The sequence below is a fragment of the Myotis myotis genome, unplaced genomic scaffold, assembly GCF_014108235.1.
Source record: "Myotis myotis isolate mMyoMyo1 unplaced genomic scaffold, mMyoMyo1.p scaffold_m19_p_9, whole genome shotgun sequence".
NCBI classification, from domain to species: Eukaryota; Metazoa; Chordata; class Mammalia; order Chiroptera; family Vespertilionidae; genus Myotis; species Myotis myotis.
Window position 1 is genome coordinate 45,414,467 of NW_023416401.1, and position 72,089 is coordinate 45,486,555.

Genomic DNA, 72,089 nt, shown 5'->3' on the forward strand with positions numbered 1-72,089 from the left:
GAAGCTAAAATAAAATGTATCTTATCCTGTCATTCCACATGACAGCAATGTTTCAAGGTTATTATTTGAAATTGGGTTTGCTGTTGACCTTTTTTGTCCAATAACCCTAGGCTGTTCTTTATTTGAAAATCTGCATCCTAAGATAAAAGCCGGTATCCATTAGGAACTGCTGTAATACACCAGTATCAATCACACAATTAAATGACTGGGACAAACAACAAGGATAAAATGCCGACCCTGTCAACTCAGATTTTAAGAGTTTCCCGACAACAGACGGCAGTGAAGGTCACGCATCCCTGCACCTAAAAAATGAACCTGCATAAATCCAAGGGATGAAAATGCAGGATGTGCAAAAGAAATGTATACACATTTTAATAGCTAATAGCTCAATTTTGAAAAGAAATGTATTTTAAAAAGCACTGCCTTTACAATTATTCAAAGTGTGTGTATACATTTGGGGGAGGGGGGCATCCTATATATTAAAACAAACCAAATAATTCTCTCAGAAGGGTTCCAGTCAGTAAGCTGCATGGTGCAGGACACCGTGAGCTACTTCTTCTCGAGATTTCCATGAATATGTAATTAGGTTTGTTCCAAAAATTGGCTGAGGTTTTTCTCTTGTGTGTGGTTCCTCTTTTTAAAAACTATTCCTTTATTAATATGGCTCATATCAAATTGCAAACATAAATTCAACAAACAGCCACAGTGGTTTTAAAAAGGAGTGGGAGGTATGGCATCCTTGCTTGCTTCACTAAATAAACTTAAAATGTTATTATTTTATTTATTTTTGGATCCTTGCCTCTGACCCTGGAGGATTCCATTGTAAATTGTTACCTTCACAACAAACATTAACCTCCTTTTACTTTATCTGTCTCCAGCAGAAAAGGAGAAAAAAAAAAAAAAAGTAAAAACCAACTTCTTCTCTCAGTCTGCAGGCCGACGCTCTATCCACTGAGCCAAACCGGCTTCGGCGAAAAACCAACTTCTTATGTTTGTTGGTTTGGTATAAGAATACTGAATAAGCAAAATTATAGAATTTTTATAAATGTTTAAGAAAAATTATCCTCATAGCTGAGCAATTAACAATTGTTTTTATTTTGTATATCTTTCCATCTTCTTGTCTACAGATAGACATATGGCGCTGATTAGCCAATGGAAAGCGTAGCGAAGGTACAGTCAATTAACCTTTTTGTCTGTTATTAGATAGGACTAAGAGAAATTCCAGCTGTAAGTGCTGATTGTGGGGGTGGGGGGCTGAAAATTGCTCCTTTTGGTGGATCATGTTTTAAATTTCTGTGCTAGAGTGCAGGTAAGGTTTTCTATGAGATCTCAGGGAAGATACGCAAGGTTAGGACTCTGCAATTATGAATATTTTTGGAAACAACAGTAAGCACTTACTGTTTGAAACCAATCGGGATCCAACCTTGGATGTTGGGTGAGGTCAATCCCAACAACGTGGCTTTTCTATGGGAAAGGAGAATGAATGAAGAGTTGGTGGTTGAGTAGGTAACTGATCTCTCTGAATTCATTCACTGAATGACTGAGAAAGACAATAAAAACAGCCTCTGACAGTAGCTGGAGGAAGACAAATAGGCAAAGATTGCGTGGGAAGCCCTACAACTCTTGGAAAAGGTCTTCTAGGCAAGAAACAACTAAGAAACATGCCCATTTTACCTTAATAATTTACCCATTAATATTCCCACCCTCCTTTTTCATGTAAAGATCTGCAACTTAAAAAAAAAAAAACAATGATTGAAATGCTGTCAAGCAGTGAGATAATTCTTTATTTGCTCCCCAGGACAAGGAGAAGTTCATTTTCACAGGAAGGAGTCTTTGCATTGCCAACAGCATAGAAAACCCAAAAGCCAAGACTTTCTCAAGGAAAACCTTCCAGAGAAAATCCAAACCACTGAAGTTTCATCATCAAAAGGGACACAGAATACCAGCATTTTCTGTTTCCTCATTCTACAAGAGCCATCTTACTTCCTGTTTCCAAAAGTTAAAACTGATTGCTTAATTATTGATTTTTTTTAAAGCATGTGGACAAACACACTAAGAGTTAAGAAGAGTGTTCTTGTACTGTAAGAGGTCATTCAACAAACTTCAGAATACACATTTCAAAGTCAAAAAGAACAAATCCTGTCTCTGCAGCTCATTGGCTGTGTGACCCAGAGCAAACTGCCTGACCTCTCTGTCCTGTTCCCTTAAAAAGATGGTGAGAATATCCTCCCAATAGGATTCCATTGAAGACCAATTGAAATAATAATTATAAACCACATAGAATCACTCAATACTTTGGCTATACTGTAATTATGACAACACCTTGACCACCTGCCTCTCAGTGCGGATGCTGAAAAAGCAAAGTGCACCCTTGTCCTGTCACCTTGCAGCTCAAAGAAGCCATGACACCCCCTCCTACCCCAACAGATGACAGGTGTGGGGGGGGGGGGCTTCTGAGAAAGATTTTTGTTCCTAGGTGAAAGTGAAAGGCATGTTCTTTTCTCTTGCCATCTTGGCAGACCTTTACCTCTACACTCATACGAGGCCAAGTAAGACTTGCTATCTGAAGATGTGGCCATCATTTGGTGACCACAAAGCAGTAAAACTAAAGACAAGACCTAAACATGCTACTGATGTTGGAGAGGAAGGAAAGGAAGAGCAAGGGACCCCCACAACATTGTCACCAACCAATCTGGAAACACCTACCTCTAAACATCTTACCAAGTTCACACTCTGTGTCCTTTCTGAGCAGGTAGATTGTTTCTCCCGGTTTAGTATTCTGCATATGACTAACGGACATGTTCTGACTCAGATTAAGCATTGGGACCTACAATATTACAGGGGTTCCAAAGATATAAGATAAAGGTAACTCAAGAACAATGCAGCATAACTGCCAAATCTGTGAATAACCAGCCTAAAACAACTTGTTAATTCATAGAAATATTTACCTGCAGAGCAAGAACCAGCTGGGATAATTCCAGGCTTCCTCAGCCTCCAAATGAATTTAAAATAAATGCCAGACTTCTCTGGAAGGAATTTCAAAACACCTCATTCATTGAGAAATTACTTACTTACCTACCCTCCAGGCACAGCTATGAAGACCACAGAGTTCATGAGAGTCAGGGTTGTGTTGTTTTGTTTTGGTTTTGTATTTACAGAGCAAACATCTCTGGAGAGACTGATAATTTCATTTTGTTTTCATAATAATTCATCTTCGTAATATCCTAGTGGGGAGGAGAGATGAAAGATCATTGCTACCATTTTAGAGAGGAAAAGATACAAAGAACATGAAATTAAGAGATTACCTTTAAACCATAGTCAAAATGTAGCCCCACAATAAAGACAGCCAGCGGAGGTTAGATTCCAGATATCTTAAATCCCTGTCAGGCGCTCTCCTGATGACGCAACAATAATCCAACTGAATGACTCAGGTCCTTGCACCTCCCAGAAACTATGCTCAGATGAAGAGAGAACACAGTTCAAAAAGGTGAATCAAGACAGCTTGTTCAAACCATTGTCGTGAAGGCATCCTGGCCATATTTTGACTTCTAAAATTTGGAATAATAAGCATAAAATAAAATAAACAGAAAAGGGGAAAAATATAAGGCAATCAGCAACACAAAAGAATATAAAAGCTTAGTTAAAAGTCAGAGGGATTTTCAAAGAATGGCTACAAAGAAAACAAAAATGGAGTAACCAGGAGTAGCAGAGAAGGAAAAAGTATTTTAGGAATATAAATATTATTTGAGTTAACTAAGGTTAAGCCAGCCTTTTATTTTCATTTGTTAAGGCACACTACAACACTTTCAAAATAATGTGAGGTTTCTTGAGATAAAGTCTACATAAACCATAGAGCCTTTAAAACAGAAATAAAATTGCTTGAGTGCAAACCTTGCTCTGCCACATACTGGCCACGTGACTCACCCTCTCACTGCCTCAAGCTCACCAATCAAGCTTACGTGGGAGCGAGCAATAATAGCACCAGCCTCAAAGGGCTTTTACCTCATTTAACATTAATTTTTCTGAGGAATCTTACAGAGCATCAAGCAGGATAAATGCAAAAAATAAAATTAAAAGTCTACACCACGGCATGTCATTTTCAAAGTACAGAAAATCATTGCAGATACACTCCTGCAAGCAGCCAAGGGGGTAAAAAAACACCTTACTTATAGAGGAACAAAGATAATAATTACATCTGACTTCTCAGAAACCATGAAGTAAGAAGAGAGTGAAAAGGCAATTTCTAAACTGTTGAGAGCAAAAGAAAACCACCAAACTAGAATTCTCTACCCTGCGAAATTATCCTTCAAAAGTGAAAGGGAAATAAAGAGGTTCTCAGACAAACAAATACTGAAGAAATGTGTTGTTGACAAACCAGCTTTGCAAGGAATATGAAAAGAAGTTCTACAGACAGAAGGAAAATAATCTAAGTCAGAAACTCAGACCTACGTAAAGAAAGAGCATCAAAGAAAGAATAAGTGTAGATAAAATAAAAAAGTTTTTTTCCCTTTTTCTTAATTGAGTTAACATATAACAGTTTGTTCAAAACAGTAATAGCAACAATGTATTTACATATGCTTATGTATATTCCTATGCCTATGTATGTTTACATATAAATGAAATAAATAACAAATGATATAAGGAACTAGAGTGGGGAATTAGGATTATTTTGTTATTACAAGGTACTCACACAACCGGTGAAATGTATTGGTATTAAAAAGTGAACTTGCCGAAACCGGTTTGGCTCAGTGGATAGAGCGTCGGCCTGCAGACTGAAGGGTCCCAGGTTCGATTCCGGTCAAGGGCATGTACCTGGGTTGCGGGCACATCCCCAATAGGAGATGTGCAGGAGGCAGCTGATCGATGTTTCTCTCTCATCAATGTTTCTAACTCTCTCTATCTCTCTCCCTTCCTCTCTGTAAAAAATCAATAAAATATTTAAAAAAAAAAAAAAGTGAACTTGGGCCTGGCCGATGTAGCTCAGTGGTTGATGTTGACCTATGAGCCAGGAGGTCACGGTTCAATTCCTGTTTGGGGCACATGCTCAGTTTACGGGCTCAGTCCTCAGTGTGGGGTGTGCAGGAGGCAGCCAATCAATGATTCTCTCTCATCATTGATGTTTCTCTCTCTCTCTCTCCTCCCTTCTTCTCTGAAGTCAATAAAAATATATTTTTTAAAAAGTGAACTTGGGGTTAATGGTAAGTATATATTGCAAACCTAAGGCAATCATTTTTAGAGAAAAGTATTTGATAGGCTAAGGAGAGAAAATGGAATCATATAAAATGTTCAATTAAAACTGCAAAGAGCAGATAAGGTGTGGAAAACAAAAATAGGAACAAAAACAAGGAAACAAATGGAAAACAGTAACAAATATGTTAGATACTAATTCAAGTACATCAATAATCACTTTGAGCATCAGTGGTCTAAATGGGCCAATTAAGATAGATCATTGGAGTGGATCAAAAAACAAGACCCAACTATATATTGTCTATAAGAAACTCACTTTAAATATAAAGGTACATATAGATTAAAAGTAAACGGGGGTGGGGGGTTGATTGGTTATTGATGGTTGTTTCTCCTGCCATGGGCATGTGAGAAATGTCCTCTTTTCTTTTTAAGCAAGATAGTCTTAAGGTCCTTGAGTTCTGAATTTCCTTGCCTAGAGAAGAGCTAACTCATTTTGTGAGACACATTGGGGAAGTGAGTTTTGTTTTAAGAGTAAGAGAAGAATGTGGCCCTTCCTGGGGAGCTCGTAGCAGTCTTCTGTAGGCGGAGGACCTTGGATGCAGGCTGGCACCATGGCCCCAGTAAAGCCCTGAGCACCCTGGGTTTTGGAGTTTGAGCCAAGATCCACAAGGCCAAATTTGATGTTGAGGGTGTGGGAGCCACCCTTGGAAGCTGCCTTCTAATAAAATATTGTTATAGTCATGTCTTGTTACATAAAAAATATACCAAACTTCAAGTTGTTGTTAACTTAAGACAAAAAACATTTTGTTGGTGATTTGGAGGGTCTGGAATTTGGGTGGGGATTAGCCGGTGATTCTTCTATTCCATGAAGGGCTGACAAAGATGACGCTAGTCTTCAGCTGGCAGATCGGCTGCCCTGCAGAATCCCAGGCTAGCTTCATGCACAAGAAGCCTTCGTGCACATGTGCCTGGGCAAGGACGACTGAAGAACTGGTGTAGCAGGTCTGTGATCTCCCTGTATGGCGATGGCAGAGTAGCCAGACACTGTAGCCTGTGGCTCAGGACTCCAGGAGCGAATGAGGCAGAAGCAACTTGATCTTTTATAATCCAGCCCCAGATGTTACCTTGTGTCATTTCTACTATGCACTGGTAGAAGCAGTCACAAGCCAGCCCAAATAAAAGGGACGGGCACATGATCCCTACCTTTGGGTGGTGGGCGTGCCAAAAACTTCGCAGCCATGACTTTAAGCAGCCACAACTGGATAGACTGGATGTAGACCTCTGGGAATGTCCTCAAAGGACTGGAACTTGGGGGCCCTTCCCAGATTTCATGGCCTGCCTGAGCCATCAGAATTCATACCATGCCTAAGGGAAAGGCAGCCAGAAAGAGGCTGACCTAAAGAGGGTTAGATGTTTTTAATCATATAATCAAGTCCTACACACTGGATATTATAGCAATGTCATAATTTTCTTTCCAGTTTTCAACATCTCTTTGTGGAGACCACACAGCTCTAGAGTGAACAATTAAGCAGTCTATGATTAACTGCTAAAATGAGAGCTGTAAACAGACAATAATTCATCCAGTATCCTGAAAGACCTAGACAATTACAGAGTTTCCTCCAGAACTTTATCCTATAGTCTATTTAGATGCAAATAAAATTTACTAAGCTGTAAGTTTTTAAGATATACAATTGAAATATTCATGCTAAAATGCAAACAGATTACCTTAATATATATTCACCCCTGGGCCCAAGCATATTCATTTCTACCACAAGTTCTGAAAACCAACTTTATGATATTAAAAGTGAATTTTTATCTTAAGCCTAACATGGAAATAGAATCTGGAAAAAAATAAGTACCTGTATTTCTTTTACTCTGAGCTTTACTTAAGAGTTTTTAGTGATTTGAACACTTAAACTTGTATTTTAACTTCCTCTGAAAACAATATAAATATATTCCCATTCTGTTAAGCCTTATCACTCAGCTCCTATAGAGAAATCATTTCAACTGAAACAGTTTAGCAGCAAGGTTAAAATCCAATATTCTATCACTCGATGAAGTTTAGCATTTAGTAGTTGATAGATGTTACCTAGTCAGTGTACTTAAACTCTTTCATGCCCTTGAGCTAATGAATAACTCAAACTAAATAAATTATTAATTTTGTTAAATGAGAAATTTATATTTAATCTTCTTTTCACATGGCAAACATAGATGGCTTAAAAAGTTACAAATGAGTAGAAACAATATAAATGTGTAGTTACCTATATAACAAAAGCCTAATATGCGAAGTGCCTGACTGTTTGTTTGACCAGTCGCTATGATGAGCACTGACCACCAGGGGGCAGACACTTCAACTGGTGGGTTCGCTTGCTGCTGGGGTCCAGCCTATGGGGACTGGGCAAGATGGGCTGGACACGGCCTGGAGCTCTCTTGCAGTCCCTATCCCTCTCCATCCCCAATCGTGCACCCATGAGGTCCCTCGGCCTGGCCTGAGGGGATCAGGCCAAACCAGCTCTCTGACATCCCCTGAGAGGTCCCAGATTATGAGAGGACACAGGCCAGGCCGAGAGACCCCACTGGTGCACCAATCTGTGCACTGGGCCTCTAGTTTTATATAAAGCAGAACCGGGGCGGGGGAGGGGGGAGGGGAGGGGAGGGGAATCAGTGTCTTGTACAAATTGCTCTAAAAACTCAAGTTCAGATTTCCCTTTCTAGTTGGCATTGGCTGAATTTCTGGATTCCACCAATTGTCTTCAAATTCTAAACAGTGAAAAACCACTTCCTTAGAAATAGAGAGAAAAAAACACCTAAGTCACTTTTTAAAGCAATCAAAGCCAAACATCAGCCATCACTGCTGGGGAAATAAGGAGTCAAGATTTGAGTGAAGCCTCAAAGACAAAAATATAAACTTCTACACATCACACCTTAGCTGTACTTTCCAACTAAAGGCTCCCAAGATGATGTGGTTTCTAAGTGAATTACATTCATATTTTTCCCGTAATCAAAGGATATAGATTAAAGTTTGATTTCCTAATGTTGCGCCTGCAAGAGGCATTCTCACATAAAAATGAGGCTATTGCCTGGGTAAATGGAGACAGCAGCTCAGAAAGTGATCAAAATCATGAAAAAGTCATTTTGCAAATTATTTGGGGACATGCGAGCACATTTCATTGAGAGCCCCAAGGTCACTGTGGGAGAAAAAGTTTTGATTTATGTGTTTGCCTTGTGCTTTGCCATATTATTTTTCATTAAAATGGCTTCACATGGAGATCCATAAAGAAAAGCAAGGCTGTACCAAAGAAGGGAAAATAAGTTGTCAATTTTAACCTTCAATGGAATAGTTTCAGCCACTTAAAATTCCTTTTACCTTTAATTTATTCATATGTGAAGACCAAATGAAATATCTTGGAACTGAATCTCTACCCAAAAAAAATCAATTCGTGTTTTTGAGAAGGGAGTTTTGTTAGACACTGTGTAACACCATGCACATGTGCCATACAGAATTACAAAAATGCTGTTTCTGGAAAGATAAAGAGGCTGGGTTAGCGTTATGTTAAAAGACTCCTGGGATGGGGTGGCAAAGAGCAGAATAAAAGCAAATTAATTACAGGATGTTTTCCATCCAGAATAGATTCATCTGACAATAAAAGGGGGAAAAGTTCTCTTGATTATGGATTATCTAGAATTTTTAAACAACCAAAACATCATTATGTACTATGAGAATTATCCTTACAACTAAACATTTAACTCAATGGGGGAAAATGTAAATTTTGCACATTAGGCATACATACTAAGTTCTTAACTTATAATAAAAGTTGTCTCTTTAAATAATTCAGTAAGACAAAGTCTTTTATTTCCATACATTCAGTATCTGATCCTGTTCAATAAAATACATGTTCTGGGCACAGCGCAATCTTTACACCACTACAATTTTTTTCAGGGTAAAAAACAAAAATGGGAAATGGAGATGATAGAGGAAATTTTATGCCAAGGGAATGTTGTATCTATTCTGCAATTCATATATCTGAAAATTATTAGCTATTGAAATATTATTATAAATCAGAGTGATTCTTAATTGATACTTTTGAATTTTAAAAAATATTTTAGTTCAAGCAATATTTATTAAAATTAAAATAGTCAAACCAGTAGTCAAATTCAGATAAACCTCCTCTCTCTCTGCTCTTCACCCCAATGTTGCTTAAAAATCTTCTAAAATTAAGAATTCCAAATATTGTGTTCCTTGTTCTTCTCACTTTATATAATCCCTTGTCCCAAAAAATTGGGAGAGGCTTTATTCTGACGTGATTTTTACATTTCCTTTTATCTCTATCAAAACTCGATGTGCATCGATCAACATAATCAACAGATTTACAAGGTTAATAAATGGTAGTTGGAGAAAACTACAACATAACAATTCTGACTAGAGGTGGGTTCTCGCAGTGAGCAAACAGAGGAAACCTTTCAATCAATGATTTTATCAGCCATTAATGGATCAATAAGCTGAGGGTCTTTAAAAAATCACATGGCACTTAAAAGATTTCAAATGTTTTCACATGATTTTCCAAGAAATGGTCAATATTGGTTTACTGTCCCACATCTGCACACCAGATACTCTATTACCTGCTAGGGATGAGTTGGCCAGATAATTGCACTATTCTATGAAAAAAATCCAAATATACACACAACTACTTTTGCCCCACCCTGTATTTAGGCATAACCTAAATATAAGTCACCTTAGTCAATTACCTCAGAAGAATGTGAAAGGTCTACCACAATATTTACATATGCTTCATATAAATGGATCATATTTAATACAAAATTCTCCGTGGGAAAGCGCCCACATTTTCATACATATTTCAAATCTTTTCTTTCATTAGCACATTTCCTTTATGTATGAACACTTCCCCCTTGAATGGAGCATTCAGATACCACCTTCCCCACTGGGAGTAAGGAGGGAGAAAGTCTTGTTGGAACCGGCTCCTGTTTCTTGACCACAGGAGCCCTAAGGCTCAGCTCCACCCATCTGACAAGTCCATGATTCTGGCCACCACAGTGATTGGGGTAGAAAATGAACATGTGATGCAGTTGAAGCAATTTGGAGTCTTAGCTAGAACCTTAGAGAAAAGAAACTCCCTTTCCTTGCTGATTACAAAACTCTAACAATGTGACCACAGGGCTGCCAGTCGCTAGATCCCTCACCTACGCATGTAGAGACCACCACATGGGAAAGCTAGAGAATAAAGGTGACGTCCAGAGACTTTAGGTGAAAAGAGAGGGTGGGAACAGCAAGGAAATCCTGGCTGGAGTCCCTGAGTCCCACCCACCAAGCCATCATATTTTAATGGTTTGGGGAACCAAAAGCATTCCCCCTTTGAAGATGGAATGAACTACATTCTATTCCCTACTCACCACCCCTCCCCTCAAGATCAGGTCTTGCTGAACCCTGTCCTTCCTTGCTACTCATGTCACTGAAATTACTTTCACAGTCCTGGGCATCCTAGGAGCTCAATACTTCCTTTCTGAGTGAATGAAATGATGAACGAATTCATTAACACTGGACCATACCATACAGTTAATGGTGAATTTGTAATAGGAACACAGTCATTCAGATTTGACATTGAGAGATATCTTCTAAGGGTTCTGTGAGCATATCTTCTTTACTGGGCACTATATGAACTTAAGTATACAACATCTAAAGAAAGTGTGGCAAAATAAAAGGGGGGGGAGAAGGAAAGAAAGTGTGGGTCCCAGGGAGAGAGGAGTCTAAGGCTATACAAACAGGCAAGAGACTTTGGGTATAAAATCCAGCTGTCTAGTTTGAGCTGTTGATTCCAATAACTAGATCCCAGGAGAGCCTATTTGTTGTGGAGCAATGGATTCTCCTGTGTGTACAGATACATAATCTACTGGTTTTCTAGGCAACTGTCACATCCCATGGCCACTATCAGGCTGATAAATCTCTGGGCCAAATGCTGCTCACCACCTGCCAGCCACAAGAAAGCCAGGTTGCCAAGGACTGCAGTGAGGAGAGAAGGGCTGTGGCAAAGGCGTCAGGTGAGCAGGAGCCTCAGCACGCCAGTTCGCCATGGAGAGGGCTGGAGATACTGTTGCAGGGGAGGGGCTAGAGAACACATTATTTACACGAGGAACACAGGGGCTGTTCTTACTGGGATTCCAGGATGAAATGCCATACATTTAAAGAACGCTGTATAAATTCACATGTGACCTAGGCTAGTGTAACCAAATCCTCATGTCTATTAGGTTCACAAAGCCAAGTTAGAGGTCAGAAACAGCCTTGTATAGAGACCTGTGCTTCCTAGAACTCTCCTGGTGTGGAGAAATCCAGGTCACACCATCAAAGAGTTTCCTTTTCAATTTAAGATTTACCCTAATTTGCAAGCCAGTTACCAAGGACAGGATTTGCTGGTCCCAAATGACCTCTAGGCAAGGCAACTTGTGCTGTTCACGACCCCTATCAAATAACCCACAGGCTGGCAAGCCTCGCCTCCGCTTTTACCATCTGAGGGAGCCTGTTCTGGGGGGGACCCCATTCTTCCAGAAGAGCTGGTGAGGTGGCCTGGTATTAAGTAGGGAAAACGCAGCTTAAGCAACAATAACTTCAGGAGTCTGCCTAACCAACCCTACTACTCCACAGGGCCGGGACGCCTTCGAGGAGGTGTTGGGGGAGAATAGAGGGAACAAAGCTGCTGGCCAGAAACACCCATTCATTAGCAAGACAAGTCATGTACAAAGTAGGAACACAAGAGTCAAATTTTTGAAAAAGTTTCAGGTCAGGAAACCCTTACAACTGGAAATTGGGATATGAAAAAATTGAAAGAATCAAATAATTTTTAATAATAAAATTTAAATAAAGCTAAATATTTAAAAAACATATTTATAAAAACCTAGACTGGAGGTTAAAATAGCAGACAGTAAGGACTAAATTCAAGTGAAATAAAAGTTAAAATATTTTGGTTCAGAAAGTTAAAAGCCTAGTGAAAGGGTAAGTAAAACCTGTGAGGTAAGTTAAAGGTGGGGTGGCAGGGAATAAAAGAAATTGGCTATGGTCAGCATGATGAAAAAGTATGAAGTCCAGAGGTTGACTCCAGATTCTCAACAAGTCATTTACTGTGGCAAAGGGTCTTTTATCTTTGTGGAGAGCATGAACACATGTGTGTGTGTGTGTGCGCGCACTTGCGCTTCTCCGGGCTGAGCTTTTTGAAAGCACAAGCACCCAGTCACTCCCAATTGCTCTATCTGTTGAAGGACTTCAAGAAGGGGCAGATGAGAATAAAACTGTTTTCCTGGCATGGTGTAAGTTTGTAAAGTCTAGCCTCTTACACTTGAGGCCAGCCCATTCTCTTCCCATCATTTTGTATTTCAGCACCACCACCAGCAGATTAATACGACCTTAAAATTAAAGTCAGTGCTGTTGCCCGAGACCAGCTCTGAGCATCAGAATGCCATGTTATTTGGATTCTAAGGAAGTCAAAATCTGTGATATTTCCAAACAAGGTTATTTTACAATTTATCTTTGAATTAACTAGGATTTTAAAAGTACTTATTAAAAATAGAAGAAATTTTAAAGTGAACCTTTAATCCAATATGGAGTTTAAGAACTTTAAAAGCATGTCATTAAATTAAGTGATATGAGAAATCATTCTTGTCTGTGAATATCTAACTTCTATACAATGTACTTGGATAACCTGGTTCTAGTTCCATGAAATACTATTAAGTAATAAGAGACATACTTTTTTAAATGTCACAATCCAATTTTCTTGTTAATTTTAATGATTCTTTGTTTAAATGTTCTGCCTATTCTCTCCAGCCTTTGTCGAAGGCTTAAAGACATTAGCAACATTGGCTGACTCCTAATTTGATGTTCCCTTGAATGACACTATTTCACTTTCCCCTTTTTACTAAAATTTGCTGGTCCCTACCCTCCAGTCTCAGCCCCATTTATGGGACATCTAAAAATTATCTACTTAACCCTCCATGAATTAAAATCTGCACCTGGTTATTAAATACACTACAAGGCAGATCTTGGGAACGAAATTTTTATTTACATACTGTATCTAGAAGCAGATACATAAATTCTTATACAATTAATTTCCAAAAATGTGCAAGAAATTACTATAATTCGTGTACAAACCAAAACACGTATTAAAATCAATGGACTTTGGATAATTCATTGTGTGGTGTTCTCGTACAAATGATACACACCTGATTGGAAACATACAGAAAAGTGTAAACTACAGCAATCTGGATTGCAAGGATTAATTCCATGGCACTCCAACGACTACAAAATTCCTTTAACCCAACGTGTATACCTATTACAAAATTCTGTAAGAATTTCTCATCACCTCTGGATGGACTGTTTGGATCACTTTTCAGAAACAGCAGCTATGCATCTGCCATGTTGTGACTAATTAATACAAAGGATGTTTATAAAAAACCATCTTTGCAGGATTAAAAAAGTATTTGAAGAAACCAAATTTGTGATTACTAGCATACTCATACTTTAGAATTTTTAAGTTATTTACGGAACTGGCAATTGTTCCTTATTAGTTTTCAACAAAACTGTCTAATGCTGGTAGAGATTTCAATTTCAAAATCAGACTGCATATTTGATGAAAACCCACTAAGATTTGAAAATATGTTATCGGAATCACTCATAAAGCAAATCTCTCGTATACAATGTGAAATGTACAATGATTAAGACTGGCGTTTCTGAAAGCACTGTTAAGAAAGATACTTAGACTTCAGCACAAGCAGAGACATGGCATATAATCTCTATTTAAGATGTTAGTAACTTTTGTCCTGTTTCAATAATACTGGCTCAGAAATGAAAATGTATACTTGATTGTATTTCCTGTGTGCCAATGAGTTAGCCTTTGGCACACGATTTTCTTCATAGCAAGAAGTTTGCCCTGTGCAGCTGACTTCCTTAAAAACTATTTTTAGTTCTGTGATCATTTCCTGTGATATGATACTTTTGACTTTGAAATCTTCAGGTTATTGCACCAAGTAGAAAGATAATGGTTTTCTTTAGAAGAGAAAGAGTGAGATATTTTTCAAGTACTCTCTATGCTTTCTTTTTATAAAAATGCGTAATAGTGTCCTAGTAAGCCTGGAAATAGCTCTGGCCTCCATCATGGTTTTTGATGAAATATTTGATAAAAACAGCGGATTCATTTTATCATGGCAAAAGGATACAGCTTTGTTTTCTTTCATGCCTTGAGTTCAGACTTTTAGAATCACATTTAAAAATCACTCCTGCTTGTGTCCATGTCATCTAAGCCATCATTCAATATAATCCAGAAATTTATCCAAATTGTAGCTAGACCAAACTACAGGATGAACATTTATCTCTTTTCCCCTTCCCATTTTTAACCAGACTGTTTTAGGATCCTATAAAGCCAATCTTTCCTATTATATTGCATTGCCTACTCCAAATGGTTCTCTCTAGGCAAAAGCAGAAAATACTGCAATACTTCTCTCTTTGTGTGTAAATAATTTCTTGGCAAATACTTTTATTTTTATCAACACAGTACCAGACCCTAGGAATTTCAAATTCAATTAGAATAGGGCATTTTAAAGAATTTGATATACGAATATACAAAAGCACGTAAGAACTGACTTTCTAAATTAGAAGAGTATCAACACTTGCCCTCCATAAAAACACAAAATACAATTTTAAAAACATTCAGATGAAAATCAGAGTAATCTTAACTTGAAACTAAATGGCTAGATCTTAAACACATTCCCATGAGGAAAATGTAAGGAACAGGCTACGCCCGCATGCTGAGATGGGGTTCTGGGCAGTCCAAAGACCTCTGTGCACCGTGATCTCACAAAGGGTACATACATGTAAAAGCTTCTAGAAACATGGAGAAGCCATCTCAACATCTATTATTAATACACAGTGACTCTGTGACAATACCTGCCATCTAATATAGATGCACAGGGACTTTTAACTCACCCTAGATAGACTTTAGATTGTTTAAAAATAAATAGTTTTGCAAAAAAATAGTTTAAATGTCTTGCATTAATTTGATAAGTTTACAACTCTGTAATAGTTCTTAATCCAAATAGCTTATAGCGAACACTTAAATTATATTATTACAGTATACTCAACACTCCCATCTTCTTAGGTGAAAACATCAGAAAATGAGGCTTTGTAACAAGGTACGATCAACATTCCACCAAAATTAAGTACCTTTCCCCCTTTAAGTTAAAATACCATAACACACGATGTTATGGCATTGTGCCTTTTCTTCTTAATTCTCAGTTGTGACCCTAAAAAACAAATAGAGAAAAAAAGGGATACTACTATGTCTGAATGACAAAGCCATTAAGCTTGACCTAAGACCTTTACGCTTGTTCTTAAACCGGGGGGGTGGGGGGGGCGAGCTAGGAAAACTGAGTGACAAAGGTAGAACAGTCTTAAATTACATGTTGCATCTGAAATGAAAACATTTTCTGGATGAGGCAATCCCAAAATACTACACTAAAGAATCATGAAGTGAGTAAACCCTACATTTCAAAATAACTATAAAGTACTGGGGATATCACCCCCCTCCAAAAAAACAAAACAAAAAAACAAACAAAAAAAACCTGAATCTAAAAGTTAAAATAACTAACAATGCCAATTTACCTAAGACTTAAAAAAAAACACCAAAAAACAATAAAAACCTGTTTTTAAGTGGCAGTATATATGGAAGGCAACAAGACTACCATATATCTGATACAGTTTTTCTTACATGGTGTTCGCAATTTCTACAACTTCTCAACTAAAGTCACTGGGTTTGTTGTTTGTTTTCTTGGTGGGATGAATGAAGGGTCAAATCTAGCACATCGTAATAGTGACTACACATAAGAAAACATAAATCCAACTTTAAAAGAATGTTTTCTTTCTATTCAAATCAGTTTAAATTTTATAGAAACTTGAATGTTCCAACAGAATCTAGTCCATTTATAAAAATCAATTCTATATATCAAGTTCACCCAAGAAAATGTTGACTAAGCAAAAGAAATCACAAAAAACATTTTAGCAAAGGAAAATAAAGATAACACAAAAAACTGCTATCACAGAAAACTATGACCATCTAGTACTTCTTTAATATCTCTAGTTCCATAGAGCTTTGTTATGCCAATTTGTACCAGAGCTTAAGGACAGAAAAGGCAACAATTTCTAAACTGGTGATATGCATTTCTTTATGATTTTTTAATGTAAGGCCATTTATTAAAATAGACAAATCACAAGATGAAAATGAAGGCAACAGAAAAATTCAAACTTTCACAATACAAAACAAAAAAACAGCACAGCCTTTAAAATAATTTAGAAATGAGTGTTATAAAAGATAAGTTGCAGGTCCACATTCCAGTACCCAAGATTACATCAATTCATAATTCTAAATTAATCTTTCTCAAGTATGAGATTAAAAAATCATCTTCAGTGTACGTGTAAATTCTGTGTTCTATGACAAGGGTATGATTACTCAACACTATCTTTGAAAATGGGTCATTTAAAGAGACATGACAATTTTCATTCTGTAAGTTTCATTCAACTTTACTTAGGGTTGAATACACATGAAATGTGCTTTTAATGCATAAAAATCACAGTGGCTAGCAGCAAAGGACGGGGGGTGGGGGAAAGGAGAATTTGATAATTCACATTGTGATTATTCTGCACATTGATGAAAGAGAACTCACACTTGTTAAGCCTCAAGATTCCCTTTTTAAAGAACCAAAATAAAACCAAGACACCTTGCCCACACTTCCCACCTGAAAACAAATTGATTACTCTTTTACATATAAAACTGAAATAGTATGGCAGCAAAGATTCTGATAGCAATGAACATCTGTAAACTGTATTTCAATCTCTTATCCTTCCTCCCAAAGTGCAGGACGCGGGGCTCCCCTAATTTCAGTAGTGCTTCTCCTGTAAATAGTCCTTCATTTTGTTAGGCAAAGGCAGTTTCTGAATTAGGTCTATCCTGGTATACTGACGTATGACAAAGCGACACAGGTATTGCAAAGAGCGAACCTGCATGAACCGGGACACTGGATTGGTCAGTCTGACGGGGTAAGTTGCAGACCCAGGTAACCGAGACCTGGAATAGCAGAAAGCTCCATTTTCAGAGTCCCTGATTGAATGCTCGATTAGATCAACTATAGACGTATGTCCTTCCACATCTGGCTGCTCATAAAAACTAAACCTACCATTTGAGTGTTCGATTCTAGTGTGAAGTGTTTTGCCATGGGAGCGGAAGCTCAAGCTTAAAAGGTAACGGTCATCAGAACTATCCCGAACAAGGAAAGAGCCATCGGGCACATTGGCTAGCTTCCCTTCTGCCTCCCAGCGTGTGATCGGTCCCCAGTACCATCCTTGTTTTGCAAGTTTTTTCAGCTCCTCCGTAAGGCTTGTCACAACCATGGGCCCACTACTCTGCACTGAGTCATAAACTCTGGCAACCCCAGGGGCAGAGTTAGGATCGAAGTTCAAATGACAGCGCATACTCTCCGCCACGTGGGCGTCTGCGCCGGTGATCCCGCTGAAGTTCCTTTGGATCGGATTCGTCTGCATTGGAGGTAGCAACGGTGAGAGTGGAGGGGCATCGTCGTGACTTGCTCTGGGGCTCTGCAGCATGACCCCCGTGGTGCCGATCAACAGGCCGTTCACCGACTGATCCACAAAGATCTCTGGGGCCACCACAAGCTCCTGGTCGACCTGATTCTCATCTTCGGGGAAGGAGCTCCCTCCCCCGGGGGGAGGGACCGCAGAGACTTCCATGGGAGAAGACCCATCCAGACAATAGCTGCGGGGTCCTTCCAGAGGGTACATCCCCTCCTCTAAAGGCACAGTATACTGAATGTAGTCCTGAGGCATAAGTCCGATAACGACAGGCACATGCTCATCAAGGTGAAGGTGCAGGTCTCCGTTCTGAGACTCTGAGCTCTTCAGGGAACTGTTCTGTTCCTGGCACACCGAGTCCGACTGAAGGTCATGAAAGTCCTTGCGAACCCCGTTCAGGGCTGGGCTCGGACTGGAAGAGTGGACCAAGGCCTTGACTCTCATCTCCATCTTGATACATGTCTCCTCGGAGTTTGTGGGTCGCAGAGGCCATGGTGTAGGGCTGTAGTGATGGTTGCGGAGGGACGTGGACCGGATGGGCCTTTGAGCTCTCACATCTTTAAAGACTAGGGGTGCTGAGGAGGAGGAGAAGGTGTCCTCGTCAGCAGAGCTCCCGGAGGGGCCGCTGCCCTTGCCCTTCTGCTTCTGCTTGGCAGAAAGCCGTCTTTTTAACGTACCCATGAGGCTCTCACTTTTGGATCTGTTTTTGGCCCCTTTGTCATCTTCACCGTTGATGTCGCAGCTGGCCATGTCCTTCCCATAACAGCTACCGAACAAGGAATCTTCTTTTCCAAAATCACTGGCTAGTGAGGGCTGTTGCACTACCATGAAATCCGCTTCTTCTTTACTTTTAGTCAAGTTGAAAGATTTCCGGAAGGTTTTAAGACTGATTTTCTTCATTATGACTGATGACCGAATCCAAGGGAATCAATTTCTCTCTGGAGTACTGTCCTTGAGCACCAGGACAAGCCATATGCAACGCTGCATCTGCATATTTTTCCAGCTTCATTTACCCTTTGGAGCCATTTTCTAAAATAAAAAAAATAAACATTATTAAAAGGTCACATTAAAAAATTTTTCACAAAACTTTTATCTTACTCAGTTTCAATCCTTTAGCTTTTGAACAAAGATACCCAGGTATGTTCATAAGAAAGTCAGGTCCATTAGAACAGGGTTCCCCGCCCGCCCCCATGTCACCCAGCAAAATAGATCAGTGCCTCCTATGTAATCAGCATTTGACAAATAATGCTTAAAGAACAAACCCTAATCTACCTGTTTCTTTTTAGACCTTGCTTTTTGTTGTCTCCTGAATTATGGGTCAGAGTTTTGGTCTTTCCTAATGCTCACCTTCAGCACTAATTCACACAGGGCCCAGTCACCAGTGTGTGTCCCACAAACAGCAAACACTTAGAGGAGGAGGAGGAACTATGAAAACTTAGAGAATATCAAGCCTAGTGGATTCCTCAACAACTTATACATGTTTTTAAAAATATAAACATCTGTAAAAATGAAGAGATAAAAGTATCCCACAATCTGTGATACGCTCTCTAGGAAAGTTCAGCAATGCTGCTCTCTCCCTTCCAGGCCCACTCACCTTCTTCCCCCCACGCCCCCTACCCCCGGCCCGGTGCCCCACCTTTGGCACTCCCGTACAATTGGGTATGGTCAGTGGAGATCTACTAGGAAGAAGATCATGAAGCATAGTTCCAGAATTATCATGTCTTCCTCTTCTTATTTTTGCAATGTCCAATGGCAAATTTTTACTTCTGTATCCAGAAACATAATTTCTAAACTTTTTTGTACACTGTTCCATCATTGAAATGACAGGATTTCAATTCTGTAGAGACTTTCTGAAAGTCATTTCGGAGGAAAAAAATGTGGCTTCCTAACTCATATTAGCTGATCACAGAAATCATTCTGTTTACTTCGCATGGTTTATTTCCTCTGTGGCCATGTCCTACAGTTTGTGCAACCATGAAAGTATAATGTAACAAGCTTGAACTTGAGCAAAATGCTAAAAAAATTAAGATTCTGACCTCCCCTAACCTTGATGGCATTCGTTAATTCATTGTGCATTTACAAAGCCCTACTATATACCCAGCACTGTGTGGTAAAGTGTAGATTAATAAAGGGTTTATGGCCTCATAATCCAGTAGGAGATTGATCAATGGATAAATTATAATACAAATTCATTAGTGATATAGTGATGATAACACAGTAGCAGTTGAAAGGAGGTGTCTTACAAATGTTTAGTTATAGATGGAACTTGCTTACTGTGTAGACAGAATCTACGTGAAATCATTTATAGTAAAAACAATCAGATCAGACAACTTATTGGGGGGATCAGCAACATTATCTCTATAAAGAAGCAATTTTAAAAAGTCTTATTGTCATGTCCTATGTTTTTGAGCATGTTGCAAAAAATAAAATACATATAAATATTTGGAACACCAGTTACTTTTTAACATTATTGTATATCAGGAACTCAGTATCCAAGTACCACTACCTTCTATCAAAGCATAAACATGTAACATTTATTAACATATATTATTTGTTTGACAAAAATACAGACATTCATAAAAATTAGATAATATAATGACAATGTACTTCAGCTGGCAAGTCACTCCTTTTACGTAGACAGTATAGGTTTTGTACTCAAAGTAAGACATATCACAATACCTAATCTCTTTTGACAAGAATAAGAAGCCTATTGGAGGGAACAGAATTTAGATATTTTGTTTATATATAATTAAGATGAATTACTATCTGCCATTAGAAAGTAGCTTATGTGCCCTGGCTGATTTGGCTCAGTGTACAGAGCACCGGCCTGTGGACTGAAGGGTCCCGGGTTCGATTCCAGTCAAGGGCACATGCCTGGGTTGTGGGCTCGATCCCCAGTAGGGGGCGTGCAGAAGGCAGCTGATCAATGATTCTCATCATTGATGTTTCTATCTCTCCCTTCCTCTCTGAAATCAATAAAAAAAATTTTTTTTAAATAAAATAAAAAAGAAAGTAGCACACATAGTCATGTTAAATTATAAAAATAAAAAATAAAAACAAGAAAAATATCAACAGAAATAGTAAGAGACAAGGAAATAAATAGTAAGCAAAAATGAACAAATTGGCTTTCTGGTAAAAAGATGTATAATGTGTTTGCATCACGTTAGTCGGATTTATTATGTCCTTTGTCTTTCTCCACCTCTTTATATTGAAGAATGTAAGCTTTACAAAAGCAGGGATTTTAACCCTATTTTACCCACTGATGTCTTCCAAGAGCCTAGGACCAGACCAAGGGTGTAGGAGATGCTCAGTAATTATGAGTAAATGAATTTTAGACATGCAATTCTAATCAGGTATGTTAATGATACCCTGACCACCTTCACTCTCTCGTTCCTCACGTGAAAGGACAATTTTATCATTATTTAGAATAAAGTAATAAACCTCCATAATGTGGCCCATGAGATCCTACATGGTATGTCCATTCTTGACTTGATTTCTGCTCCACTCACACTGAAAGCATCCATATTCATCACAGTCTAAGTATAGAACTTTTAAGCTACTGGCCCTTTGATTTGAAATGTGTTGTGTGTGGGGTTTTTTTCACTCTCCTCTTCTTAATTTGTTCAAACTTCAGCTCATCTCTCAATTCCTAAAGAAACACATCCTTCTCTTCCTATGTGAAATCCCCCAATCCCAGGCTCTCAGAAGGCTGTATCCCTCTCCTGCCTAGAATTCCCATCTAGTATGTATGCTTAGACTTGTTTGTATAATTATCTGACTAATGTCTATCATCCTAACAGAGACTGTGTCAATCTTCTTCTCAACATTTTATCCCTAGCACCGAGCTTACACCTGGCCCAAAGAAAGTACTCAATAAGTATGTGTTGAACGAACAGTGGAGTGAACTAATAAGAACACTGCTCTACAATGATAGGCACCTTGAGGCTCATGTGTTACATAATTGCTCCCAGGTGACAAGTATTCACATATAAATTAACCCCACTAAATTTGGGGTCACATGGTTCTGTTTCCCACTACTACATCCATTTCATAGAAAGCAAGAGACTTATCACCACAGTAAAAGGACTTGGCAATTATCTACTTGATCGATTATTTCTTTTTCAACTACTAATCCATATACAACTCAATACTAACACTAAGTAAGATTCAATTTTAGACATGAGAAACTATAAAAAGTTCTATTAGGCTAGTAGATGGTCTTTCATCGCATCCCATTTTCTAGGCAAAGATTACTCTGGAATTTTTAAGAGTATCTGTTTTTCTGTTTGCACTTCTAAAAATATAGGCCATCTCTTTATAGGATTACCATCTGTCTCATGATGCCTAAGTATACGTTCTGAATTAGTTTTACTGCTTTCCTAATTGTAAAAACGTAAGTTTACATGTATACTTGAAAATGTGTATGAAGTCACAAGTGAAAAGATTTTAGACATGAATATTTTATACATATGGGCAGAACATCTTTAAGTAATTTCACAATCTCTTTTTAAAAAATGATTGGACATAGTCATACCTGTCATTGTAACACCTAATAAATTACAAGGCAGCATCAAACTACTTAACCTTTAACAACTAAAACAGCTTTTTCATTGCCATTTTTACAAGTGAGAAAACCAGGTCTCAAGAAGAAAAATTTACCCAATGGAGTTAAAAATAATTTGTCCCTAGGAAATCGCATATCTGGAATTTGAACCTGGCTGCTGACGCCAAAGCTCACCACTTCCCCTACAACAAACTGCCCTGCTGGTCAGTAGCTCAACTTAGTGGTTCCCAAATTTTCTGGACTCAGCACCCCTTTATCTTCTTAAAATTGAATGTGAACCACAAGAAGCTTTGTCTATGTGGGTCATGCTACTGAAAGTTACTCTTTTAGAAATTAAAACTGAGAAGATTTAAAAACAATTCATTATTAATTCATTTTTAAATGACAATATATGCATTAATGTTAACATAAATAATATTTTCATGAAAAATAAATACAATTTCCAAACAATAAAAACTTAATGAGAGAAGTAGCACTGCTTTAGATTACTGGCTGACTTAAGACAGTGGACTCTCACGTCTGCGTCTGTATCTGGTCTGCTACAGTATGTTGTTTTAGTTCAAGTGTAAGAAGAAAATCCAGCCTCCTACAGACACAGAGGTGGAAGAGGGAGGAGCGCTTCATACAATAACCTTTCCATATAACTGGATATTCTGTGATACTACACCAAAAATCAACAAGTGATTAAGTTAGTTGCACTGCGAAATCTGAAACCACATCAACAATTTTACTCAGAGGATCATCCTTGTTCTACAGATATACAGAAAGACACACCTTACGCTCACCCGAGGATATTTTTCCATTGATTTTTAGAGAGTGGGAGGGGAGGAAAGAGAGAAAGAGAAAGAGAGAAAAAAGCATTGATATGAGAGAGACACATTGATTGATTGCCTCCCACATGGACCTCGACAGGAGATGGGGAACGAGTCTGCAACCCAGGAATGTGCCCTTGACCAAAATCAAACCCGAGACCCTACTGTCCATGGGCCAACTCTCTACCACTGAGTCACACCAGCCAGGGCAGACAGACTTTGCTCTTAAATAAGACAATTCACTCCTGTTAAAACATTAACTCAAGATCCAAGAAATCATCAACAATGAATTTGTAAGAAACCTGACAAAATTATAATGAAGCTAACTTTGGCTTATAAACAATGAAAGAAGTAAAAAACTCAAAGGACAAATGAGGGAGAATGAGATGCACAAGATATTAAAATACACTGTAATGGCTTAAAATTAAAGGGGAAACAAAGACTACAAAGTCAAGAAATAGACCAAGACATAAATCAAGAATATGTGACTAAAAGGACATGCTAAAATGATGGGGGGGGGGGGGGATATTACAATAAAAACTTTGCACTGCAGGAAGCCCTTCAATGCATTACACAAAACCTTAAATCCATAAAAGAGATGGAAAAATCTAATAAAGCATAATTTATAAATTTTTAGATTGCCAAAAAATGGCAGAAAAAGAAGATAAGCTGGAGAAAAACTGCAAACACATATGACAAAAGATAAATTTCTGTAATACAGACTGTGCTCTCAGAAATCAGTAAGAGAAAAACACGCAATTCTGTCAGCAAATGGGCAAAATGTCCAAATGAACAGTTCACACAAAAAGAATGATAGAAGGAAAGGAAGGAAGACAGGCAAGAAAGCAAACAAAACTAAAGCAAGCAAGAGACAGGTAAACTAATTTAAGTGACCGATCAGCACCCTAAAACAGTGGTCAGCAAACTGCGGCTCTTTGGCCCCTTGAGTGTGGCTCTTCCTAAGCCTTAGGAGTACCCTAATTAAGTTAATAACAATGTACCTACCTATATAGTTTAAGTTTAAAAAATTTGGCTCTCAAAAGAAATTTCAATTGTTGTACTGTTGATATTTGGCTCTGTTGACTAATGAGTTTGCTGACCACTGCTCTAGAAGATTCTCAGTTTATTAATCAAAAAGAAGCCAAACAAATTTGGGGTGATGGAGCTGTCCTAAATCTTGGGTGTGGTGGTGGTGACATGACTGAATGCACTTGTATAAACAGCAGACAGTACATTACAGAGTGAGTCTCACTGTATGCAAACTGTATCTCAACTCTAAAAATTCACTGAAAAGGAAATTCAAAACAAAACAAGATAATATCTTTCACCTATGAGTCTGAAAAGTTCAATCACTAACAATGTTGGCAAGGGTACGGGAAACTGGGCACTCATAACTTACTGTTGAAGTGTAAATGGTACAATCTGTGGAGGATTATTTGAAATACTTACCAAAATTTTAAATTCACATGTGCTTTAACCAAGTGATTATTTTATTAGGAATTTGTCTTTTTGGTATATACTCATACCAAAACAAGGACATATGGAAAACAATGTTCTACAGAATTGATTTTTTTTCCAAACGCTAATACTACTTGATCATGTACCTAGTACTGGCCTATTGTTGGTAAAAATAGGCCACATATTGGCCTATTAGATGTTAGGCCTTAGTTTAGGCCATCAGAATATGTTGTGTCCCATTTAATTCTTATAACCCTGTAAATTCGGTAGTATGCACGCAGAAGTATAACACAGTAGGAGTGCTTGTCTGGAATCAGAATGCATAAATTCACATATACATTGGCTCCACCATTTAACAGCTGTGTGATCTTAGAAATAACAGTATTGATCACTCGAGTTAGTTGTGTGGTTTAAATACGTTCAGATATGTGATGCCCTTTAAAAAGTATCTAGCACGTATGAGGCTATTTGGGTGCTTGCAGCTAATAGTAGCAATAACAATAGTAATGTTCCCATTGCATAGATGGGGAAACTGAGGCAGAGATTAAGGCTCTTGCCTAAAATCACACAACTGATTCTATAGAATGAGCCCACTTAATTACTACACAGACTTCTGCCTAATTCACTTTGGTAAAAATGCAGACTTAAATATCTTCCAAGGAGAAACAACAATAATAATACACATCAAAAACCAGTGGATTAGTATAATAAATTATAATCTATCAATACAATGAAATACTATACAGGTAAAGAAAGAGGTCCAAGACACATTGTTGGAAAAAGGCAAGCTACAAAACAAAATGCAAGAATGACCTCATTTGTGTATACATCTAGATGCCTAAATATGTAGAGTAAATGTCTAAAAGGTGATTATCTCTAGAACAGGAAAAGGGATCCGGAGGCCCCCGGTAGTCCATATTTTCTACATTAGATCTTTTTGTAACCATTGGGCAGGTTTTATTTTACTATAAAAAAAACCACCCTATCCATACTTACAAAAGAAAAGAGGCAGTGCATGTAGAATGTTTGTTTCAGCCACCTGGAATCATGAGAAGCAGGTCTCTGATGCCCTTGAGGTCAAAGGTCTCAACAGCTTTCTTGAATCCTTACTGCTAAAAGTTCCCAACTGTACCTGGTTCTTCCTACCTAACCTGTGACACAGTCTTCCCCTCCACACCTGCCTCCCTCCATGGACCTCACACTCACATTTCAGTCTTCGTCTTCCCTCTTCACAACTTGGATAGACTCTTCAGGTAGCTCTGCACCTATGGACACCAGGAATGACCACCTTACCCAGCCCAACACACAACATCTAACAACCCTGGCACCTGAGTTCACCCCATACAGCAAGCAGTTCTCATCAGCCACTACGATTCTGTAACTTTCCCAAACAAAAGCCGACCTCTTTGCCTCCCTTGCCTGCCTTATTTCATCACTCCAGGTCACATCCTGTTCCTAATAAAACGCCGCACTCCCTTGAAAGGTATTAAGGAGAAAGCTGCAAACCACAGGATGAAAAAGCAAGTTCTATACCAGTGATGGCAAACCTTTTGAGCTTGGCGTGTCAGCATTTTGAAAAACCCTAACTTAATTCTGGTGCCGTGTCAGATATAGAATTTTTTTAAAAAAATATATATATATATTTCATTGATTTTTTACAGAGAGGAAGGGAGAGGGATAGAGAGTTAGAAATATCGATGAGAGAGAAACATCGATCAGCCGCCTCCTGCACACCTCCCACTGGGGATGTGCCCACAACCAAGGTACATGCCCTTGACCAGAATCGAACCTGGGACCCCTCAGTTCCCAGGCCGACACTCTATCCACTGAGCCAGACCGGTCAGGGCTATAGAAATTTTTTGATATTTGCAACTATAGTAAAACAAAGACTTATATTTTTGATATTTATTTTATACTAGAGACCCGGTGCACAAAAATTTGTGCACTCGGGGGTAGGGGGTCCTTCAGCCCAGCCTGTGCCCTTTCACAGTCTGGGACCCCTCGGGGGTGACCACTTGCTGGCTTAGGCCTGCTCCCCAGGGGATTGGGCCTAAGAAGGCAATCAGACATCCCTCTGGCAGCCTGACAGCCCTCAGGGGATGTCCACTTGCCAGCGGGGAGCAGACCTAAGCTGCAGTCAGATGTCCTTAGCGCTGCTGAGGAGGCAGGAGAGGCTCCCACCACCACTGCTGTACTGGCAGCCATCAGCCTGGCTTGTGGCTGAGCAGAACTCCCCCCTGTGAGAGTGCACTGACCACCAGAGGGCAGCTCGTGCATTGAGCGTCTGCCCCCTGGTGGTCAGTGTATGTCATAGTGACCAGTCATTCCCAGTCTTTCTGCTGTTAGGGTCAGTTTGCATATTACCCTTTTACTATATAGGATAGAGGCCTGGTGCACAGGTGGGGGCCGGCTGGTTTGCCCTGAAGGGTGTCCCGGATCAGGGTGGGGGTCCCGCTTGGGTGCCTGGCCAGCCTGGGTGAGGGGCTGATGGCTGTGTGCAGCTGGTCACACTCCCTTCAGGGTGGCGGTCCCCACTGGGGTGCCTGGCCAGCCTGGATGAGGGGCTGAGGGCCGTTTTCAGGCTGGCGGGCGACTGAAGCTCCCAGCCTCTTTGTTTTTCTTTTTATCTTTTTTTTATTCTGGGATTTATTTACCTTCTATAGCTGTCACTGGAACTGAGAGCCGGCTCCAGCTCTGAGGCCGTGGCTGGCGGAAAGCAGGTATCTGGGTTTGTTTAGCTTCTATAATTGAAACTCTGTTGCCATCACTGGCGCTCTAAGCTCTGAGCCCACTGCTGGCTGAAAGCAGGTATCTGGGTTTGTTTAGCTTCTATAATTGCAACATTGTTGCATCCAGAGCTCAGAGCTGGGCTGCGGCAGGTGGGGAACCTTGGCTTCCTCCATCACTGGAGCAAGCAAGCCTCATGTTCATTTCAGCTGCATGGCTTCCGGCCGCCATCTTTGTTGGCAGTCAATTTGCATATCCTGCTGATTAGCCAATGGGAAGCGTAGCAGAGGTATGGTTAATTACCATGTTTGTCTATTATTAGATAGGATATTTAAATGCCATGTAACAAAGAAAAATCAACCAAAAAAATGAGTTCACATGTCACCTCTGACACACGTGTCATAGGTTCACCATCACTGCTCTATACCCTCAAGATCCTTAGGTGCCAGTTCTCACTATAAGCAAACATTGACAGAGGACTATGAGAAAGGCTGTAAAATAAATATCTAGGATGCTACCATCATTGAAAGAGATGCCCAACTCACACCAGAAGGAGGGGAGGTTCCTGTCACCCTGCTACTACTTCTGTTACTAACAACACTGCCACCACCACCAAGTCAAAGGTTACTATGTGCATACTAAGAAACATACATGAATCTTCTGGAATCTTCCCAAGAACTCTATTTGGAACATACTATCTTTAATCTCCATTTTAGAGACGAGCAAACGAAACCTTAGGAGGTTCAGACACTATAGTGCTGACCCCACAGAACATGATCAGTAACCACCACTTTAACTGAGTGTATGAACACAGCATGGGGCACAGGGACAATTACAGTGATCCTGAACACAGTTCTGCAGCCCCATGGCCTGAGCTCAGACCACAGCCACTAATGCCTAAGGACCTGGGGCATCCATGCCTCAGTTTCCTCATCTGAAATGGGCATAAGAAAAGTACACACCCAGGGGATCCATGTCTGGCATGATGGAAGAGGTTGATACATCCTCTCTGCAAAACGCAGCTCTGAAGCGGGGCCAAAGTACTGAAGTAACCACTTCAGTACTTTGGAGACAAACAGCACCAACTGAGAAACTTACTCCCAAAAACCACTCAACTTTGGACTTCATTAAAAGTCCAAACTCTTGTGCTCCAAAATTCATTGCTGAGAGAAAGACCAGCCACAGATGGGAGAAAATATTTGCATATCACATATCTGATAAAAAATTTGTATCCAGAATATATATATTAGAAGCCTGGTGCATGAATTTGTGCACCAGTGGGATCCCTTGGCCTGGCCTGCAGGATTGGGCCGAAACCGGCTCTCCAACATCCCGAGGGGTCCTGGATTGCGAGAGGGCACAGGCCTGGCTGAGGGACCCCACCAGTGCACTATTGTGGCCGTGGAGAGACGTGGGAGGTTGGCCAGCTGGGGAGGGACCGTGGGAGGGGCCTAGGGTGTGTCCATCCCATCTCACTTGGCCCCAGTCAGCCGGACCCCAGCAGCAAGCTAACCTACCTACCCATCGGAGTGTCTGCCCCCTGGTGGTCAGTGCATGTCATAGGGACTGGTTGTCTGCCCCCTGGTGGTCAGTGCATGTCATAGCAAGCAGTTGAGTGGCCTTAGCATATCATTAGCATATTACACTTTGATTGGTTGAATGGCCCACCAGTCGACTATACACTTAGCATATTGGGCTTTTATTATACAGGATATATATAATTACATATATCTATAAGCAAGACAAATAACACGATTTTTAAAATCGGCAAATGACTGGAATAGATCTTTTACCAAAGAAGACATGCAAATGACTAATAACCACAGGAAAAGGAGCTTACAATGCTGGTCACTGAGAAACTGTAACTAAAAGCCACAATGTGATACTACTACACACCCACTAGAATGCTGAGCTCTAGTGTTTGCATGAATGTAGAAAAACTGGACCCCTAGTACACTGCTGGTAGGAATGTAAAATGGGTTGGCTTTTAAACGTTTTTCTTTCTTTTTTTTATTACTGTGGGAAAAATTATTCAAATGCATGGCTAAATATATAGAACAAAAAGATTTATGACATGGCAGGTATATTCAAGACACCCAGAAATCACTCCACGTCAGTTCCACAGATCATCTTTCTTTTTTCTGCAGCTGTATAGTGTATACGACTTGTATCCTGACTTTCTTTTCTTTCTTTTTTTGTGGTACCTTGAACAGAAATTTCTCATCTTACTTTAGTCAAGTTTGTCAGTCTTCTTTTATTGTTTGCCTTTCTATTATCTTAAGAAACCCCCTGACACTTGACGGCTTTAAATTCTCCTGTATTTCCTATAAACGTACCAAAGTGGTACTTTTCAAATGTAAGTCCTTGATTAATCTAGTATTGATATGTGTGAGGCAGGGAATAATGTGCATTTTTCCACAAAAGTAACCAGCTGGCTCAACACATTCCCAGAAAAATACCAACCCTCATAAGAATCAAATTAAAATAGTAATGATTTTACACAAGTCAAATCAGCAAAGATTTATCTAAATCAGGGGTCCTCAAACTTTTTAAACAGGGGGCCAGTTCACTGTCCCTCAGACCGTTGGAGGGCCGGACTATAGTTTAAAAAAAAACTGTGAACAAATTCCTATGCACACTGCACATATCTTATTTTGAAGTAAAAAAAAAACAAAACGGAAACAAATACAATATTTGTATTTGCATGTGGCCTGCGGGCTGTAGTTTGAGGACCCCTGATCTAAATAATGATATGCTTTACATAAAAATGTCTTAGTATAGTTGTGAAAATATAACTTGGATATATGCAAATCTTAAAAATACTCATACTCTGTGACCCAATAATGCTATTTTTATAAATCTTAAAGAAATAATATAAAACCAAAGCATAATGTCACCTGCATTAGTATATATAATAAAGAAATAAATTTAAGTCTTAAATATCAGAGGCATTCTAAGTTCCAATAGTATGAGAACTGTAAATAAAATCTGCACATCTACACAATGGGACTTGACGGAACCATTAAAATTGATATTTATACAGAGTTATAAATAACATGGGGAAAAGTTCATATTATTGTTCATTTGTTACGTGCAAAAACACAGGAAACAAAATCGTATGTAAAGTGTGGTCTCGATTATGTAGAAAGAATGGGGAGGAAAACCAGACCAGTAAGAAATACAGCAAAACCGTCAACTGGACCGCAGAAGGCTTTGTAAATATTATTTCCAGTACTTTATTTTCAAAATGTTCTCTAATAAATATGAGGCACTTTTATAAAAATAAAGTATGTGAACTTGTTTGTTCCTTTTTTAAAGGGAATGGCTGAACAAATCCATCAGGTTAAAATCAAAATGTAAGGCCTTTTCTTGGCTTCCAGTTACACTGTGAATGGAAACCATACAAGAATATAAATCAGTAGATAAGAATAGTGTATTATCTTTGTTTTATTAGAACCTAGGCAGCCTCCTCCTTCTCCTCACCCCACCCAAAATAATGTTTTGCAAATCTAACATTTTGTTTGGTGCATATACACTGAGTGGCCAGATTATTATGACCGGCCAGATTATTATGACCACCCCATCTGTACTTCGTTCAAAGTCTAAAAGACAAAAGTATTGAAACAACATGGAGGGACCTGGAGAGTATTATGCCAACAAAATAAGCCAGTCAGAGAAAGACAAATAGCACATGATCTCACTTTTATGTGGAATCTAATGAACAAAAGAAACTGACAAACAAAATAAATCCAGAGATATGGAAGCATGCAACAGACTGATGATTTTCAGAGAGAAGGGGTGGGAGTTGGGAGTGGAGGGAGAAGAGATTAACCAAAGAACTTATATACCTACTAGAGACCTGGTGCACAAATTCGTGCATGGGTGGGGTCCGGCCAGCCGCCCCAAACAGGGTGATTGGGCCGGGTTGGCCAGGGGGAGGGGCCGCAGGCAGTTGGCCCGCCGGCCCCACCCCCTGGTTGAACTCCCAGTGGAGGGGACAATTTGCATATTAGCCTTTTATTATATAGCATATGCATAACCCATGGACACAGACAATAGTGCAATGAAGGCCTGGGGAAAGGGTGGGAGTAGGGAGGAGGGGGTCAATGAGGGGGGAAGGGGACAGTGTAATATTTTCAACAATAAAGATAAATTTAAAAAAATAAGAAACATAAAAAATAAATGAAGACAAGAGTCATAGGCTCAACTTTTCAGTGTCCCTTTCCCCTCCTTATCCACTATTTCCATGATTACCCCTAGTCATTCCCCAGCACAGACCTAACCCTAATCCTCCCCCATTCTCACTCTGAAAAACACTATTGGCAAAACCACAACATTGGTTAAATCCAACACCACCTGGGCCACACCTGTGCCCTTGCAGGGGAATGTGGCCACACAAACCCATAAGCATTGACTGACCTCACTTTATGGTCATGACCTGAACTTCAGACGGAGCCTCCATGTGCCTGGAAATCAAACTACATTCCATTCACTCACACTTGTGGGCATTTCACAGCTTTCCTCACTCCTATAATACTTACTCCCCCCACCTTCCATCCCAGCTGATAGGCCAGCTTCCTGTTTCACTGAGAAAATTAAAAACATCACAACCAAATTTCAAACGCCAACACTTCAATTCACGTCTACCGACCTGGGGGCACAGGTTTGCACATCTATCCTGTCACTGTGCAGGTGCACACATCTTTCTAAAGGCACCCTCCACTTGGCACACGTGATCTCCTTCATTACCCAACTATTTCCCCATTCTACAGGATCACTCCTAAAAATGTCATTTCTCACATGTATAAACAAACTTGTCTTGGCCCCACTTTCCCCACCAGCTATGGGTGGAGAAAGAGGTTCAATTTCTTAATCCCCTCTGCAACAGAGCACCTTGGGAAAATCATGCATACCTGAGACCTACCATTCCCTGTCTCCCAATTTTCTCTCAAACCACACCAGACACCTACTCTACCACTACACAGAAGTTGCTCTTGTCAAAGTCACTTATGATGTCCACACTGCAAATCCAGCATCAATTCTCAGTCCTTATCTTAGGTGCTCTCTCAGCAGCATTTGATACAGCTGATCACGTCTCAGACTGCCTCCAATCTCTTAATTTTGGAGCTCCCCAGCACTCTGCTTTGGTCATTTCTTCTTCATTTACACTCATGTCCTTAGCGACTTCACTCGTTCTCATGTTCTAAATAATATTGATGTGTCATCTACTCTCGAATTTCCTTTTAAACATGTTTTTAATTAATTTTTAGAGAGCGAGGAAGGGATAGGGAAAGATAGAAACATCGATGAGGGAGAAACCTCAACATCTATCGGCTGCCTTCTGCACACCCCCTGCTGAGGATCAAACCTGCTACCTGGGCATGTGCCCTGACCAGGAATTGAACCAGTGACCTCTAGGTGCACAGGTCGAAGCTCAACCACTGAGCTTCACCAGCCGGGCCTGAATTTCTATCTCTTTAGCCAGTGATCAATCAACTCCCTTCTTCTTCTTTTTTAAATATATTTTTATTGATTTCAGAGAGGAAGGGAGACGAAGAGATAGAAACATCAATGATGAGAATCATTGATCAGCTGCCTCCTGCACACCCCCTACTGAAGATCAAACCCACAACCCAGGCATGTGCCCTTGACTGGAATCGAATCCAGAACTTTCAGTCCACAGGCCGACACTCTATCCACTGAGCCAAATCAGCTAGGGCTCAACTCCCTTCTTGACGTGGCCACTCTGCTATCTTAGCGATGCCTGAGACTTAACGAGTTCATAATGAAGCTCTGGATCTTTCCCATCCCATCCCCACCCTGCTCTCCTTGCAGCCTTTTCCACTTTCACTTGTGTTTACTCCATTCTCCCAACAGCTCAGAACAAAGGGTTTGGATCATCCATGGCTCCTCTCTTTCTCTCACACCCCACATCCCAATCTCAGCTGTTATCTTCAAAATACATGCAGAATCCAATCACTTTCCACCATCTTGTTGGTTCAAGCTACTGTCCTATCTTACGGGCATTATTGCAGAGTGGCATTCTAGGTATTTTTCTTGCTTTCTCCTTTGGTCCCCTACATTCTTTTCTCAACAAGGTACTGGTGCTCAGGGAGGTGGCACAAAGGCTGATACCCTGGCTAAGTAATGATGGTATCCTGAAGGAAGTCCTTTATCTCGGGCCCAGGCATCTCATGTCTCCTGGCAGCAATCACGTAACTGTGTCAAGCTATCTTGTTAATTTGCACATAGCGTTAAAATCTCTGGCTCTTCACATTCTTGAGAACTACATGCAAATAAAAGTAACTGAAACAGAGTAAATGTAATATAATTGCTTTGCCTTCTTTTAGGGCCTCTAGATCTTACCACAACAAGCTTCGTTTTAAAAAGCAACAGGAATACTTGTATGGCTACAAAGGTGGATAAAGAAATTTAAAGATAACCAAATTAAGAAAAGTAGACTTGTCATGGTGTGGGTCAGCTGGTTGGAGCATTGTCCCATACACCAAAAGGTCACAAATTCGCTTCCCAGTCGGGGCACATACCCAGGTTTCGGGCTCAATCCCCATTTGGGGTTCATACGAGAGGAAACCGATCAACGTTTCCCTCTCACATCGATGTTTCTCTCTTTCTCCCTCTCCCTAAAATCAATAAAAACATATCCTCTGGTGAGGATTAAAAAAAAAAAGTGGACTTAAAGTTGTCCACTTTTAATTGAAAATTTAATAAATTAAGAATGAATTTATAATTACAGCAAAAGTTCTAATAAATGTTCAAGTGATTCACTCCCACTTTGTAGACCACTTACATAAAAACATAAAGTAGCACCAAGTTCCTGTGACACTGGGTGAATCTTCCGAGTCTCAGTTTCCCATATAACACATTGATCTCTAAAACCTACCCAGCTCCAAGAGTATCTGATTGAATGAAAATAAAAATATGCAGATACTCAGACATTAAACCTGCAGAGAACTTTTACGTGATCATTTCTAAGCATTTTTTCCTGTAACTGTGTTCAATGCATTGCTAGTCAACTAAATATGAAACAATAGTCCATAGATTCAATCATTTAAAATATTAATGGAGCTGGCTTATAAGAATTAGTTAATGAAATAAACTCATTCCTTAATTTTCTAATTCATATTTAAACATGTTGGATTTAAAAAGTAGTATACTTAGGTAACAAATCCTCAGTCTTTATATATGTGCATATTAAATTTTAATGTACATATTTTTATACCTTTCTAAGCACTCACCAATGGTTTAGCTAAAAACGTAGCAAATACCCTAAGCAATCTCAGCATGTTGACTGCCTGTGAGAAAGAATGGCCTCACTGTTTAAACTACTGAGCAGGTAACACCCTTTCAGAATGTATGACAAATAGTTATAATTAGGTAGGGCCCAAAGATCTGTCTGCTGTTTTTGTTTTCATTCTGTGGCAGAGGTACTATACCAAACAGTGCAATAATTAAGTTCTTTAATTACTTTTCATTCTTCAAAATTTAAAGTTATATTCATTTACAAACAAAATCTTTTAAATATACTGAACTACTAAAGCAAAAACTTTTAACTCCTAAAGGCAACGTGCACATAAAAATAACTGTAACGTGCCTTGGCCAGTGTGGCTCAGTTGGTTGAGCATCATCCCATGCACCCAAAGGTTGCTGGTTCAATTCCCGGTCAGGTGACATGCCTAGGTCTTGGGCTTGATTCCCAATAGAGGGCATGCAGGAGGCAGTTTATCAGTGTTTAGCTCTCACATGGATGTTTCTCTCTCTCTCCCTCCCTCGCTAAAAAAAAAAAAATCAATTAAAAAAATTTTTTTTAAGTATTTAAAAATATAAGTAACTGAAAAGTGACACAACTGTTTCGAATGCTCTCAGCCTTTAGATCTCAACACAAAGTCTCCAATTTAAAAAACAATTTATCAACTACTCAAATGCTTCTGCATAGAATATATGAGTTTTTCATTCAGCGTGCTTTAGAGAATATTAACTTTCAGTTAATATCATCTTTCCTCATTTTCTATAAGTACAATGAAATTGAGAATAGCAGATTTGGGATACAAAAAGTAATCCACATAAGACTTACTAAATATATATATTAAGAGCATACATAAACCTCACTTCTGATTTTTAGAGATAAAGGGGATCCTGGGGAGCAATAATTATTCAAATTAATAATATAGCCCTATTAAGCAAATAATCTTACAAAATGGAAAACATTATGTGCATTGTAAGCTGATAATTATCTAATATAACCATTTATTGTAGGATGCCGCACATGTGATCTCTTGATATTAAAATGATCCAACTTAAGCCTAGCCGGTGTGGTTCAATGGTTGAGTGTCAACCCATAAACCAGGAGTTCATGGTTCGATTCCCTGTCAGGGCACATGGCCAGGGTTGCGAGCTTGATCCCCAGTAGGGGGCATGCTGGAGGCACCCAATTGGTAATATTTCTCTCTCATTGATGTTTCTATCTCTCCCTCTCCTTTCCTCTCTCTGAAATCAATAAAAACATATTTTAAAAAAAGATTCAACTTAAAATAATTTGCATTGCCCACTGTAGGAGAGCAGGCATTTCGTATTTAAGTTACATGGAGCTCAGTGACAGAGATGTGCCTCCATGATGACACTAGCTGAACACACAGTGAAAATCTATTTAAAGAGAAATTAGATGTGAGTCCCCCCCCCCAAAGGTAAAAGGCTTTAATATTCACTGATGCTAGAAAAACAAACACAAACTATTAAAAAGAACAAAAAACTTTGCATGAGCTTATGAAACATAAACTTCTTTATCTTTATTATCCCTCTTCCTCACCCCCCAAAAACACAAGGTCAGTGAGGAATGGAAAGCAGACAACAACAGTGTTAACTGGCTTACAGAAACTGGAGAAAGCTGCAATTGAAGCCTACTGGAAGGGAAGGCAACAAAAAACACATCTAAGAAAAGTTATCGCAAATCTGAAACAAGAATCATTTACTGTTTATTTTCAAAAGTGGGGAAGAGAACAGTTAAAAAACAAGAATTCCTGAAGCCAAAATTATAATTCAAAAGGAGAAAAATGGAGAATATTCACACCCCAAAAAAGAACCAAAAAAAAGCTGATTCTTAAAAATTGAGGGGAAAAAAATTAATACATAAATTCAAGAGGCCCAACATCCAACAAAGAGCTTCAGTCAGGCGGGGGAAAAATTCAAGGGGAAGAAGTTATAAAAGAAATTTTAAACATTTTGCCAGAACCCAAGAACCCAAGTGTAGAGTCTAAGGATCCATGGACTGCTCAGTCTATCCAAAAAGAAAAAATAACAATCAGGCACATTACAGCAACATTTTAGAGTTTAGGAGATAATACAAAGGTACTATAAAGCATCCAGAAAGAGAAAAAAATTACATACAAATGGCTGGGGTGTGTAATGCTGCTGACTAAGAGATAGCACTGGAAGCTGGCAGAGCAATGCCTTAAAAATTCCCAGGGAAACTGACTTTCAACATGGCATACAGTCGGTCCATCACTTCAGTGTGCTTCCACATCTCTTGGCATCCCAGCAGGGACATGGCTGGCTCTGGACAACGGACTATGGAGCAAATGTGACATGTGTCACTTCTGAGCCAAGTATTTCAGTGCCAGCCTGTGGCCTGTCTGCTCTCCCTGTCTCTGCTGTGGTAGCCTGAGCCTTGGGTGATGGGAGGGGAACGCAGGTGACAGTAGGCTGGATCTCAAGGAAGATGCTAGGGGAACCCCAGGCCCACAGCAGATGTGGTGAAAGTGAGAAACACACCTTTATTTGTTGCTCAGATTTCAGAGTTAGGCTGCCACTGACTCAAATAGTAACCTAGAAATCTATACCCAGCTGGACCATACATCAAATATTTAGAACACAGACATTTTCTGACATGCCAGGTGTCAAACACACAATGACCCCATGCCCCATCACCTGTCTAGGAAGTCACTAGGAGGATGAGCTCCATCAAATCAGGGAAGTAAACATACAGCTCTGGTTTGATTCAGCCTGTTTGAGATAATGTCCCTGTCATCTATAGCTCTTCCCAATCAAACGCAGGTCACCCTCCAAGGGCCAGCTCAACTGTGGCACATCCTCCATGAAGGGTTTCCTCCACAAACCCAAATTCCCTTGCTCCCCGGAGAAAATAAAACATCTTACATCAATGGCAAGAAGAGGTGTCTATACCAGACTCCACTATGAAATCTGTAATGTGGTATGTGACTTTGGGAAGACTATGTAATCACTTTTAGTCTCAATTTCCTCATCATCTAGGTAAGAAAGAAGCTGGTTAATGATCAGGAAGTTCATTCTATTTCTACAATGAAATAATTTTGCAAATGTGCCAAACCACTAAAATCCTAATGCAATTCTATTTTGATACATGCTTACATAATCTGAGTCTGTTATAACTGGTAGTACTGTTATTCAGTGTGTGTGTGTCGTGTATGTGTTCACTTTAAAAGCAATGTCAAAAGACAAAAATAGCTATTGCCAAAAAATATTTACTTTAAAGCTGAAATTAAGCTTGAATAGCAAACACCTTCATTATTATAAACATCAAACCAAAATTCATAAAAGGAAAATCATACAAAGTAACAAACCTACCAGTAAGACTTCCTCCTTTAAAAGTGTGTTACTGTACTGCTGCTTCAACCATCCAGCATGTTTCTGGTGTGGCCAGAACAACAGCTACCACTACAAGTTCAACCATAAGCAGCAACCTAAAAGAGGCTATCTAGAGCACTTGGTGAACACACCTTGTCTACACAGTTCTAAAGAATAACATTAAACTCTTATTATCATTTTTGATGAAAATTTTATCCAATATGAACCATATATTCCTCTGCCTTCAGAATAAAAGCTTTAAACACAAATGTATACGCTGAATACACAGTAATCTCAGACTGCCATCAAACTGCTGTAGATGGGTGCCTCTTCAGATAACCAAATTTACCTGCTGCTGCCGAAACCGGTTTGGCTCGGTGGATAGAGCGTCGGCCTGCGGACTGGGGGGTCCCGGGTTCGATTCCGGTCGGGGGCATGTGCCTGGGTTGCGGGCATATCCCCAGTGGGAGATGTGCAGGAGGCAGCTGATCGATGTTTCTCTCTCATCGATGTTTCTGACTCTCTATCTCTCTCCCTTCCTCTCTGTAAAAAAAATCAATAAAATATATTAAAAAAAAAAAAAAAAATTTACCTGCTGGCAAATTTCAGGATGGCACGGTGACACCTTCAGGGTTCAGTGATGTTCAGATAACTGCTTGTCATCTAGGGCTTCAGAGACTGGATCTTGTCGTCTTTCTTCTCCTCTTTCTTTCTTTATTCAATGGTCTGCTCCCAGGGACAAGGGGATAGCCACTGCTCCCCAAACATAGTCTCCAAGTGGATGCCCTTTTAATAATTTCAAGAAACAAGTTTAGTATGATAGCTGCTAAGAGTGATAACGCAATATTAAAACAGCATGAATCGAGCACAGGGCCTTGCAGAGGGCCATGCATTTTACCTTTTTTGTTCTCGATCCTCCACCACTGACGGCCATGACCCAGGGCCAAGGAACCCAATGGTGGCTGACACTGTAAGCATCTGCCACCCTCACTCTTCTAGTAGCTGGCACCATTAGTACTTATGTGGACTCCACTCTCTCTTCTCTTATTGACATTTTTCTTGTCCCTTTGGACCCTCACCCTTTCCCACACAGGACTTCCTTAACAAGAAAAACCAAGTCTTACATAGACATTGCTGATAAACCAGAATACTCCTTTTGACCAATCACAGTGTAATCTAATTATTACTATTAGTACTTGTTATAGGCCAGGCACTGAACTCACACATCTACATGCATTGTCTCTTCAATGTTCACACCAATGCTGAGAAAGGCAGTTGTACAGATAAAGCAAATGAGATTTCCTGTTTATTTTTAAAAACCTACACTTATAAAGAACTTATAAAACACCAAAAAAAACAAACAATCCAATTTAAAAAATGGGCAAAGAACCTCAATAGACATTTCTCCAAAGAGGACATACAGATGACCAATAGACATATGAAAAGAGGCTCAAAGTCACTAATCATCACAGCAATGCAAATTAAAACTACAATGAGGTATCACCTCACACCTGCCAGAATGTCTACCATCAGTAAAGTAACACAAACAGTGTTGGCGAGGATGTGGAGAAAAGGGAACCCTTGTCCTTTGTTGGTAGTAATGCAGATTGGTGCAGCCATTGTGGAAAACAGCATGGAGATACCTCAAAAAAATTAAAAATGGAACTATCTCATGATCCAGTGGTTCTACTTCTGGGAATATAACCAAAGAAACCCAAAACACTGATTCAAAAAAATATACACACCCCTATGTCCATTGCAGTATTATTTACTAGTACAATAGCTAAGATCTGAAAACACCCCAGGGTCCACCAGTAGATAAGTGGATAAAAAAGCTGTGGTACATTTACACAATGGAATAGTACCAAGCCATAAAAAAGAAGGAAATTTTACCCTTCGACAACATGGATGGACCTGGAAAGCATTTTGCTAAGTGAAATAACCAGAGAAAGACAAGTACCATATGATTTCACTTATATGTGGAAACTAATGAACAAAATAAACTAACAAACAAAATAGAAACAGACTTTAGAAAACAGACCTATAGCTGTCAGAGGGGACTGGGGTTGTGGAGCTGAGTGAAAAGGTGAAGGGATTAAGCAAAAAAAAAAAAAAACCTCATAGACACAGACAACAGTATGGTGATTATCAGAGGGAAGTGGGGGAGGGATGTAGGAAAGGGTAAAGGAGATAAATGGTGATGGAAGGAGCCTTGATTTGGGTGGTTAACACATAATACAATATACAAATGATTTAGTATAGAATTGTACACCCAAAACCTATATAATTTTATTAACCAATGTCACCCCAATAAAATCAATTAAAAATAAATACCTACCCTGTGAATTCTGCAGAACCAGACAGAAATATTCTAACCCATGACAGAGCTTGGATTTTACTTTAAACAAATAATGTTCACAGTAAGTGTCAAATGGATGACTATCTCCAGATTAGCCCCATATGAGGAATAGACTGGGAGGGAACCTAAGATGTGTTCAAGGTCACAAAGCTAGTAAGGTATACTCTTTCCTGAAGATCTAACACATCCAAAATGTCCTTTAGGTGCAATTTGAGAACTGAAATCTTAAATGACTTTACCTAGTATGTCTATCTTAAAAGCATCAAGAAGACCAACAGCCCCCTAAAAACAACTGTTCCAACTAAGTAAAATTTGATGTTGGTGTGAATCATCAAAGAAGACCCAAGTTTAAAGTAAAATGTACACTCAGTCCTAAAGTTTTCACTACTTGTAAGCATAATAAAATAACCATAAAATATTAATGCCAATTTCACTATTGGTCCAACATAAGTCATGTCCCACTACTGTTCCCAGTTTACTACCTGGACAACTCTTTTGGTCAATCTTGTCACACACAAAAAGTTTGCTCTTTCTGTGACATACATTAGTATTATGAATTCCTCCCTTGTAAAGGGAATTTTACAAAAGTACACAGGGACCGCAAATGCACCCTTGCCAAAACTGGAGGAGGTGAGGGATGAGGTCAGAGGACTGAAACAGACAACCTTCACTTCCCATAACAGGCGCAACAAACAGAACAGCAAAAAGTGATCCTAGTTCTGGGTCATTTACCTGTCTACCCTTCTTAAATATTAAAATGGATGTATATACACCCACTAGTTATACTGGATTATAAATAAAGATCAAATTCAACATAGTTGTGTACCAACCCATTTCATATGGCTGTGTATTTTTGAGAGAAAACAGTAACTATCACAAACTCAGAAATAGACATAACATTTCCTTTTTTTTTCAGAGTATAGTAAGACTTTTCAATAAGATCGCACAATGACTTCCATGAGCAAAATAAAAGACACATACTATTAGTAACACGAAAGTTTCCTGACAACTGACCACAATGGAGAAAACTACCAGTTATCTGTGAGGAGTGAAGTTACATAACAAGACAGTCTGAAGATACTTGCTTCCGTTCCCTATAAAGAGTGCCACTGAAAGGAATGAGTAGGAATCCAGTCCCTACAGCCAGCTTTTCCTCCCAGGTCATAGCACAGCCCAGGTGGGCTGCAGCCCAGGTCAATGGTGCCCAAACCCCTGTCACTCCCTGCAAGGTGCAGCCTTGGGAGTGTGCCAGGTGACACCCAGAGGTGTGTCCCTGGACCCTGTGGCAGTCATGTGTAAGGCCTTCCCATTAAAAGATGGGGAAAGTTGCCCTGACAGGTTTGGCTCACTGGATAGAGCGTAGCCCTGTGGACTGAAGGGTCCCAGGTTCGATTCCGGCCAAGGGCATATCCCCAGTAGGGGGTGTGCAAGAGGCAGCTGATAGATGTTTCTCTCTCATTGATGTTTCTAACTCTCTATCCCTCTCCCTTCCTCTCTGTAAAAATTCAATGAAATAGCCAAAACCGGTTTGGCTCAGTGGATAGAGCGTCAGCCTGCGGACTGAAGGGTCCCAGGTTCGATTCCGGTCAAGGGCATGTACCTGGGTTGCGGGCACATCCCCAGTAGGAGATGTGCAGGAGGCGGCTGATCGATGTTTCTCTCTCATCGATGTTTCTAACTCTCTATCTCTCTCCCTTCCTCTCTGTAAAAAATCAATAAAATATATTTTAAAAAAAAATCAATGAAATATATTTTTTAAAAAAAGATGGGGAAAGGGCCCAGCCAGTGTGGCTCAGATGGTTGAGCATCAATCAACCCATGCACCAGAAGGTCACTGGTTCGATTCCAGATCAGGACACGAGCTTGGCTGCAGCTCCATCCCCATCCCCGGTGGGGGCTGTTGCAGGAGGCAGCCAATTGATGTTGAAGTTTCTCTCTCATCAATGTTTCTATCTCTCTCCCCCTCTCCCTCCTTCCATCTCAAAGCAAAAAAAAATCAATAAAAATTTAAAAAAAAAAAAAAAAGAAGGGGAAAGGGACAGTATACTTCCCACCAACTCAGACGATGTCTAAGGACCATAATAAAGAGGGGAAAATGTTTCAAAGAGATGGGGAAGGGAGTCCTAAAAGGACAATAACGTTCGGGTGAATAACATGGTGGATCCTCAACCAGACCAAACAGTAGCAAGCACTGACCAAACACCAGAGTCACTTCTTTGGAGAATTCTTATCACGTCACCCATCAGAGAGCAGCTTCCCCAAGGGCAATGAGAGAACACCAGGGACTGTGCTGGAACCCACGTGCTGCGGCCACACATTCCATCAGAGCCGGTGAAATTCTGAACCGCACCACCTGCGCGCCAGGTGAGCCACCGAGGAGAAATCAGGAGCCCGGGGAAAGCTGTATCAGGGGCTACGTTTTGGGGTTTTACCTGTGCAACTTGGCCAACCGTGCCATTCATGTTTTCAAATAACGCTTGACTCTCTCTAGCACTAAATAAGCCACTTAACATTCATTCATTCAAGTAAGTGAAGCGCGTTTCATGTGGTGGTATCTGCTGGGTTAAGAAAAAAACGTCGAGAAACGCATGCCTCCTGTGGGTGAGAACACCCCCGTGATTTCATCTAAAAGGAGAAAACAGTTTACTTTTGATGACAAATACGTCTTTATTCAGGGCACACGGCCCATTAGAAACGTGTTTTGGAGCCCTTCTGTCTCATTCACATGACTGCTGGGATGCGCGCTGCCTGGTCCAGGAACATGGGTGGCACTCAATTCAAAGGTAAGGACTTCCTTCCCGGAAGCCCGAGTTCTGCCGCGTGTTCCCACCTGGCCCCAAGTTCCAGAGCGGGGCGGAACCCCGAATTCCACAGGCCGACTGCGCGCGACGCTGGCACCCAGGGACCCGCACACATTCCAAGTTCTGTGCCAGGACGCACACTGAGAGATGTCAACAGTCCTGCTCCACACGGAGCCACCAGGGTCCCTGAAGTTGCCAACTCCCGAAGCAAACGAAATCGCGGCCTGCTCCGGGTCCCGGGGAGCTGCTGGAACCCCACCATCCGCACAGTCCGGGGGCTGAATCACCCAGCAGCACCCCCGCGGAGGGGCCCCACCCCCGACGGGGCCCCGCCGCCCCCGGCCCCCGGCCCCGAGCCGAGGGGTCCAGCGGGCCGAGCGGGTGTGGAGCGCGGTAGAGAGCGCGCAGGCCCGCGCCGCCCAGGCCTCGCCGAGCCCGGCCTCCCGGCGGCTGCGGGCCACAAAGGCGGCGGCCGGCCCGGCGCGCGGCGGCCCGGGAGGCCGAGGGTCGGGCGGCGGCGGCGGAAGCAGGCCTCGGCCCTCCCGCCGGCTCCTGGACGCTGCTCCCCGCCCGCCGGCCCGCCGAGGCGGCGCAGGGCCTCGTGCCGCCGGGACCCCGGCACGGTCGCCTCCCCGGCTCCGGCCCCGGCCCCGCCGCCCCAGGAAGCAGCGCCCCGCGGCCGGCGGCCGGGTCGCCCAGGAGGCAGCAGACGCACCGCCGGCCACGACCCCCGCAGACGCTCACCCGGAGGCGGCCGCTCCGCTTCCTCGCCCAGCGCCGGCGCGACTGCCCCGCGGCCCTCCTCCCCGCGGCTCCTCCTCCCAACGCCTTCCTCCTCCTCTTCCTCCGCCCCCTCCTCCTCCTCCCGGCGGCCGCCCGCGCCCACTACTCGGCCCGGGGCGCTGGCGGGCGTCCGGCGCGGGGGGCGGGGGCGCGCGGGGCGGGGACGCGAGGGCGCGCGGGGCGGGGCGAGCCAGGGCTGGGGAGCGCGGGGCGGGGACGCGTGGGGACCGGGACCCGGGGACCCGGACGCGCGGGGGCCGGGGAGGCCGGGGCCGTCCTGCGCTTCAGTGGGGTCCGAGCCGCGGCTGCCCCGCGCCCCCCCTGGAGGCAGCTCCTGCGGTCGCCGTCCTCCCCGTCTGCTCCCCGCCGGGGGGACCGGGCCCAGGCGGGCCGGACAGTCCTCTCCGCCCTCCAGCGCCTGCCCCGCGAGGTTGGCTCACCTGGCGCGGGGACCCCAGCCTGTCCCCGCGGGGAGGGAGAGGCCGGGACTGCAGGGCCGCCGTGGGAAAGCCCTTGCCACACCTCCGCTGCCTTACTCGGGAAATGTGCTTGCTCAGAGAGAACTTAGTCCTGGGTTCCAGCCAGCGACGTTTCCATTTAGTCCTTTTCAGTGGGGTTTTCTACAAGGAAGGTTTGTGCCGCTGAACTCAGAGGTACTGTGGAGCCGGTAACTTGACTCATTTCTTTGGAAACTGGCTGAATGTACTACTAGGTAATGTATATTTTGTGGGCCAGGCTTTGCATTAAGCTCTTTTGTATATATCATCTCCTTTAATTTGGACAATAATCTATAAGGTCAGTCTGATCATCCCTACATGACTGATGAGGAAGCAGGCCCCTTGTATGTAAGTATAAGCAATAAATAACTTCCCCAAAGTCACCACTACCCTGGGGCAGAGCTGGAATTCAGACTTAGGTCTCTCTGACTCCAGAATATGAGCTCTTAACCACTAACTTAAAGTAAGAGTGATAACAGTCTAGTAATACAACGTTAGAGATACTAGTGGCTAAATATACTATTAAAATCTTCATCCTTGGCTGAATTCCAAATACAGTACTGTACTTACTGGCTATAGACATGTTCTCTTGGCTGTCCACCATCCAACCCTTCCTTTTATCAGCAACTCAATCTCCCTTTGGGGAAATCTTATCTTTTCTCTGCCCACACCCAACACAGGGGAGACTCTCACCCAGGGAGCTGACCCTTGAGTAAGAAAGATCACAAACTTGGAGAGTTCATGGGATATGAGGGGGACCAGGTTCATCCTAGTGGGGTACCTGGACCAGGTTGTTCTTGGTGCCAACCCCCAACTGCCTTGTGATAAATCCCTGTTGTGTTCAAGATAATCGATTTCTGGCCCAGGAGGGCCATTTCTGTCGACCTATGAGCCAGGAGGTCACTGTTCAATTCCTAGTCAGGGCACATGTCTGGGTTGCGGGCTTGATCCCTAGTTGGGGCATGCAGGAGGCAGCTGATCAATGATTCTCTCTCATCATTGATGTTTCTCTCTCTCTCTCCCTTCCTCTCTGAAATCAATGATTCTCTCTCATCATTGATGTCTCTCTCTCTCTCCCTTCCTCTCTGAAATCAATAAAATTATATTTTAAAAAAGATAATCAATTTCTATTGTTTGCAACCACAAATATTGTCTGATGGATATATGGGGGCGGGGGATGGGGATGATGAAGGGTCCTATTGAAAGTATCCTAACAGGGGCAGCGAAGCATAGTTCACCTTCTTCCTCCTAAAGTCATAGCTTCTAGAGCCAGAAGGATCCTTATGGATCATCCTCCGACATCCTCATTTTATAGAGGAAACAGACTCAGAAGTCACAGGACTGACCAAAGTTGAAAGTAGCTGAGTCATCATGACTTGAACTGCTATCACCCAATTTCAAGTCTGGTTTGATTCCTAGTATTAATCGTCTCCCCTTCTTCCAGCAGAGGAAAACAGAATAGAGAAGCGTAGACTTGAGAAAATTGGGTGGACACAGGATGGAATACAGTGGGCAGCCTTCCAACCTCGCCCTGACATTCCAAGTGCACTCTCAGAGCTAAAGCACCTCCTGGGCCCCTGGGGGAAGCTGCCCACGGAAGCACAGTTCCAAGCTCTGGACTTCCCTGTCCCTGTCCCCTTGCCCTCCTGCCTGAGTGTCAGGAGCATCTTCACCCAGTCCAACTTCCCTGTTTGATACTAGTACTGGGTTGAGGAGGGTCCCCCAGAACCTCCGAATGTGACCTTGCTTGGAAATGGGGTCCTTGCCTATGTAGTTCAGTTAGTATGAGGGCATACTAGAGTAGGACGAATCCTTAATCCAATATGATGGGTGTCTCAGACAAGAGACACAGAGACAGCATGTAGCCGAAGACCACACCAGGAAATGCCACGAAGGCAGACACTGGTGATTTGTCCACAAGCCAAGGATTTCTACCCACACCAGATGCTAGGAAGAGGCCAGGAAGGATCCTCCCTGAGAGCCTTGAGAGAAAGCACAGCCCCGCCAACATCTTGACCTTGTACTGCTAGCCTCCAGAACCATGAGAGAATATACAGTATTTCTATTATGTTAAGCACCTGGTTTGTGGTACTTTGTGGCAGCCACGGGGAACTAATATAGTACTCCTAGGCCTGCCCGCCCCTCCCTACCTTTCTCCCCATCCCCACCCCTGTTCTCTGTAATGAAGTCACTGCAGTCTCCTCCCAATCAAAGCTTCTCCTGCAGCCCTGATCAGCATGACTCAGTGGTTAGAGTGTCCGCCTGCGCACTGGAGGGTCACAGGTTAGATTCCTGGTCATGGGCATGTACCTGGGTTGCAGGTTTGATCCCCACCCCAGGCAGGAGGCAACTGATCAATGTGTCTCTCTCACATCAATGTTTCCTCTCCCTTTCTCTCTCTCTCTCTCTCTCTCTCTCTCTCTCTCTCTCTCTCTCTCTCTCTCTCTCTCTCTTTCTTTTTCCCCTTGCCCCTCCCTTCCACTTCCACTCTCGAAAATCAATGGGAAAAATATCCTCATTCCTTGGGTAAGTATTAAAAAAGAAAAAGCTGCTCTTGCAATTTTGTGATTACTAGTGTCACAATAGGTCCCAGTTTGTCCAGGACAGAACCAGTTTATAATAAATTCTGTCTTCACTCTGCCTTTCACCTGAAGTGTAAAATAGTGACTCAATTACCTGGCATTCCTCCGTTTCCTTAAATGACATTTTGCCAGGCAGCTGGGTAACTCCGCCTCCAACTCATGCTTTTCTCCCTGCCTAGAATGTTCTTCCATCTCATATTGAAAATCTTGCCCATCATCAGTCAAGGATCAGATCTGCCCTATTAGAAACCCCACCTAGATCAAGCCCTTAGAGCACACTTCATACTCCACCGTGATTACAACAATAATTCTCCTCTCTTTTCTCTGAATGCAGGTGTTTTGTTAATTCATCTTTGTATTATGCATAGCAGTGCCTTGAAAAAAGACTTTTCACACAATAGGGACTCAAGAAATGTTTGATGAATAAAGATGAATATTCCATTCCTCTCTCCATCTATTTGAGACTAGCCTGGAGATAAATGGGCTTTCAAAATGCTTTAAAATATTCATTTTTTAAGATAGAGGAGTGGCTGGTTTGTCCTTTAGGAAGTGAAAAATACCTTCTTTCCAGAGTACAATTATTAAGGGGAAATGTCTGTGTTCTTTCCAGCGAGCTAGGTTCTGCTCGCTGGAACCTACTGAGGACAAAGGAGTGATGCCTACGTCCCAGAACAAGGGGCTCTGAGGATTTTTAAGACCTGGCAGGTGTGTACCTCTTTATTTCCTCAGAAAGGTATCACTTGGGCAAATATTATTCCTACACGACAAGAGTCTCTGGTACATCGAGCCCAAATCTGTTTCAGATCAAAGATTTTAATTAGTAGATAATTAAAAGAAATACTCACTCCTGTCTGCCTTTCTTACTTCCACAATCCAGGCCCCTCTGACTGCTGAGGAGTCTTTCACTTTGTCAGGTAACTGTTGATTTAGTGCAAAGCAATCCAGCAAATACCCATTTTATTATGAGGAGTTAATGGTATGTGTTTGCCTCTTCTGGAAACTTAGGAGGAGGTGTGTCCTACAGCAGAGAATAACATCACATAACATTCCCCCATTCGTCCAACAATAGAAGAAAGTACTGGAAATCTTCCCTCCAATAGGCAGAAAGCCAGAGCTCCTCTGGCTGGCTCAGGGTGGCCTCAAACTGCTATCTCTTGCCAGCGAGACTGCTACCTGGATAGAATCCCATTTCTTCAAGTCCCCTCCTTTATGGCAAGATGGAGTGAGTTGTTAGTATACTGAATTCAAAAGCTGGAACTCCATAGCAGGGTCAGCATTTACAGATAAAACAAATTTCCACCCATGTTTGGGATTCTAAAGCAGCAGGAAGGCCTGGCAATCAGAAAAAAAGAAGAAAGACTGTATCTCCTATGGCAGTGGTCGGCAAACTGCGGCTCACGAGCCACGTGCGGCTCTTTGGCCCCTTGAGTGTGGCTCTTCCACAAAATACCATGTGTGGCGTGCAGGTACAGTGCGATTGAAACTTCGTGGCCCATGCGCAGAAGTCGGTATTTTGTACCATGTGTGGCGTGCATGTACAGTGCGATTGAAACTTTGTGGCCCATGCGCAGAAGTCGGTATTTTGTGGAGGAGCCACGCTCAAGGGGCCAAAGAGCCACATGTGGCTCGCGAGCCGCAGTTTGCCGACCACTGTTATGGCATTGAGTAAAACTGATTGGATCTGTGTTCCCTGAGATTTGGAGTTACTGAAGTACAAATACCTCCCTCGAAGCAATAGCACTTGTAAATGTCATCAATTGTTTATTACCCTGTCATCCTATGTTACGATCATATTTGTTATTTGATTCTCGCATCATCTTTAACTTTCTTATATCTAAGTGTTCCCCGATTTACTTATGCAATTCCATTCCAACAGTTTATTTGTAATTTAGGTTATCAATTCAATCTACAATGTTTCTAAGGACAAGTGCAGTATTAAAAATGGTCATTAGATTCCCAGATTAGTTCCTCTACCCCATAAAAAAAGCCTATGATACAATTAAATTATACAATTACAATGGATATTAGGTCTTCCTAGTGATCCAATGCAGTACATGTCATGTGAAAGCTATTCTGGTGCATTAGTGGTCGGCTCCTGAGGAATGAGTAGCAATTGGCAACCAGGGAGCTCAACCAGAGCTATTAACATACCAGGTTTTCACTCCCAAGAGGAAGAGCTTGGAGGATTAGAGGTTATCAGAGCTTCAGGTAAGCGAACAGCCTAGGGCTGGCATCCAATCTAAGCAGAGAATTTCAGGTAGGGCTCATGGAAAAGTCAGTTGAAAGGAATTTATTTTTTGTAGCCTCTAGTCTCGATACTGCATTAGGTATTGTTGTGGGTTGAATGTATCACCCAAAAGATAAGTTGAAGTCCTAACCCCTCATGCTGTGAATGAATTTATTTGGAAATAGGCTCTTTGCAGATGTAAACTATATAATATGATGTCATACTGGATTGGATTGGGCCACATTCACTGACTGGTTCCTTATGAGAGGAGCATTTACCAAAGACCCACAGGAAGAATGCCCTGCAAGGGTGCAGGCAGAGATGGGGGAGTGCTGCCGCTACAAGCAAAGGCATGCCAAGGTCGCTGGCCACCACTGGAAGCTGGAAGAGGCAGGAAGGATTCTCCCCTGGAGCTTTAGGAGGGAGCATGGCCCTGCCAACACCTTGGTTTCAGGCTTCTCGCCTCCAGAACTCTGTCTGTTGTTTTAAGCCTTTCGGTTAGTAGTACCTTGTTAAGGCAACTCTAGGAAACAAACACAGGTAACTTACAAGATTATCTCATTCACGTAGAAAGGAGGCAATCATGAAGACTGCTGAGATGCATGGAGCAAAGCTGTAGCTTTCATTCCTTCAATATTCAACACGTATTTATTGAGCATCGCCTATGTTCCAAGCATTGTTCTAGGTGCAGGGGATAAGGGAATGAATAGGACAGGACAGACATCTGACTTAAAAGATTAATGTAATGGGAGCAGGGGAAGAGAGGAGAGGGAAGAGTCAATACCAAATTATTAAGCAATTGAACAAAAAATTACAGCTACTCCATGAAGGAAATAAACAGGGTGATGGGGTAAATAGTAACTAGAAAAGGGGTCGGTGGCACTTACGTGAGTTGGTACAGGAAGGCCTCCTTGAGCAAGTGACTTGCAGGATGAAACAACATAGCAAAGGGGTATTCTAGGAAAATCTGAGCTGTGACAGAACTTGGCATATTTGGGGAAGGAAAAAGACGGATCTGGCTGGAATGTGGTGAAAAGTTTTACATGACACAGTAGTTTTCATAAGAGAAATAAGACCCGAGGAGAGGTTTAAACCTGAGTGTTTTCATCAGAGATTTGATGAAGAGTGGAAAGATGCAGAAAGATATGCTAGGACAAAGAGTTTGAGTTAAGGGTAGGAAGTTGGGGAAGCTTAGCAAGGTGTTTGTTCAGATTTCTCTGTGTCCATCTGTCTTTGGAGATAAGGATGCTCCTTTTCCCCAGATAAGAAAGAAGAGCATATCTGGCCTGCATCAGAGCCAGGTTAGAAAGTCTTTCCTTAGTTTTATGACCTGCTTCGAGGAAGGTCAGACACTACACAAACTTCAAATGTCTTCAGCCTGAAATATTCAATATATTGAGGTGCTATATTTTGGGGTAACATGTTCTGAAACCGGTCAATAAAAGCCTAATTCATTACCAAATGTTTTAGTTTTTTACTTTTTCAGAGGATAGTAACCCAAAGTGTGCAAGAGGAAAAATTTCTCACCTCTTAATTTCTGTTACTAGGGCATGCAAATGAAACAAGAGACCGAATAACAGAAGAAAAGGCATATCAATTTTTTAAATTGATGTTAATATTTTCATGTGCACAGGGGCTTCACAGAAAAGAAGTGAAAACTCAAAGAAGCAGTTAGGCTTGAGGGCTTATATAGAATTTTAAGAGCAGGAGGTAAATTATAGAAAGGTGACCAGACAAAGGAAAGGGTGTTTGGGTTCTAGGGGCAGAAACTTGCAGAAAAGTGACTAAGAAATGGATGGTAATGAAGCGCTGTTTAATAAGGTTTGTTATGCAGACTCATCTCTCATGTCATCTCAGTTTTCCTGGAGAGGGGAACACCCTTGTAAGTGGAAATTTATGTCACCTTTATGCCCTGCTTTTAAGGAGGAGGGCAGAGAGCTCTTCCTTTGTCTGCTGTTGTTTTTCAATTACCTTCAGCTCAAAATAACCAATATGCCAACCTGGCATATTTTGGGCTGGCATGTACAGATACCCTTCAAAAATTAAAAACTGCTGGATTGGCAACAATTACTTTAGGGTAGCTGTCTTTGAGTTTACTGTTCAGATACATTCTTGAGAATGAAGCCAGTCACAGATTACAGAATACTTTAATTGTGCTGAAAGTCAGATTTATCTCCTTAATTAAAGGGGCAGATTTTGGAGCTGTCAGGGTGTAGTGTTATATCACTCAGTGAGCCACCCAAGATGAATATGAAGAATGTAAGGCCACCAATCAGTGAGTATGAAAGCATTTAGATTGAGTATAATTATATAGAACTAATTTTACTCTTTTCAATGAACAGCAGATATATTTGGAAACGCGAGATTTGTGCTGGAGCAAGAAAAACATATTAGTCGTTCAAACATCTTGTGGCATAGCAATAACGAACACACCTTTGGCATTGGTGTGAATAGACTTCCTATCCAAGTCACGTGTCAGCTGTGGCTGGCTGAAGGCCTGGAGATCAAAGGCACCCGCTGTGCAAGAAGTACAGTGAGGTGTTTTCAGTGACTGGCTTCCCCTCCAGGATCCACGTTAATGTCACCTTGGCTCAGAGTTTTGGCTGGAGGTTGGGGAACAATAGGTGTTGAGCACCTTACACTAAGGGCTAAAGTAGGCCAGATTTGCAAAAGGAGTGGCTCCAAACCTGTTTCACCAGAATTAGCCAACTTACCTAGCTTCAGGGAACAAAAGAGATGTGTTCTCTCCTCCAATGAGAGAAAGAAGGGGTTGTTGCCTCCCTATGTTAAGCCAAAGGATGAGACACTTCAAGAAAACCAGGGGTCTGCCCTGTGCCCTGTGCCCTTGGTACTTGAGTTGTGGCGGGCCTGGTGTCAGACTCACACATGAAAATGCTACAGGATATAGACTGACTGGAGCTGCCCTCCCCCAGCCGCTGAATGAAGAGACCGGTTGCACCTGGGCGTGATTGGGCGTGAGGCAGGCCAAGGGGAGGGAGCCACCCAAGGACTCTGTGAACCTGCAGACCTGACCTGGGACTGGGTAACTGACAGCACTGTGCTCTAAAGGGAATTAGAGAGAATATTTTCTGACACTTTATGTAACCGTGAGGAGGACTTTATTGTGATAGGTTTGAAGACGATTGCAACGGGAGAGAGAGCAGGCTTACTTCTGAATACAGTAAAGACAGCTGGGGATTCATAGCCAACAAGCAGGCTGAAAGCAAGTTAATGAATGGAAAATTACTAAGAAATTTCTCTTAGTAATTCCTCTTAGGGGTATTATTGCTAAACCATCACTATTTTTCGAGGAGACTCAAGCCCCAGTAGGCAAGAACTGAGGCCTCCTGCCAATAACAAGCACCACATGAGTGAGCCATCTGGAATCCCAAGCCCCAGACAAGCCTTTGGATGACAGCAGCCCAGTCCACACCTTGACTGTAACTTCACAAGGGACCTCAAACCAGAACTATCCAACTAAGTTGTTTCTGAATTTTGCCCCAAAGATACCATGAAATACTATGTGTTTATTATTTAACCCCCCCCCCACTACATTTTGGGGTGATTTGTTTTGCTGTAGTAGATAACTAACATCCCCCATAGCACCCTCCCGCTTAAAAGAAGTGAGGAGTGATTTATAAGTGGCTAATTTTTACATGAATATGCCCAATTTTAGTATTTTATTTTATACTGTTCAGAATTTTAAAGACTTTATCTAGTTTCACAGCAACATTGAGCAGAAAGTACTGATAATTATTTTATAACCATCAAGCCTTTGCACATATTTGAACTTATTCAAAACCTGATATTAATTGATATAATAATGATTTTTCTGTGTTCTTTTTATTAAAAAGAAATTTGTGTGTGTGGAGGGAAAATATTTATTTACCCTGATTTACCTCCCTTCTCCATTAATATGAACCTGAATTATAAAATTTAATTTGTCACAGACTATATATATTTCATCTTAGTAACTTAGTGAAGAGTAATGTTTTAAGAAAATGACATTCAACATCTACTGGTGAGGGTTCCAAATATACAAACTGCTTAATTTTAACCCCATGTCCTCATCAACGGAACACTGAGCATGTTCTTTACGTGTTTTTTCTTCACTGTTGACACTGAAACAATCCCTCGCCGTATCCATGGTAACCAGATTTTAGGGAAGAAATGATGGCACAATCACATGGCAAAGGTGGGGAGTGAACCAGTTTTTAATTCCATTTCATTCCTAAATTTTTGATGGAGAGAAATTGGAAATAACTGAAATGTAGAGTTTATAGTTCACTGTATATTAATAATTATTACAAGATATATGCTAAGTCAGCCACCTATGTACCTCTTTCTCTCTCCCTTTATTATCCCTATGTTGTCATCATGAAAAAGTATGACTTTAAGCGAGACCCTGAAGAAGAGGCTGTGTACCAACTTAGGAAAACCACTTGGCAAAAAACAACGCTTCATTAGGTAGGAGATTAATGAATGCCTGTCAATAAATACCTCGTTCAGTATTACATTTTCATTGGCATACAGTGCATACTTCAAGCTAACATCTATTAAAAACAGTCAATGAGTAATTTTGACGGAGATCTTCTAGAATAGTTTTCTAACAGAATCTCTTTTTAAAATATTGCTGAGTGTGCATGTAAACTCAGGAAAGATCTGGCGATTCCAGGATTTAACTTGAGAAGAGAAAGCAACAAAAGACCTAGGGTGCTCTTGAGAAAACATTGGTGTGATTCCCGTTTCCTCCTATCATTGACTATTTCAGGTTTAGTTTTGTTTGAAAACAATCCTGCAGAAATATTGGCACAAACAATAGCAGTGCAAGCACTTAGCTCTCCTTTGCAGAGGACCTGCTGGACCCCTGGTGGGTCACCTCATCACCACTGGAAATAGAGAATCTCTCAACTGAGTCGCTGCTAAGAATTGAGGGGCAGTGGGATAAACATTTATTCACGACAAATGGCTGGAGTGTATTTAAGTCTTTATTTCCAACTGGTGCAGAGAAATGGTCTTAACTTTTAGACAGGTGGAGGATAGGCCTACTGAGTGCCCACATAAAAGCTGGAGATCAACCCTGCCAATTTTCTTAGTGGTTAGAGCTGACTAAAGGGTCCTGGATTTGAGTCCAGTCAAGAGCAGGTACCTCAGTTGTGGGCTCAATTCCTGGTCCCACTGCTACCAATTGATGTGTCTCACATTCTAGTTTCCTTCTCTTTGTCTCTTCCCCCTCCCTTCCACTCTCTCTACAAATCAATGGAAAAAATATACTTAGGTGAGGATTAACAACAACAACAAAAGGCTAGAGAACAGATTAGAATCCATCTAAATAGAAGATTCTTCCTATCTTGACCCAAGGGTTGTCCCAGGGCCTTCCTGAGGGCAAGGCCAAAATACCCTGCAACAGGTGTACTTGTGCTGTCATACTGACAAGGAACAAAAATCCCCAGTTTCAAAACCATTCTTTCACATAGCAAAAACTTTTACCCTAAAACAATTGTGAAGCAGTTGTAAAGCAACACAAAACTCAGACCTTTTCTGAGCGATAAAATGAAATCTCTTTATATTTTCTAGAACGTTATTTAATATTTTGTGTCTATTATACACGTTGACGTACCTTCTTACTTGGAAAAAGGTGAAGATCCATATAGTAAAAATTAAGAAATACAACTGCAGGTTTAAATAGCAGCTGACTTTCAGAAATACTATGATTAAATTTGCTGCTCATTTAGAAGGACCCATTGCCTCAAAACATGCAGGTTTGATTTTTATTTTATTTTAAATCAGGGAATAGAAGTATCCAAGAGTTATTTTCTTCCTTAACCTTATGTTTATGCTGTTTAATCTCTACATCAGAGGCTTTTAAATCAATTACCTGATACATATTTTTAAGAATTGCATCTTATAATTCAGGACTACTACAAGAATGAAGTATTTCTTAGGTAATTACTCCAAGCGAGGAAAGAAAAAGTGCAAATTATTATTATTATTATTTTAATCTTTATTGTTGAGATTATTACAGATGTCCCTCCTTTTTCCCCCCATAGCTCCCCTTCACCCAGTTCCCACCCCACCCCAGGCCCTTGCCACCCTATTGTCTATGTCCATAGGTACTACATACATGCATATAAGATCTTTGTCTAATCTCTTCCCGCACCCTCCCCCCCCACACTCCATTCCCTCTGAGAATCATAAGTCTGTTCCATTTCCATGTCCTTGATTCTATTCCATTCACCAGTTTATTCTGTTCATCAGATTTTTTATTCATTTGATTTTTAGATTCTCTTGTTGATAGATATACATTTGTTGTCACTTTGTTGTTCATAATTTTTTATCTTTACCTTTTTCTTCTTCTTCCTCTTCTTAAAGAATACCCTTCAGCATTTCATTCAATACTGGTTTGGTGATGATGAACTCCTTTAGCTTTTTCTTGTCTGTGACGCTCTTTCATCTGACCTTTAATTCTAAATGATAGCATTGCTGGGTAGAGTAATCTTGGTTGTAGGTTCTTGCTATTCACCACTTTGAATATTTCCTGCCACTCTCTTCTGGTCTGCATAGTTTTGCTGGAAGCCGGTCCATTCTTGCTGCTTGACATAGTCACTGCAGGGAAGAAACTTCTGCACAGCATATGTTTCAAGGGACCTGGGGTATATGGCATACTGTTCTTAATATGTTTGCTCCCCTTCTTGGCGCTATGTGTTTTAACCAAGGTCACCCGGCTTCCAGCATAGTTTCTGTTGATAAATCAGCAGACAGTTGTACGGTACTGCCTTATAGGTAACTGACTGTTTTTTTCTTGCTGCTTTTAAGATTCTCTCTTTGTCTTTTGCCCTTGGCAATTTAATTATGATGTGTCTTGGTGTGGATTCCTCTTGTTTGGGGTTCTCTGTGTTCCTGGACTTGTAATTTTATTTCTGTCACCAGGTAGGGGAAGTTTTCTGTCATTTTTCTTCAAATAGGATTTCAATATCTTGCTCTCTTTCTTCTTCTGGCACCCCCATAATTTGGATGTTGGTATGCTTGAAGTTGTTGTACTAAAGGCTCCTTACACTATCTTCATATTTTGGGATTCTTTTTTCTTTTGGTTCTTCTGGTTGGGTGTTTTTTGCTTCCTCATATTTTGAATCATTGACTTGATTCTTAGGATCCTCTAATCTACTGTTGAATCCCTGTCTATTATTCTTTATTTCAGTCAGTGTATGCTTAATTTCTGACTGGTCCTTTTCCATTTTTTGGCATTCTCACTAAGACCCTTAAAGGTCTCACTAAGTCCCTTGGATGTTTCTAGAAGATTCTTGAGTAACCTTATAACTGAGATTTTGAACTCTATATCCAGTAGTTTGCTTTCTTCCATTTCTTTCATTTGTGACATGTTTGTCTCCGCATTTTGGCTGCTTCCCTGTTTTGGTTTCTATGTATTGGGTAGCTACTAAGTCTCCTTGAGTTGATAGAGTGGCCTTGTGTAGTAGGTGTCCTATAGGGCCCAGTGGCTCAGCCTCCCCAGTCACCTGAGGTGGACACTCTTGATGCACCCCTTTGTGGGCTGTGTGCACAGACTTGTAGTTGAGCCTTGATTGCTGTTGGTGTCACTGGAAGGAATTGATCTCCAGGCCAATTGGCTGTGGGGACCAGCTGCAACTATAGTGGGAGAGCTGCTGAGCAGGAGACACCCTTATGGAGCAGGACTTGCTTCAGTGGGGCTTTGGTGCTCACTGAGTCTGCCCCATGAGTGTGTCACTTATGGATGTGAAGAGTTGTAATCTGGTATAGTCTCACACTGACCACTGGGTACACTGGCTCTTGGATCTCCAAGGAGGAGCAAAGTCAGCCACTGCCTGAGGCCGCCCAGCAGGAACTCCAGAGAGATCTGCAGATTCCTCCTTTTTGTATTGGGTTTGGAAGTGCCCAGAGGAGGCCCAGCTGTGAAGCAAGGCACACTGGTGCTGGTGTTGGCCTTGGGCCTTTTATTGATAGCTTTGGGGCTCCCTGACACAGCTGCAGCTTGTTTGGCAGGTTTTAGGCAGTGGTTCTCAACCTTGGCTGCACATTAGAATCACCTGGAAATCTTTTTAAAATCCTGATTTCTGGGCCTCATCCTCCGGAAATTCTGCTTCTTTGTTATGGGGCGGGGCCACAACATTAGTAACAAAGAAACAGAATTTCCGGAGGATGAGGCCCAGAAATCAGGATTTTAAAAAGATTCTCAGGTGATTCTAATGTGCAGCCAAGGTTGAGAACCACTGTTTTAGGCTGAGAAAGAACAGGCCATTCATATGCAAAAGCTGCTGTGCACAGTTTGGGTGGGGTTGTAAATTGGGTGGGGCAGGGTCCCAAGGCAGAGTGAACAGAAATGTCTGCCAGTCAGCCCTGCACCCAGGAGGTCCAAGCATGGGAACAAGGACCACTGTGAGCACCTCTGTCTGGAAGAAAGCTGCCACCGCCTTCTTGCCCCGATGCCAGACAGTCCAGTTTCTCCCCTATCTGTCTGGGTCCCCCAGAGCCTCACCCGGCACTGGAGCTCAGAGGAAGTGGGAGCTTGTAAATTTAGTTCGTGGTGCTGGCCTTTTAAGAGGAGCAGCTGGGTCTCTAGCAGCCTATGTGTCACTCAGCCCCAATCTGCACTTGTTTTTACAGTCTGTAGTTCTTACTGTCCATAGGGACTTATTTCCCCAGTTCTGGAACCCTTGGCTGGGGGTCTGGTGTGGGGCTGGGACTCCTTGCTCCTCCAGGAGGCCTCCAAAGAGGCGATCTCCCTCCTGATTAAAAAAGTGGCACACCTGGGTGCCGGACCAGCCCGTTCCGCGCCTCCGCACCTCCTACCAGTCTCAATGCACTTTTTTCTTTACCTTTCTAGTTGTAGTACTTCCACCCAGCCAGCTTTCCCGCGATTCTAGATGATAGTTGTTCTGTATTTTAGTTGTAATTTTGATGTGGTTGTGGTAGGCAGCAAGTACAGGTGTTTACCTATGCCGCCATCTTGGTTCCTCACAAATTATTTTATGCTTATAAATAATTCATATTTAAAAGGCAAGATCAGAGCTTTCCTGTTAATTTTTTTATATAACTAAAATAATAAAAGTAGTAGGCAAATTTTTATAGTTCCTTTTAGTGTATCAAATCAGTGGGAATCCAGGGGTGAGCAAACTTTTTGACTCGAGGGCCACAATGGGTTCTTAAACTGGACCGGAGGGCCGGAACAAAAGCATGGATGGAGTGTTTGTGTGAACTAATATAAATTCAAAGTAAACATCATTACATAAAAGGGTACGGTCTTTTTTTTGTTTAGTTTTATTCATTTCAAACGGTCCGGATCCGGCCTGCGGGCCGTAGTTTGCCCACGGCTGGAATAGACACACTGAAATTGACATTCAGTTCTAATGAAATGAATTGATACCAATAGCTCTGCTATGAGAAACTCAAGTGGGCTGTGGAAATGCTTACATGGGATCTTCTATTTTTATTTTACTTTATTTTATTTTACTTTTTAACGTTTTTATTGACTTGAGAGAGAGAGAGAGAGAGAGAGAGAGAGAGAGAGGGAGAGAAACATCAATTGGTTGCTTCCCTCACCCCTAACCAGGGACTGAACCTGCAATCAGTGCTTGTGCCCTTGTGCCCTGACCGGGAATTGAACTGGCAACTTTTCAGTACACATTACAATACTCAACCAACTGAGCTGCACCAGCCAGGGTAGAATCTTCTAGTTTTAGTGTTTCTTTTAAAAAGAGTCAAATGCCATCGCTAGTTTTGCTCAGTGGATAGAGCATTGGCCTTCAGACTGAAGGATCCCAGGTTCACTTCTGGCCAAGGGCACATGCCCGGGTTGCAGGCTCGATCCCCAGTAGGGGGCATGCAGGAGGTGGCGATCAATGATTCTCTCTCATCATTAATGTTTCTATCTCTCCCTTCCTCTCCGAAATCAATAAAGAAATATATTTTAAAAAATTTTAAAAAGAGTCAAATATTGTCCAAAAGTAGCAATAATTCACTTTATCAGTGTCAGAATAAAACTTCAAAACCTTAATATCTGGAAAGAAGTAAAATAGTTGTTTTTTAGAGTCAGAATCAGAACTGGAGCCTTGTAAAATATCTTCCAACTGCCACCTGAGTTCAGAGAAATCCCAAATGTCTTTCAAAACAAAATCCTTCTCATCTTAGATCAGTATTAAACATTTCTTGTTATTGGAAATGCAGCCAGATTATAGGAACATCATTTAATGACTACTTAATAAATAGAAAAACCCGTCGCTAAATTAGAAAACAAAAACCAAATCTTTATCTCAAGGTCCAGACATTCAATAATTCAGTCTCATTTCATGAATATCTGCAAGATGTTCCAGACACAGGAAATTGACTGCGTGGTTAAAATCCCTGAGAGAATTTCTAGGAAAAAAAAAAAAAAAAAGTACTCTGAAGCCCTACCCAGGGCTGGCTCTATGGGCTTGGGATCAGCACAGTTGCCCAGGGTCCCACAGTCAGACGGGTCTCACAATTGTGGGTTAATCTCTGTCCTGGAATTGTGAACAGCTTTCTCTTCAAATTTGAATTTTGTAAAATCCCGTGGGACAATGGAACATGCCCTGGGGGCTTGGAGCCTCAGCTCACACAGTCCAGCTTCCACCAGTCAGGTTCTAAGTCACCTGTTCCAGGCCCCTGGTCCCTCCTGGCCCCTTCCTGGCTTCCTAGGGTCTACCTGGGCGCTGATGTGGGCAAGGGACCACAATGTTTTGGCCTGAGCGTGGCGGAAGCTGTCCCCACCTTGGGCTGGCAGTAGTGTGACTCATCCAAGGTGACTGACAGGGCCAGGCTCCTGCCCTCCCTTGTTCCAAGTGCCTAGTGGGTCCCCCAGCGGAAGCTGCCATACCTTAGGCAAGGCAGCAGGCCTGTGGGCAGGGGAGATGCCTCCTCTTCCTTGCCCCTCAGCTCAGGCTAAGGCGTGCTGGTTTGATGCTGGGATGCAGTGGGATGAGGAGAGCTGGGGAGGAAGCGGGACCCAAGGTAACCAGGTAGGGGGCAGGAGGCACCTGTGAGGGTCTGCCCTTACTCTGCAGGTGTCCTGGTACCTGAGGCAGCATAACATCAAAGAGCAAATAAAAACCACCTGAATGGGGAGAGAGAGACAGACCTTTAGGAACAATGACTTTGTAAGTAACTTAGCATTTCCCAGAAATGGGATATCCTTAGTAATGCACACGGTTCTGTAATTGACTGACAACCTCTTCAGTAGGATCAGCAAATGGCATTTAAAACAAAATTCTGCTTATGAAAGGAACACTTTGCTTTAGATTGATCACCTATGCTGCTTAGCCTCTGCTTTCCACTCAAATCCATTCCCCACCCTTCTCTGCTCTGCACCTCATTATGGGGGGCTGCCCTCTATGGCGACATCACCTGGGCCTCTTACCCACTGGTGTCCAAGCAGGCCCAGCGCTGTTAGGGAATCGTATGTGAGTGGGGCCCCAGAGCAGAGAGAATTCGGGGTGCTTGTTTCCCTCCCAACCCTCACCCACCCCCATCCTTCTTGCTGAGCTGCAGTTTGGACAGAGGCTGCCTTGCCTTCCTTGGCTTCAGATCCTGCAGCTGTGCCTCTCAGCCACCCTCCCTCTCTCACTACTGCTGTCCCTCCTCTTGCCAAATCAGGTCACTCTGGGGGCTTCGCACTGTTGCCCGTTCCTGGGTGTCATTGTCCCTAGTTATCCTGAACTCTGCTCACCACTCTGCACTGTCCCTGCCCCAGCTGTCTGCAGTTTCTCCTTCGGGTCTGCCTCTGTTTCTGCTCACACTCTGATGGCTAGAAAGCCTCTTCTCCCCTGGCAGGCGAATGGATGGAATGCAGGTTTGCAGCTTGGGGGAGTTTCACTGGAGCAGAAACTACAGCAGAACTACGCTGTCGTTTTTATTTTCCGGGTAATCCCTAAGCACACGCTGGTGGCCTGGCAATGTGCTAACTTGGCGAGGCTGGACGACAGTTCTGGGAATCCTTGTCTTTATATATTTCTAGTTAGGGCAAGCCACAGTGACATTTGAGGGGGGCAGTGAAGTAGCAGTCCTGTTGCTCTTATGTTCAGGAGATCTGTGGAGAGGCACAGGTATGGTGGCAGCTCAGACGTGTGGTTATTTCCCTGCTGCCCCCCTCCTCTGGGTGAGCAGTACCTGGCTGGGCAGCTGCTTCACCACCCCACATCCTCCTTTCCCTTCTCTGATGCCTGGGCCAGGTGTGTTTAGGTCTAAGATGAAAAGTGCCAGCTTCCCCTACAGGATGCAGCATCACCAAGTTGCAAGTGATGAGAGACTCACCAGGCTCCAGTCTGCCTTTGGGGACTGCTGCTCATGCTCAGGCATCCCAGATCCCTCTTCACTGTCTTTTCTTCCTGCCTGTGGCCCTGCAGACCAAAGACCAAACATCAGAGGTGGCCTAACCAGTTCCCATGGTTGTGTAGGGTCAACCCTTATACTACTACTTGTATAATAAGCAATGTGTATTGTAGTCTATGTGTCTAGTAAAGCCCTCAGGTAGTTATGCCACCATTCTTTTATCTTCCCACTAGAGGCCTGGTGCACAAAATTCCTGCATGGGAGGGGGGTCTGGCCTGCACCCTCTTGCAATCCGGGACCCCTTGGGGGTATCTGACTGCTGGGATTGGGCCTATACTGGCAGTCAGACATCCTTCTCGCAACCCAGACTGCTAGCTCCTAACCACTGGCCTGACTGCCTGCCTGCCTGCCTGCCTGATCACCCCTAACCCCTCTGCCTGCCTGATCACCCCTAACCACTCGCCTGCCTGCCTGATCGCCCCTAACTGCTTGCCTGCCTGCCTGATTGCCCCTAACCATTTGCCTGCCTGTCTGATCGCCCCTAACTGCTCACCTGCCTGCCTGATCATCCCTAACCACCTCTGTCTTGGCCCCCGTTGCTGCAGCTTCATCTGGAAGGATGTCTAGAAGGTCGTTCAGCTGTCCAGTCTAATGAGCATACACTTTTATTATTATAGATATGTACATGTGAAAATGTTTTGTCTTTCTTCTTTACTAATGCTGTTTCAACTATAATTCCAGAGCCTCTTTAGCTTCTAAAATATCTTACAGATAACACTGAAATCCTATTCTCTTTGAAAACATAATTAACTAATTAACATCAATCTGGATGCCTGCTTTGAGGCCATTATCATCCTCACAGAGGCTAAGATTCAGAAGTTAAACTAAAATTTGAATGAGCTACTTTTGTTATTTCTCAAACTATTGTATGATAGTTATTAGGTTTTTTAAAAATATCCTAAAAGTCATTAACTTATAAATTTTAAATGACCTGTGAATTTCATTTATCCATATTAATCCCTTTCTATTCCTTTTCTCTTAGGCTTATAGATGTCTAAACTGGTCAGAAAATGTATTTATTTATTTTGTTAAACTACTTGGAGCAAGCAATCTGTTTCATCCCAGTGTTTTATCAATGGAAGGTAAAGACCTTCTGTCATTGGCCCAATAAAAATCCCTCCATACAAGCTCATTTGTGATTGTGACATCTGAACTCTTTATGTCACCCATGTTCTCTATGTGAAACAAAGGCCTTAATTAATCTTTTTTTTTTTTCTTTTTTAAGTCTGGAAGTGGCTACATTCTTATTTTCTTTCTTATTTTGGAATTTTTTGTTCAAAGTTAAGACTCTAATGCATAAGTATATTGATTGTCTGATATCCATATCTGATAGAAAACATGACATGACATTAGGTAATAACTTTCAGAACTAATTATGTCAGGACTTTCTTTTTTATGAGCGCTTTCACTTTTATGGATTGTATAATATTGTGGATTGTATTGAATATTTTTATATTAGAAAAGGGAAAAAGTTTATTCTTGTAAGGATAAGGGTCATAAACATGACCAGCATGTCTAAGAATCACAAGACCTTTTATTTCAAAAGGAACAGAAGGGAAGGAAAGTAGCATCTTAATTTGTCAGTTTGTTAAATTAACACAATATTGAGTTATTGAATATAACACAGTAACTATTTAGAAGACACTTATACTTCAAAAATCCTTTTACATTCACCAGCCTGAAAAATATTATTTAATGTAATTAGTAAAATGAGACTTTCTCTACTATGTGAACTCCCTCTTATGGGATAAATAAGAACATGCATGTTAATAAGAATGTGCACTGTTTTATTTAATTAAATGACATTCCCAATGGAACACATCAATCTGAAGAGAATAATGGATTTGGGTAATGTCACAGCTTTATAGAAACTAAGCCAAGACTTTCTTCTAATTTTAAGAACTATTTTCTAAATCTCAAATACATATATTGGTAGATGTTCATTTTAGTTTAAAAATGTTTATTTTAAAAGTAATTGGCCCAGAGCCTGGACAATATTCTATCCCACTAATTTTATAGTCCTGGGGAGCTCACTACACATAGATGAAAAGCATGGCCAGTCATTTCCTGAGCCCAGGCTTAATTTGTAATTAACATGGTTTGTTTAGATCGGGTAAAGGAAGGGAAGAGAAACAAATTCATAGGACAGTCATGTGAAATCAACATTAAACTTTCTACAGTAAAACATATTGTATATAATTACTACTAACAAATTAATTTCATTTGTATGATATATATATACTCTATAATTTTCCAAAACATAGGCTATCATGATAAACAATAATACCCAAACCATAGTAATTACCTAGATTTTAAAAATTTACTGAAAAAGAAGCAATATCCGTTCTGTTTTTAATGAGGAGAGAAGGGAAGAGAGCATTTGGCCTTATAACTTTTATTCCTTGCTTAATGTGACAACTATTGGACATTTTGGGGAAAAAAGATAACTCAACAGCAGTTGAAAATTACCAAGTAATACTTAGACCCAGAATTCCTAGTGGAATTCCCATCAAGAAAGGTAAACTGCTCGTTTTCTTTTCAGGAAAACAAATTAATGAAATTATCCTCATTTAAATAGGTTTTAAAAAATTAATTTTGAATTTGATGTTATTTGACTTCAATATTTTCTATTTTGTAACAATGAAATGATCTTTTCACATATTGTAACAATATTAAGCATGTTATTTCTCTTGGATTAGATGCCTAGCGTTTGAGTCCATATCAACTTTTTATATATTCATGAATTCCCTAAACTTTAAGCATAGATGCTAGCTCTTTAACTGTTGTAATACCTTCAACTAAGCAGAACAAACATTTATGTGCATCAGTCCGAGTATATTTATATGTCTTTACAATGTCGACTACGTACCTCACCCTGTTGATTTTCAGCAGCACCAATTCACAGAGAAATTTCGCATGTTCCACTGCTGACTGATTTCCTACATGAATTCAAAGACAAAGATTGTGCTGTTTTAGACCTACGAAACTTTATCGCCAGAAACACGTCTTCAGCATTATAAGACTATGCAAAAAATAGTCACTGAACTTTTCCTCACTCGTATTTTTAATTTTTGAAGTAATGTGATGTCAACTCCACAGCATGAATTTTCATTCCAGAATATAACTTGCAAGGCTAAATTTTTAACACAGATGAATCTATTTTTCGGATTGCTTGCCATGAAATTACCATATTCCTTTGTTTGGACCCTCTAATTCATTCCTCCTCACTCTGTTTAGATAGCTTTATAGACCTATCAGACATATAAAGCCGATGTTCTAGAAATGTTACTTAATGGGTTGCACTGCAGTTTTGCACACTAATAAACGTTAAACTTTTGAAAGCAGTTTTGGGGACTAGGACTGACTCCAACATTGTTTTCCTTTAGGAAACTGCAAACCCTTAAAGACAATGAAAACGTGTTAAAAATATATAACCATAAAATGTAAAACAGTGCATCAAAAACATAAATGAAAGGCTTTCTTTTGAAATTAACATTCTTATTGCCATTTATTATCTTTTCATGCTTCTGCAATATTCATTCATCATTAGAGCAATATAGAAATTCAGAAAAATTTTTATGAAGCAAGCGTTACAACATATTGTTTTATCTGAGGTTTAAGATAATGCTCCCTGCATGAATTTCATGCTTACTTTTAAAAAAGATCTCTTGTTATAACAGTGAATGAATTGTTTGATATGCAGCAGTTTGTGAACCCCTTGGAGAGGAAACGAGGATCATAAGACTATGGCATGGTTTCACTAAAAACAAGTGATGTCACACTAACCTTATTTCTTTTTTAGGCAGTGTGACCAAAGGGGTAATTAGGGGGCATGCTGTAGATCCAGAGTATTTCGACTTAAGAGCTCTCATATGATATCTTTGAGGATTCGGTAGAGAAATGTTAGCTAGAGGCAAGAACTGTTTGATAGATTAAACTCAGGGTGAGTGGTCATAATGAAAAAATGTCAAATGATCATAATCACGGGCAAGCTTTGTCCTTGGCCCTTTGCTCATCAAATTTATCAATGAGTTGGATAAAAAAATAGAGAGCCCCTTAGATTTCTAGCTAGTATAAAAAACTGAATAGAAAGAGCTGGACAACTGGATTGAATCGACCAAGATGGAGTTTAACACAATAAATTCTTGATACTTGGTCTTAACACATTGAACCATATGGCTGAAGGAAATTTAGCTCAGCAATTTCAGTGAAAATATGCATCAACAGTAAGATGTGATCTTAGCAAAACTATGCTGACCTTGGGCTGCTTTACTAGGACTATAATGTCTAGAGTGAAGAAGGCAATTGTCTCAATCCACTCAATAGGACCCACTTGGAATTTTTTTAAAATTAATCTTTATTGTTGAGATTATTTGCCCCCATAGCTCCCCCTCCACCAGGTTTCCACCCTGCCCCAGGCCCTGCCACCCTATTGTCTGTGTCCATAGGTAATGTATACCTATATATAAGATCTTTGTCTAATCTCTTCCTGCACCCTGCATACCCCCTTCCCTCTGAAAATCATCAGTCTGTTCCATTTCCATGTCCCTGATTCTATTCCATTCACAGTTTATTCTGTTCATCAGATTTTTTTATTTGCTTGATTTTTATTTTTTTAAAATATATTTTATTGATTTTTTACAGAGAGGAAGGGAGAGGGATAGAGTGCCAGAAACATCAATGAGAGAGAAACATTGATCAGCTGCCTCCTGCACGCCCCCCATTGGGGATGTACCCGCAACCAAGGTACATGCCCCCGGCTGGAATCGGACCCGGGACCCTTGAGTCTGCAGGCCGACACTCTATCCACTGAGCCAAACCGGTTCTGGCTCGCTTGATTTTTATATTCAATTATTGATAGATATTATTTGTTGCCACTTTGTTGTTCATATTTTTTATCTTTACCTTTTTCTTCTTTTTCCTCTTCTTTGTCTCTGCATTTTGGCTGCTTCCCTGTTTTGGTTTCTATGTATTGGGTAGCTACTATGTCTCCTTGAGTTGATAGAGTGGCCTTGTGTGCTAGGTGTCCTATAGGGCCCAGTGGCTCGGCCTCCCTAATCCCCTGAGGTGGACACTCTTAGTGCACCCCTTTGTGGGATGTGTGCATAGACTTGTAGTTGACCCTTGATTGCTGTTGGTGTCACTGGAAGGAATTGATCTCCAGGCCAATTGGCTGTGGGGACCAACTGCAACTATAGTGGGAGAGCTGCTGAGCAGGAGACACCCTTATGGAGCAGGACTTGCTTCAGTGGGGCTTTGGTGCTCACTGAGTCTGCCCCATGAGTGTGTCACTTATGGATGTGAAGAGTTGTAATCTGGTATAGTCTCACACTGACCACTGGGTACACTGGCTCTTGGATCTCCAAGGAGGTGCAAAGTCAGCCACTGCCTGGGGCCGATCAGCAGGAACTCCAGAGAGATCTGCAGATTTCTCCTTTTTGTATTGGGTTTGGAAGTGCCCAGCTGTGAAGCAAGGCATGCTGGTGCTGGTGCCAGGTCTTGGGCCTTTTATTGATAGGTTTGGGGCTCCCTGACCCAGCTGCAGCTTATTTGACAGGTTTTAGGTTGAGAAAGGACAGGCAATTCATATGCAAAAGTTGCTGTGCACAGCTTGGGTGGGGTTGTAAATTGGGTGGAGCCCGGTCTCAGGGAATCACCAGGGCGGATCAAACAGAAATGGCTGCCAGTCAGCCCTGCAACTGTCGAGGTCCCAGCACAGGAACAATGACTGCTGTGAGCTCCTCCATCTAGAAGAAAGCCACTCCCAAGTTCCTGCCCCAATGCCAGACAATCCAGTTTCTCCTCATATCTGTCTGGGTCCCCTAGAGCCTCACCGGCACTGGAGCTCAGAGAAAGTGGTTGCTTGTAAATTCAGTTCGTGATGTTGGCCTTTTAAGAGGAGCGACTGGGTCTCCAGCAGCCTGTGTCACTCAGTCCCAATCCACACTGGTTTTTACAGCTGTAGTTCTTATTGCCCATAGTTCGTACTGCCCTTAGGGACTTCTTTTCCCAGCTCTGGGATCCTGGGCTGGTCATCTGGGGTGGGGCTGGAGCCCCTCGATCCTCCAGGTAGCCTCTGCAGAGGTGATCTCCCTCCCAATTAAAAAAGTGGCCCATGTGGGTGCCAGACCAGCCTGTTCCGTGCCTTTGTACTTCCTACCAGTCTCAGTATGCTTTCTTCTTTACTTCTCTAGTTGTAGGGCTTCCATTCAGCCAGTTTTCCAACAGTTCTAAATGATTGTGGTTCTGTATTTTAGTTGTAATTTTTGATGTGGTTGTGGGAGGCAGTGAGTACAGGCATTTGCCTATGCTGCCATGTTGGTTCTCATCTCCACTTGGAAATTATATTTTCTGGGTGCAAATTGGAGCGCATTTGAAAGACAGTGACCAGAATGTTGGATCTGAGAAGCAGCTAAAGAAATGGGAATGTTGAATTGGGAGACAAGAATAATGAGGGGATCTAAAATCATGGCTTTAAAACATTGAAAGGGTAGCCAGAACAGAAGAATTAGACTTTGCATATTCCAAACCGGTAACACAGATCATTCTCTGCAGAGAAGAGATTAATCAATGTTCGCTTATAAATTGCAAGGAAGGATTGATGGAATTTGAAAGTTATCACTTTGCAACTGCCATTGCAACCAATGGCTCAGGCAGGGATGATCAATAGATGCTAAAACCGGGAAGAGAAAGGTTGGTGAGGAACAGGGCATTTGTATGGTTCCAACGTATCAACCTACAGATGACAGTGTGCTATGCTTGCTTTAAAACCATACCAGTTCCAATGTGATCAATATACTAGGGAACAGCATGAGCATAATACAAATTTCACAATTGTTAATGTAGGTTTTCATCCTCTAGAGTCATCCTCCTGGCACTCACAGGCTAACTTTGGCTCTTTTCAGGAGGAAATGCTAGATTTATATAGTGCTTATCTATTTCTAAAACACTTAGCATGTATAAAACCATGCTACTATTTGTATCGGATTTCTTTTTCCCAGTGGTTTTTCAAGGTGTACCACTAATGAATTTTTTTTGTAACTTGTACTTCTAACCTCATTTTCTTCATAAATTCTGTGCTTTTTATTTCATAATTTTGCAGAGCTGATGATTTCTAGGAGCACAGTTGCTGAGTCATAAATGATCCACTCTTGATCACAAAGTTTAAAAGTACCTGCAATTGAGTGATTGTATGGACAGTCTCTGCCTTATAGGAAATGGTTCTGCCTCACAGAACCATCACGGGAAATGTCTTCTGATAATCTGACATCATGTGCTTCTTGATGTGACCTAAGCAAAACTATGCTAAGGACATAAAATGGCAGGACATAAGTAAATGTATCTAATCAAGCCTTTATACCTAAAGAAAATGGAATATATAAAGAAAATATTTATATATTCACGTCCACAGAATTTTCAATTAGCACAAATATTACATTTCATTTACAAACAAAAACTAAAATAAAAGTAGCTATAAAAAGCATTTGCAGAAAATTGGGGAGATTTGAAAATAGCCTGGGTATTGGGGAAATCTTGTTAATTTTTAAAAAATATATTTTTATTAATTTCAGAGAGGAAGGGAGAGAGAGAGATAGAAACATCAATGATGAGAGAGGATCACTGATAGCCTGCCTCCTACACACCCACTACTGGAGATCAAGCCCACAACCCAGGCATGTGCCCTTGACCAGAATCGAACCTAGGACCCTTCATAAGCAGGCCAATGATCTATCCACTGAGCCAAATCAGCTAGGGCTTTTTTTTTTACTAATATATGAGAACTGTTTTGTAATTATACAGGAGAATATGTTTTTTTAGGAAATTCATGTTGAAATTGAGATAAAATGTCATAATGTGTAGTGTGGTGGTTCATCATAGTATTCCTTCCAATGTATGTTTTAAAATTTTGACAACAGTTGAAAAAATTAATAAAACAACATGAAAAGTGAATAAAGGGATTGGAAACAGGCTACTATTGTTATTGGCATTTCAGGCTAAATATAGTTTTTGTGGTCAATTCCTACTTGAATTTTCCATGTAAATATTAATTGTACATCCAATTTTGCTTACGGGGGGGGGGAACTAGACTAATTACTGTCAAGTCAATATTAAAGTGCCTGTTATTAAAAATTATAACTCCCCTTCATTGAGTAATGGGTTTCAGAAAGTTATATTGGAAGGCAATAAGTAAATGATTTGTTCATGTGAAACCTAGGATAAAATGATAAAGGCTGAGAAGGGTATTCTGAGGAACTATACATTGTTGTAAAAATGAGCAGATGCTGTTAGAAACAATTTGTTTAAGTAAAGCAAACCCAAAATCTATGAATAGGTTTGTACGAAATATTAGTTCTAAGAGCAGTATTGAGAAGTCTTTGCCTGCTGGTCTTCTCTTGGGCGGTAATACATTAGTCTTGCCTCCAATTGCTTTGCTTCTCATCACCTTCCCCTCAAATGAGATTATGTCAGAGAAACTACTGTCCTATAAGTTTATCTTAAGTAAAAAAAAAAAAAAATTCAAGTTTTTAATAAGATGGAATCTTTTTGAACTAGCAAAAAAAGACAATGCCATTCAGGGAAAATAACAGTTATGTGGCTTATACCATATAAATCTGATTTTACTCTTGCTTTAGCTTTAGCACCAAGTGTGATAAACTATAATCACACCATGGTCACTCATGATTTCATTACAGCTCTTACCTACTTGTCGGGCTTTGTTTTTTCTTTACTTTGGTTTCTCTTCAAATTGTTAATTTTTACCTTTCCTCTAACGGTAGGAAGAAAGTAGATTCCATTTACATAAATCTAAGAACATTTAAATATAAGGTCTCCCAAACTTGAAAATTGATGACCAATATATCAAAACTACAAGACAAATTGTTACGTTCTAATTTTTACTCAGAACCAAGCTTTCATTTACTTCACTTGACCTCTGTCTCATAGGCCAGACGCAGGGGTCCTCAAACTACAGCCCGCGGGCCACATGCAAATACAAATATTGTATTTGTTCCCGTTTTGTTTTTTTACTTCAAAATAAGATATGTGCCGTGTGCATAGGAATTTGTTCATAGTTTTTTTTTTAAACTGTAGTCCGGCCCTCCAACAGTCTGAGGGAGTGAACTGGCCCCCCTGTTTAAAAAGTTTGAGGACCCCTGGGCCAGAACAAAATGAAGTCTTATGGAGAAGAATAGTGAAAAAATGGGAATGAGGGCCTGCTCTAGGTTCTCAGTACTGTTGGTGGTGAATTAGAAGGAAGGTGTGGGCAGTGTCTGGATTCGGCCATGACTCAGGGAGCAAGCAGTTAAGTGCTACCCGGTTCTGACTCTGCCTGAGGCCAGGGTGTTGGAGGGAAAGGGGAGACGTGAGACACATCGAAATCCATGAGAAAAGTGCATTTCATGAACTGATCTGCCTGACAAATGGGAACATCTTGGGGATGATTCTTTTGCACACTGTTGACAGTCAAGATATATATATATCTCGCCCTGGCTGGCTTGGCTCAGTGGATAGAGAGTCAGCCTGCGCACTCAGGGTCCCAGGTTCGATTCTGGTCAAGGGCATGTACCTTGGTTGCGGGCACATCCCCAGTAGGAGGTGTGCAGGAGGCAGCTGATCGATGTTTCTCTCTCATCGATGTTTCTGACTCTCTATCCCTCTCCCTTCCTCTCTGTAAAAAATCAATAAAATATATGTTTTTAAAAAAGAAAGATATATATATCTCTTGCCCTAGCTCAGCGGTTCTCAACCTATGGGTCGCGACCCCTTCAGGGGTTGAACGACCCTTTCACAGGGGTCGCCTAAGACCATCGGAAAACACATATATAATTACATATTGTTTTTGTGATTAATCACTATGCTTTAATTATGTTCAATTTGTAACAATGAAATTGGGGGTCACCACAACATGAGGAACTGTATTAAAGGGTCGCAGCATTAGGAAGGTTGAGAACCACTGCTAGCTGGTCTGGCTAAGTGGATAGAGTATCAGCCTGTGGACTGAAGGGTCCCGGGTTCGATTCCTGTCAAGGGCCCAGGCCCAGGTTGCAGGCTTGATCCCCAGTAGGGGGTGTGCAGAAGGCAGCCTTTCAATGATTCTCTATCATCACTGATGTTTCTATCTCCCTCTCCCTTCCTCTCTGAAATCAATAAAAATATATTTTTAAAAAAGATATATCTCTTATTTTTAAGTAACAAATGACTTATCACTTGCTCTCTAGAATCTATACCTCCTAGAACGCTGGCATCTGTTGTAAATGATAGCTGACCATATTCTATAGTTTCCTGACCATCGATGGCATCAGTCCTTTGTCTCAGAGGGGCCCATTGTTGGAGAAGCGCAGGAGAAAATGAAGAGGTTGATTCCATTTCCCCCATCTCCTCTCCCCATTGGTTATTGCAAAACTGATTGGTACATACACTCTCTCTTCACTCTCCCCCCATTTCTGAAGCAAAAGAAG

At 41.3% G+C, this 72,089-nt stretch overlaps 1 protein-coding gene across 4 annotated transcripts; it reads right to left on the reverse strand.

Annotated features, from left to right (window-relative positions):
- Positions 1-9,018: 9,018 nt before the first annotated feature.
- On the reverse strand, positions 9,019-44,481 carry SOCS6 (suppressor of cytokine signaling 6). Of its 4 annotated transcripts, XM_036321221.1 has the most exons (4): positions 43,907-44,049; positions 38,901-39,101; positions 38,595-38,788; positions 9,019-18,853 (listed from the first exon to the last, which is right to left on the reverse strand). In XM_036321221.1, the coding sequence occupies exon 4, from the start codon at positions 18,722-18,724 to the stop codon at positions 17,117-17,119; it is 1,608 nt and encodes a 535-aa protein (XP_036177114.1). In that variant the 5' UTR covers positions 18,725-18,853; positions 38,595-38,788; positions 38,901-39,101; positions 43,907-44,049; the 3' UTR covers positions 9,019-17,116. The 4 variants fall into 4 exon arrangements, with proteins under 4 accessions (XP_036177114.1, XP_036177115.1, XP_036177113.1 ...); XM_036321222.1 differs by lacking the exons at positions 38,901-39,101; positions 43,907-44,049 and adding an exon at positions 44,386-44,481; XM_036321220.1 differs by lacking the exon at positions 38,901-39,101 and having other exon boundaries at positions 43,907-44,063.
- Positions 44,482-72,089: the final 27,608 nt, after the last annotated feature.

Excerpts from the sequence above, each read along its gene's own strand:
- SOCS6 (XM_036321222.1), bottom strand. The coding sequence starts at position 18,724 with ATGAAGAAAATCAGTCTTAAAACCTTCCGGAAATCTTTCAACTTGACT.